The following is a 72,089-nucleotide window of genomic DNA, read 5'->3' as shown; positions in this document are numbered from 1 at the left end:
TTTTGAGTGAGTTTCTTAATCTTGAGTTCTAATTTGATTGCACTGTGGTCTGAGAGACTGTTATGATTTCCATTCTTTTGCATTTGCTGAGGAGTGTTTTACTTCCAATTATGTGGTCAATTTTAGAATAAGTGTGATGTGGTGCTGAGAAGAATGTATATTCTGATGATTTGGATGATTTGGCGTGGAGAGTTCTGCAGATGTCTATTAGGTCCACTTGGTCCAGAGCTGAGTTCAAGTTCTGAACATCTTTGTTAATTTTCTGTCTTGATGATCTGTCTAATATTGACAGTGGGGTGTTAAAGTCTCCCACTACTATTGTATGGGAGTCTAAGTCTCTTTGTAGGTCTCTGAGGACTTGCTTTATGAATCTGGGTGCTCTTGTATTGGGTGCGTATATGTTCAGGATAGTTAGCTCTTCTTGTTGAATTGATCCCTTTACCATTATGTAATGGCCTTCTTTGCCTCTTTTGATCTTTGTTGGTTTAAAGTCTGTTTTATCAGAGGCTAGGATTGCAATTCCTACTTTTTCTTTGCTTTCCATTTGCTTCATAAATATTCTTCCATCCGTTTATTTTGAGTCTATGTGTGTCTTTGCACATGAGATGGGTCTCCTGAATACAGCACACTGATGGGTCTTGATTCTTTATCCAGTTTGCCAGTCCGTGTCTTTTAATTGGAGATTTTAGCCCATTTACACTTAAGGTTAATATTGTTATGTGTGGATTTGATCCTGTCATTATTATGCCAGCTGGTTATTTTGTGCATTAGTTGATGCAGTTTCTTCATAGTGTCAATGACCTTTACAGTTTGGTGTGTTTTTGCAGTGGCTTGTCCCTGTTGTTTCTTTCCATGTTCAGTGCTTCCTTCAGGAGCTCTTGTAAGGCAGGCCTGGTGGTGACAAAATCTCTCAGCATTTGCTTGTCTGTAAAGTATTTTATTTCTCCTTCACTTATGAAGCTTAGTTTGGCTGGATATGAAATTCTGGGTTGAAAATTCTTTTCTTTAAGAATGTTGAATATTGGCCCCCCCGTCTTCTGGCTTGTAGGGTTTCTGCAGAGAGATTCACTGTTAGTCTGATGGGCTTCCCTTTGTGGGTAACCCGACTTTTCCCTCTGGTTGCACTTATCATGTTTTTCTTCATTTCAACCTTGGTGAATCTGACAATTATGTGTCTTGGGGTTGCTCTTCTCAAGGAGTATCTTTGTGGCGTTCTCTGTATTTCCTGAATTTGAATGTTGGCCTCTCTTGCTAGTTTAGGGAAGATCTCCTGGATAATATCCTGAAGAGTGTTTTCTAACTTGGTTCCATTCTCCCCATCACTTTCAGGTACACCAATCAAACATAGATTTGGTCTTTTCACATAGTCCCATATTTCTTGGAGGCTTTGTTCGTTCCTTTTCATTCTTTTTTCTCTACTCTTGTCTTCTGGCTTTATTTCATTAAGTTGATCTTCAGTCTCTAATATCCTTTCTTCCACTTGATTGATTTGGTTATTGGTACTTGTGTGTGCTTCACAAAGTTCTCATGCTGTGTTTTTCAGCTCCATCAGGTCATTTATGTTCTTCTCTAAACTGGTTTTTCTAGTCAGCAATTCATCTAATCTTTTTTCAAGGTTCTTAACTTCCTTGCATTGGGTTAGAACATGTTCCTTTAGCTTGGAGGAGTTTGTAATTAACCACCTTCTGAAGCTTACTTCTGTCAATTTGTCAAACTCATTCTCCGTCCAGTTTTGTTCCCTTGCTGGTGAGGAGTTGTGATCCTTTGGAGGAGAAGATGCATTCTGGTTTTTGGAATTTTCAGCCTTTTTGTACTGGTTTCTCCCCATCTTTGTGGATTTATCTACCTTTGGTCTTTGATGTTGGTGACCTTCAGATAGGGTCTCTAAGTGGATGTCCTTTATGTTGATGTTGATGCTATTCCTTTCTGTTTGTTAGTTTTCCTTCGAACAGTCAGGCTCCTCTGCTGCAGGTCTGCTGGAGTTTGGTGGAGGTCCACTCCAGGCCCTGTTTGCCTGGGTATCACCAGCAGAGGCTGCAGAATGACAAAGACTGCTGCCTGTTCTTTCCTCTGGAAGCTTCGTCCCAGAGGGGCATCCACCAGATTCCAGCCGGAGCTCTCCTGTATGAGGTGTCTGTCAGCCCCCGCTGGGAGGTGTCTCCCAGTCAGGAGAGACACAGGGGTCAGGATCCCAACTTGAGGAGGCAGGCTGTCCCTTATCAGAGCTCGAACGCTGTCCTGGGAGATCCGCTGCTCTCTTCAGAGCCGTCAGGCAGGGATGTTTAAGTCTGCTGAAGCTGTGCCCACTGCTGCCCCTTCCCCCAGACACTCCTAGGGAGATGGGCGTTTTATCTAGAAGCCCCTGACTGGGGCTGCTGCTTTTTTTTCAGAGATGCCCTGCCCAGAGAGGAGGAATCTAGAAAGGCAGTGTGGCTACAGCGACTTTGCTGGGCTGCGGAGGGCTCTGCCCAGTTTGAACTTCCTGGCAGCTTTGTTTACACTGTGAGGGTGAAACTGCCTACTCAAGCCTCAGTAATGCTGGATGCCCCTCCCCCCACCAAGCTTGAGCACCCCGGGTCAACTGCAGACTGCTGTGCTGGCAAGTGAGAATTTCAAGCCAGTGGATCTTAGCTTGCTGGGCTCCATGGGGCTGGGATCTGCTGAGCTAGACCGCTTGGCTCCCTGGCTTCAGCCCTCTTTCCAGGGGAGTGAACGATTTTGTCTCGCTGACTTTCCAGGCACTACTGGAGTATGGAAAAAACCTCCTTCAGCTAGCTTGGTGTGTGCCCAAATGGCCACCCAGTTTTGTGATTGAAACCCAGGGCCCTGGTGGCGTAGGCACCAAAGAGAATCTCCTGGTCTGCGGATTGCGAAGACTGTGGGAAAAGCATAGTACCTGGGCCAGAGTGCACTGTTCCTCATGACACAGTCCCGCACGTCTTCTCTTGGCTAGGGGAGGCAGTTCTCCAACCCTTTGTGCTTCCTGGGTGAGGTGATGCCCCTCCCTGCTTTGGCTCGCTCTCCGTGGGATGCGCCCCCTGTCTAATCAGTCCCAATGAGATGAACTTGTTACCTCAGTTGGAAATGCTGAAATCACCAGCCTTCTGCGTTGATCTCAATGGGAGCTGCAGACCAGAGCTGTTCCTATTTGGCCATCTTGCCAGTAGTGCAAAAAATTTAATTTTTAATTTATTCTCTATTATGTATTTTTGTTAAACTATATTTTGTTAAACTATATATAAAATAAAGTAGGCATAACCAAATAAAAAGCAAACATTTTGTTTGTGATAGGTTTCTCCCCCTCTTCATTATATTGCTTCATCCTTAAATATCTAGAGTTATGGATTGCTTACAGCTCCTTCCTGCCAGCAATAGATAGGAGTTAGTTGGTACAACCAACCTGTCATTATTTTTCTTATTTTATTTTCATAGAATATTCCTTTTGGAATATTCTTCTTTAATATTTTGAGAAGATAAAATCAGTTTTTATTATTTTTGGTGACAGAAACCAAAGTGAACCAAGAAAATCTAATAATTTCAAGCCGGGCGCGGTGGCTCACGCTTGTAATCCCAGCACTTTGGGAGGCTGAGGCGGGCGGATCACGAGGTCAGGAGATCGAGACCACGGTGAAACCCCGTCTCTACTAAAAATACAAAAAATTAGCCGGGCGTGGTGGCGGGCGCCTGTAGTCCCAGCTACTCGGAGAGGCTGAGGCAGGAGAATGGCGTGAACCCGGGAGGCAGAGCTTGCAGTGAGCCGAGATCGTGCCACTGCACTCCAGCCTGGGTAAAAGAGCGAGACCCCGTCTCAAAAAAAAAAAAAAAAAAAAAAAAAGAAAATCTAATAATTTCATAGCCTTTTGAGAAAAAGCATCCCTTTATAGAAATTATTTATTATTTATTTTTTGTTTTTTGAGATGGAGTCTTACTCTGCCACCCAGGCTAGAGGGCAGTGGTATGGTCTCGGCTCACTGCAACCTCCACCTCCCGGATTCAAGCAATTCTCTGGCCTCAGCCTCCCAAGTATTTGGGATTACAGACACATGCCACCATGCCTGGCTAATTTTTTGTATTTTTTCAGTGGAGACGGGGTTTCACCATGTTGGTCAGGCTGGTCTCAAACTCCTGATTTCAGATGATCCACCTGCCTTGGCCTTCCAAAGTGTTGGGATTACAGGCGTGCCTGGCCAGAAATTATTTTTAGAAAGATAAAATTGAACTGGCCCCTACTTATGAAAGTACTGCCCTGTTCTTATCCTTGCTGGGCATTGTGTTTTGTTGTTTAAAGTATTATGCCCCAAAATCATTTGGAAAAAAAACAAAGTTAGATCCCTTTCTTTTTCCATATACCCAAATAAATTCTAAGTAGGTAAAAGATTGAAATGTAAAATGTAAGATCATAAAAGAAAATTTGAGTGAATATGTAATCTTAGGGAGAGAAAAAACTTTCATGGCACGATACCAAAGGTAGAAATCATACAAGGAAACACTGATTACAAATATTAGTTAACATCTACTGAGGGGTTACTCTGTGCTGGGCCCCGTATTGAGGACGTGTACTATCTCATTTTGTTCTCACATCAAGCCTATGAAGTAGGTGTTATTATCACTGTTTTATGGTACAAAAAATGAGGCACAGGAAAGTTGATTACCTTACTAAGGTCACACTGGGAGGCAGTGACTGAGTTAAAATTTGGATCTCATTAGTTTGACTCCAAATCTTGGAAACATAATGGGACATGACACAAAATAGTATTTACTGTGTATACCTGCCATTTCTTCACCATAGGGGTGTTGAAAAAGCCAGAGGAGTTATCGTAGGTACCAGTGCTTGGTGAACTGTGAAAGATTACCTAGTGTTAGACAGCAGGTCACCTCACTGCTTGTCAGGGTAGAGCAAGGGACAGCAGCCAACATCTGGGTCTCCACATCTGCCTAGCAGCCTCCTCACCTTCTTCTTCTGGCTGCTTTCAGTCCGTCTCATTTACTTATTTATTTATTTAACTTTATTTTTATTTTTAGAAACAGGTTCTGGCCCTGTCACCTAGGCTAGAGTGCAGTGGTGCAATTATGGCTCACCGCAGCCTCCAACTCCTGCGCTCAAGTCATCCTCCCACCTTAGCCTCCTGAGTAGCTGTGTCTACATGCACACGCCACCATGCTTGGCTAATTTTAGTACTTTTTATAGAGACAGGGTCTTGCTATGTTTCCCAGACTGGTCTCAAACTCCTGGGCTCAAGCAGTCCTGCTGCCTCAACCTCCCAGAGTGCTGGGATTACAGGCACGAGCCACAGCTCCTGGCCAGTCCCTCTCATTTAAACGATTGTTCCTCATTTGTCTGCATGGAACCACCTCAGCTAATCCAGGTGCCTCCCTAATCCTGCCAAAAATCCTGGAAAAGGGTCTGCTTCTTATTCTCTGGGAATAAAAGGGCATAGATTTCTCACTTGAAAGAAAATGGAATCCAGATATGAATAGTAGCTCTCAATCACTTGGCAGTTAGCCATTTTTTCTTTCTTTCCTGCTTTTTTTCCAGGTGATAGACAAATATGCTTAACCCTCACAGTTTGCATGGAGTTGGGTACAGAGACAGACTGTTAGAAAGTTGCTAATTTAAGCCAACTTTTAGTTTAAAATTTACGGGAAGGAAATATTTGTAAAGACCCTATTGCTATTGCCAAAGAGTTTATGGAACATCACATTTAGTGATGTAATCCTGGAAACCATTCACGCCTCTAATGTTTCATTCATAGTAATTCTCCAAAGTGTTTGTTTTGGCCTATTACTACTATTTAGGTTGGTGCAAAAGGAATTGTGGTTTTTGCCATCACTTTAAAACCGCAATTCATTTCGCACCAACCTAATAAAAATGTGAAAGAAAAATAAACCTTACCCATTTCTAAAGGCATCGGTAAATACAAACTACTGTCATTGCTAAGCCTTGGCATGGTAAAGACACATAATTTCCAAATCTGCTACATTCCAGTGGATAAATGAATAATCAGTAGTTATGAGTGGCTCCCCAATGGGAAGAAAATTTTTGGGATTACTGACCACAGAAAGAAAAATTTCAAAATTTCCAGTATTTGTTACTTTAGGTTGCTTTCCATCTCTGGGAAATCTACTCTTACCAGAACTAGAGACCGCTTCCAAGGAAAAAAGGAGAAAAAAAGAAGATGCCACTTTGAAAGACATTGCTTCATCCTTCAAATAGCCACATGGGGAACATGCAGCAATTTCCTTATTAACAGGTGTTCAAAGCATCTTGTGTTTCTCAACACCCAGGCTGGAACTCTCCTGGGAACTAGACTGAAAAACTTACCACTTAACTGTAGTTTGCTCAAGTGGGCCCCAAGGAAAAGTTGCCAAACTCAGGAATCAGTGAATCTCAGGGGTGTTTCTGAATTCTAAACCCTGAGGCCAAATGGATAAGTATTGGAGTCCTAAGTTATTTATTTTCTTATTCTTTATACAATTTTGTAGGTGATTTCATAATATGAGGGGATTATTTAATGAGTCTTCTGTACATTTCTTGGAAGAAATACTCTATTAATATTTAGGATACTGTTGGTGTTGGGTGAAGACTCATGACTTAATGACACTGAGTACATTAAGAAAAAGTGTGCCATTCACATAATTAACAGCAGAGACATAATGTAATACTCATTTGAAAAAAAACTTTAATTTGAATAATTGCTTGAAAAGACCTAACTAGATTACTACTGTGACCTGGAAAATGGAGAGAAATATGTTGGTTTTCATACTCTAAGAACCACATGCCATTTCTGAATGATCACATATTTTAATAGCTTGACTGTAAGTAAGTGTCATTCTAAATCATCAGAGATCGTTGGCCAATTCCAAAGGTTCTTTGAATATGTTTAACTTCTAGGCTTTTGAAGGGGAAGCTGTTGGATTTATTTGTTTCATTAAAAAATAATATTTATTCTATTTCCTCATTAAAAAGTAACACATGTTCACTGAAGAGTGTTGGAGAGAAACGCTGAAAAACAAAGGGAAAAAATGTAAGGATTTTGTATAATTCTTAGAGACAACTCATATTAACATTTTAGTGTTAACAACTTGCTTTCTAGTCAGTTTTTTCTATCTTTTTAATTGTTTTAAAAATTACACGAGAAATATTTTCTCATGATAAAAAAATTGAGACAATATAGAACAAAATGTAGAAGTCACCCTATTATGGTCTAAAGTGTATCTCCCTAAAATTCATGTGTTGAAACCCTGAGCTCCAGTTCCTCAGAATGTGATTATTTGGAGATAGGGGCTTTAACAAGGAGATGAAGTTTAAATGAGGGCTTTAGGGTAGACCCAATCTGATGTCCTTATAAGAAGAGAAAATGTGGGCCGGGCCTATAATCCCAGCACTTTGGGAGGCTAAGGTGGGTGAATCACCTGAGGTCAGGAGTTTGCAACCAGCCTGGCCAACATGGTGAAGCCCCGTCTGCACTAAAAATACAAAGATTAGCCAGGTGTGGTAGCGGACACCTGTAGTCCCAGCTACTCGGGAGGCTGAGGCAGGACAATTGGTTGAACCCAGGAGGTGGAGGTTGCAGTGAGCCAAGATCATGTCACTGCACTCCAGCCTGGACCACAGAGTGAGACTCCATCTCAAAAAAAATAAATAAATAAATAAAGGAAAGAAAAGAAAAATTAAAAAACCAAGAAGAGAAAATGTGGATGCACAATGGAACATGATGCCTGTGCACTCACACAGGGAAGGCCATATGAGGACAGAGCAAGGTGGCCAGCCTGCAAGTCCAGAAGAAAGGCCTCAGAAGAAACCAAGTCAACTGACACTTTTGTCTTGGACATCTAGCCTCCAGCCTGAGACAATGAGTTTCTGTTGTTTAAGCCGCCCAGTGTGTGTATTTTGTTATGGTAGTCTTAACCCTTTATTCCACTGTTCTCTCAAGAGGTAACCATGACCCACACTGACCTTCCACACTGACTTCTTATGTTTTTGCACACAGAGTCGTCTACAGGAAGTTTCTTTGATTATACAGGTGAGACCATATTCTAAATAAGACTCTGTGACTTGCTTTTTTCATTTAACAGTATATCATAGACAGCTTTCCACATCCATATCTATAGAAAACTACCCACCACATGCCTACTGAAGACTGCTTAGTTTTCCATTGTATCAATGTACCATGATTTATTTTAACCATTCCATTATTGAGCATTTAGATTGTTTAAATGTTTTATTTTATCATTAATGCTGTAATAAACATCTTTGTACATTTGTGGTTGCGCTTGTGTGCTAACATATCTGTAAGAATGATCCTAGAAATGAAATTTCTGGATCAAAAAGCGTATGCATTTAAAATTTGAAAGTCATTGTCAAATTGCCTTCCATAAAGGCTTAATTTCCAATCCTACTGATATATACGAGAGTCTCTGTGCCCCATTCAGCCATTCAGGTTTTTTTTTTCTTTCTTATTTATAGGTGTCAGCATACGTGTATATAGGTAGGTAGATAAATAGATTCTTAAAAATAATATTAGGATTCTACTCTGCATATTTTTTTGAAATCTTGCTTGAGAATTTTAATCATAAATAGTCTTTTCCCCATGAAAACTTTGTCCTCATTTTCAGTCTTTCTGTTTAGAATCATTCTTTAGAGGAATCGTTTGCCTATATTAACCACTGTATCGTCAATTGTGATATTTGTGAATTTAGACCAACCTGAACATAGTTCTGAAGGTTTTGTCTCCTGCATGGAGGGAAAAATCAGAATGCTCTTTTTCTGGAAATGAGTGAGCAAATGCTTTGAAATGTGTGCTAAGGTGCCCTGCTGAGTGAACTTTCAGTTTTCTTTCGGAACCAGTTAAAATTATTAAAATAGTATTCAAACCCAGTAGGCTAACTACATTGCTGCATTGCAGTATGTCTGTAGTTACACCAGAAGGAGTCCTAATAGGATTTTTTTCTGCATGGATCTGAGAGAATTTTACCGTATTGGGGGGTGGCAATGATCTCTATGAAGTAAGAACAGACTTTGGTGGGGTTAATGCCTCCTTTTTACCTTCCTATTTGGAATATTATTTTATAAAATTCCAAGAAAAAATGATCAGAAAATAACGTTAAGTGAGAGTGGTTGTTCCTTACTTATTAATATGTGTGGAAAATTTAATCTGAACTCAATCTAACCAATGTTTGTTATCTCTTACCATGTTTAAGATATTGTCTAATACATTGTGAGCAATAGAAAGAAGGCACCGTGGTGGCTGCCTTCAAATTGTTCATGCTTTAGTTCAGCGATGACCAAACCTGGCATCAGAAGCAACTGAGAAGCAGTTTTAAAATAGATTTCATGGGCGGTTGCAGTGGTTCACTCTTGTAATCCCAGCACTTTGGGAGGCCGAGGCGGGCGGATCACCTGAGTTCAGTTTGAGATCAGCCTGGTCAACATGATGAAACCCCATCTCTACTAAAAATACAAAAAAAATTAGCCAGGCGTGGTGGCAGGTGCCTGTAATCCCAGCTACTTGGGAGGCTGAGGCAGGAGTATCACCCGAACCTGGAAGGCGGTGGTTGCAGTGAGCAGAGTTCGTGCCATTGCACTCCAGCCTGGGCAACAAGAGCGAAAGTTCATCTCAAAAAAAAAAAAAATATATATATATATATATATAATGAAATAGATATATTTATATTAAACATTATTATATTTTTTATATATTATCAGTATATATTTTATGAAACATATATTTCATAAAATATATATATTTCATACAACCGTGGTTGAAAACCATTTAGGTGTAAGAGCGTTTGCCCTGAATATTTTTGAAATTTTTACTATAAATACATAACTGCTTAGACAACGTCTCTGGAATAAATTACAAAATTAGACATATAAAATAAAAACTATCATTCCAATATCTCTGTTTTTCTCTTTTTTTTCTGAGACAAAGTCTCGCTCTGTCGCCCACGCTGGAGTGCTGCGGGGCAATCTGGGCTCACTATGGTGCAATCTGGGCTTACTGCAACCTCCATCTCCTGTGTTCAAACGATTCTCCTGCCTCAGCCTCCTGAGTATCCGGAATTACGGGTGCGCACCACCACACCGAGCTAATTTTTGTATTTATTTATTTATTTTTTTTTGAGACGGAGTCTCGCCCTGTCGCCCAGGCTGGAGTGCAGTGGCGCAATCTCGGCTCACTGCAAGCTCCGCCTCCCGGGTTCACGCCATTCTCCTGCCTCAGCCTCCTGAGTAGCTGGGACTACAGGTGCCCGCCACCGCGCCCAGCTAATTTTTGGTATTTTTAGTAGAGACAGGGTTTCACCGTGGTCTCGATCTCTTGACCTCGTGATCCGCCTGCTTCGGCCTCCCAAAGTGCTGGGATTACAGGCTTGAGCCACTGCACCCGGCCTAATTTTTGTATGTTTGGTAGAGATGGGGTTTCACCATTGACCAGGCTGGTCTCGAACTCTTTTTTTTTTTTTTTGAGACGGAGTCTCGCTCTGTCGCCCAGGCTGGAGTGCAGTGGCGCAATCTCGGCTCACTGCAAGCTCCGCCTCCCGGCTTCACGCCGTTCTCCTGCCTCAGCCTCTCCGAGTAGCTGGGACTACAGGCGCCCGCCACCCTTTTTTTTGAGACGGAGTCTCGCTCTGTCGCCCAGGCTGGAGTGCAGTGGCGCAATCTCGGCTCACTGCAAGCTCCGCCTCCCGGCTTCACGCCGTTCTCCTGCCTCAGCCTCTCCGAGTAGCTGGGACTACAGGCGCCCGCCACCACGCACGGCTAATTTTTTTTGTATTTTTAGTAGAGACGGGGTTTCACTGTGGTCTTGATCTCCTGACCTCGTGATCCGCCCACCTCGGCCTCCCAAAGTGCTGGGATGACAAGCGTGAGCCACCGCGCCTGGCCTGGTCTCGAACTCTTGAGCTCAAGTAATCTGCCTGCCTTGGCCTCCCAAAGTGCTGGGATTATAGGCGTGAGCCACTGCACCCAGCCCAGTTTTAATCTGGTGGTTAAATTGGGAATTAAGTCTTAAATGATAGTGTGCTAAGCCCACACCCCCTTCGCCTACGCCTTCCTTCATCTTTCCTCTCTTGTCCTCTCTTTGATTTCAGGCTACAAGAGAAGAGGATGGGAGAAAAAGCTGGAGTGAGCCTGTCTACCTCCTTCCTTGTTTTTCAAACATAGTTGCCTGATGAGTGCTATTTGCTGAGTACCTAGGCATTGTACCAACAGAATCTTACTTCATCCACACAGCAACTGTCTGGGAGCTGCTATTATTGTCCTCATTTTCCTGATGAGAACACTGAGGCACAGCTTATAAGCAGGGATCCTGATTTCAACTCAGCTCTGTTTAATTCTCAAATGTTCATTCTTTCCACACATGGGATGCACTCAGTAAATACTGATCAGTTCTAACTTTCATTCCCACACCACAGAGCACAGGGTCACGTTAGATACAAAACCACAGCCTCTTCAATCCCCTCTGGCCTCGTGCCTAGGTTTAATGGAAGAGAAGGGAGGAGGATTTCCTAGTTTTAGGAGAGAAGGAAGGAAGAAGGGGAGGAAAACAGCAGAAAATAAAAGCCACATAGAAATGAGGCCAAGGAAAGAGAAAGAGGTATTTGGGAGAATTTATGGGGAATGGAAAAGAAAAAATTAAATTCAAGTCCTGCAAAAAATCAGGAATGCCCTCCACACTTTAGCTGCATGATATGGGGGATATTTCCTAGTCTTTTCATGATAAGTTCCCCAAATGCTGAATACTCTACTCTAGAATTCTTACCACATTTAAATGTAAGGTGTTCAGATAATGAGAATTTATCCATGGAAAGAAATGAGTAAGACAGACTCATATGACTTATCTCCGTTGGCTTTTCTGACCCCTGATTCTTCCCTTCTGCTTTAACTCTTCTTTCTCTCTGTCCCTTACCTTCATGCTGTATTCAAGTTGATAATCACTGTGTACCTACTGCACCCAAGATGTTGTAGGGATGGAATACAAAGAGGAAGTTTCTTATCTCATAGAGAAAATAAGATACACAAATAATTCTGATACAAAGAATAATGGTACAATTTATTATCATCAGGCGTCACTCCCTATCAAAGAGAGTAAAAATCTAGGAAGCTAATTTACAATGAGGTTCTGTTGACAAAGTGTTGCAGGTGGGAATGATATATTGGTGGCAATGGTGAGGTAAATAGAGGTTTTTATGCCTCCATTTTGAATATTAATTTTCATAAAACACATATTTCTGTATTATTTGTTATTGTGGGCCTTCCTGAGTCCTGAGAATTGATGTCATTTTATTTCATTTCATTTCATTTATTTCATTTCATTTCATTTCATTTTGAGACAGTCTCACTCTGTTGCCCAGGCTGGAGTGCAGTGGTGCGATCTTGGCTCACTGCAACCTCTGACCCCCAGGTTCAAACAATACTTGTGCCTCAGCCTCCTGATTACAGGCATGAGCCACCACACCCAGCTAAATTTTTTTGTGTGTTTTTAGTAGAGATGGGGTTTCACCATGTTGGTCAGGCTGGTCTGTCTTGAACTCTTGACCTCAAGTGGTCTGCCTGCCTCGGCCTCCCGAAGTGCTGGGTTACAGGCATGAGCCACAGCACCTGGCCTGATGTGATTTTATATTATTATTGGTTATTGCTCATATAGGGAAACTATTGATTTCTGCATTGTCTGTCTTGAATCTTGCCATGTTATTAAATTACTTTATCTGTGCAAACAGGTTTCTAATTTTTGTAAGATTTTTAATAATTAGAATATTGCAAATAATAACAGATTGACAGATTTTTGTTCCAGGGTACTTATCTTTACTTTTCTTGTCTTACATTGGCTGTGTACAATGTTGAAAGATAGTGGTGAGAGAATACACATACTTCTTTTGTTTCTCTAACAGAAATGCTTGCAATGATTCACCATTAAACGGATGGTTGTTTTAGTTTTCTGATTCTCTTTACCAAATTAAGAAAGTGTCATTTTCTTTAGAGCTTACTGAAGACACTAAAAAAAAATTATGTGTGAGGCCAGGCGGGGTGGCTAAAGCCTGTAATCCCAGCACTTTGGGAGGCCTAAGCAGGCAGATCACTTGAGGTCAGGTGTTCGAGATCAGCCTGGCTAACATGGTGAAACCCCGTCTCTACTAAAAATACAAAAATTAGCTGGGCATGGTGGTGCGTGCCTGTAATCCCAGCTACTCGGGAGGCTGAGGCAGGAGAATCGCTTGAACCTGGGAAGTGGAGGCTGCAGTGAGCCAAGATCACACCACTGCACTCCAGCCTGGGTGACAAAGTTAGATCCTGTCTCAAAAAAAAAAAAAAAAAAGTGTGGCTGTTGTGTTTTATAAAAATATGCTGGAAACTGTTGAAGTGATGATACGGTTTTTCTTCCTTAGTCAGTTAATGTGGTGAATTATGGTAAAATACACTAATAATATGTTAGGATGTATTTTATTTGGTTATGTTATATTCTTTTAATATTTTATTGAATTCAATTTGCTAATATCTTATTAAGGATTTTTATGTCTATATTCATAGGTGAGATTTGTCTACAATTTCCTCTCCCCATTGCCCCATTACTGTTTTATCTAGCTCTGGAAAGAGAGCAATACTAGTTTTGTTAAACAGCATGTTCTTTCTCTTTTTCTGTGAGTTGGAACAATTTAAATAACTCAGGAGTGATCTGTCCTCTCTAAGTTTGACAGAACAGTTTGAGGCGGGTACCTTTTAGGGGTGGTAGGTAGATAACATTTTCAATTTAATTTGTAGTTAGTGGCATATTCAGATTTTCTAACTCTTCTTTAATCAGTTTGGATCAATCACGTTTTTGTTGTAGTAGACGTCAGTAATTTTTGCCTGGGTAATAAAATCGTGTCCTTTAGGAAACTGTCCCTACATTCACAGTGATCCTATAATGGCTGCCACCCAAGGTGGTCTGTTGCCTACTTAATTATAGGGATGGAGAAGACAAGATCAGAGGAGGGACAATCAGAATCTTTTCTTGGATTGATACATAGATATCAGAGGGGAAATGTTTTATTTTTCTGTTTTGGTTCTTAAACTAGTAAGATGTGAGTTTGTGGCTGTAGATGGCTGCGTTTCCCGGACACGTGTGGAAAACCTGTCTGAGCTGAGCCAGGAGATGCAGTGGGAAAGAGAGAGAGAATTCTGAAGACACTGATCCCCCGACCCAGCCAGGTGTGGAGTGAGCACAGCCCTCTGGGCTTCTCAGGTTTTTGAGTCAATATGTCATTTTTTTTGCTTCATTTAATTTGAATTGAGTACCTCTTATTTGCATCCAAATCAGTACTAATAAATTTCTTAAATTTTCCAATTTATGTGTAGAAATAATATAGAAAACTCTTTTACAATTTAAAAAATATCTTCTGTAATTGCAGTTAAATCTCCTCTCTTGTTCCTAATATAGTGTTATTTGGGAAAACATTTAAACATAGTATTATTTGGGAAAATAATATTATATTAGGAATAAGAGAGGATACTTCTCTCTTATTCTCTTTCTCTTTTGCTTGATCATAGTTAACCATCATTTTTGGTTCTTTAAGAATATGGATTTGTTAATCAAGAGTTCAGTGATTTTGTAGGTATTTTGTTTTCTTAATTTGGGTTTCATTTTCCTTCTGTCTATTTTTATATGACTTTTCAACTTCGTATAGTTTAACCATTTTTATTTTATTTTTGGAGACAGAGTCTCGTTCTGTTAGTTAGCTCTTCTTGTTGAATTGATCCCTTTACCATTATGTAATGGCCTTCTTTGTCTCTTTTGATCTTTGCTGGTTTAAAGTCTGTTTTATCCGGGACTAGGATTGCAACTCCTGCCTTTTTTTGTTTTCCATTTGCTTGGTAGATCTTCATCCATCCCTTTATTTTGAGCCTATGTGTGTCTCTGCATGTGAGATGGGTTTCCTGAATACAGCACACTGATGGGTCTTGATTCTTTATCCAATTTGCCAGTCTGTGTCTTTTAATTGGAGCATTTAACCCATTTACATTTAAGGTCAATATTGTTATGTGTGAATTTGATCCTGTCATTATGATGTTAGCTGGTTATTTTGCTCATTAGTTGATGCAGTTTCTTCCTAGCCTTGATGGTCTTTACAGTTTGGCATGTTTTTGCAGTGGCTGGTACCGGTTGTTCCTTTCCATGTTTAGTGCTTCCTTCAGGAGCTCTTTTAGGGCAGGCCTGGTGGTGACAGAATCTCTCAGCATTTGCTTTTCTGTAAAGTATTTTATTTCTCCTTCACTTATGAAGCTTAGTTTGGCTGGATAGGAAATTCTGGGTTGAAAATTCTTTTCTTTAAGAATGTTGAATATTGGCCTCCACTCTCTTCTGGCTTGTAGAGTTTCTGCGGATAGATCAGCTGCTAGTCTGATGGGCTTCCCTTTGTGGGTAACCCCACCATTCTCTCTGGCTGCCCTTAACATTTTTTTTCCTTCATTTCAACTTTGGTGAATCTGACAATGTGTCTTGGAGTTGCTCTTCTCGAGGAGTATCTTTGTGGCATTCTCTGTATTTCCTGAATTTGAATGTTGGCCTGCCTTGCTATAGTGGGGAAGTTCTCCTGGATAATATCCTGCAGAGTGTTTTCCAACTTGGTTCCATTCTCGCTGTCACTTTCAGATATACCAATCAGACATAGATTTGGTCTTTTCACATAGTCCCATAATTCTTGGAGGCTTTGTTCGTTTCTTTTTATTCTTGTTTCTCTAAACTTCTCTTCTCACTTCATTTCATTCATTTCGTCTTCCATCGCCGATACCCTTTCTTCCAGTTGATCACATCGGCTACTGAGGCTTGTGCATTCGTCACGTAGTTCTCGTGCCATGGTTTTCAGCTCCATCAGGTCCTTCAAGGACTTCTCTGCATTGGTTATTCTAGTTAGCCATTCGTCTAATGTTTTTTCAAGGTTCTTAACTTCTTTGCCATGGGTTCGAACTTCCTCCCTTATCTCGGAGTAGTTTGATCTTCTGAAGCCTTCTTCTCTCAACTTGTCAAAGTCATTCTCCGTCCAGCTTTGTTCTGTTGCTGGTGAGGAGCTGTGTTCCTTTGGAGGAGGAGGGGCGCTCTGACTTTTAGAGTTTCCGGTGTTTCTGCTTGGTTTTTCCCTATCTTTGTGGTTTTATCTACCTTTTGTCTTTGATGATGGTGATGTACAGATGGGTTTTTGGTGTGGATGTCCTTTCTGTTTTTTAGTTTTCCTTCTAACAGTCAGGACCCTCAGCTGCAGGTCTGCTGGACTTTGCTGGAGGTCCACTCCAGACCCTGTTTTCCTGGGTATCAGCAGCGGTGGCTGCAGAACAGCAGATATTGGTGAATTGCAAATGCTGCTGCCTGATCGTTCCTCTGGAAGTTTTGTGTCAGAGGAGTACCTGGCCGTGTGAGGTGTCAGTCTGCCCCTACTGGGAGGTGCCTCCCAGTTAGGCTACTTGAGGGTCAGGGAGCCACTTGAGGAGGCAGTCTGCCTGTTCTCAGATCTCCAGCTGCATGCTGGGAGAACCACTACTCTCTTCAAAGCTGTCAGACAGGGACATTTAAGTCTGGAGAGGTTACTGCTGCCTTTTGTTTGTCTGTGCCCTGCCCCCAGAGGTGGAGCCTACAGAGGCAGGCAGGCCTCCTTGAGCTGTGGTGAGCTCCACCCAGTTTGAGCTTCCTGGCTGCTTTGTTTACCTAATCAAGCCTGGGCAATGGTAGGTGCCCCTCCCCCAGCCTCACTGCTGCCTTGCAGTTTGGTCTCAGACTGCTGTGCTAGCACTGAGCGAGACTCCGTGGGTGTAGTACTCTCTGAGCCAGGTGCGGGATATAATCTCCTGGTGTGCCATTTGTTAAGCCCGTTGGAAAGGCGCAGTATTAGGGTGGGAGTGACCCAATTTTCCAGGTGTCTTCTGTCACCCCTTTCTTTGACTAGGAAGGGGAATTCCCTGACCCCTTGCGCTTCCCTGCTGAGGCGATGCCTCGCCCTGCTTTGGCTCATGCACGATGCACTGCACCCACTGTCCTGCACCCACTTTCTGGCACTCCCCAGTGAGATGAACCTGGTACCTCCGTTGGAAATGCAGAAATCAGCCATCTTCCGTGTGGCTCACTCTGGGAGCTGTAGACTGGAGCTGTTCCTATTCGGCCATCTTGGCTCCACCTCTATTTATTATTTATTTAGAGATGGAGTTTCATTCTTGTTGCCCAGGCTGGAATGCAATGGCATGATCTCGACTCACTACAACCTCTGCCTCCCGGGTTCAAGTGATTCTCCTGCTTCAGCCATGAGTAGTTGGGATTACAGGTGCCTGCCACTGTGCCCGGCTAATTTTTTTGTGTTTTTAGTAGAGACAGGGTTTCACCGTGTTGGCCAGGCTGGTCTCCAACTCCTCACCTCAAGTGATCCGCTGGCCTCAGCCTCCCAAAGTGGTGGGATTACAGGTGTAAGCCACCACGCTTGGCTAACCATACATCTTTATTTAGCTCAGAAGTCTATGGGATTCACCTGACCTGGACTGAGTTCACCTGGGCTTGCTTATTCATCTGTGTTGAACTGCCAGGCAACCAGGTGGTCTTCTGATCTTAGCAAGGTATGTTTACACTTCCAGGGGTTGGCAGGCTGTTTGCTGATCTATGATGTCTCAGTTGGAGTGACTGGGATTACTGGGGTGGTTTAGGGTAGCCAGGGTGCAAGAGAAGGAGCAAGTCTGAACATGCAAGCGTATTTTAAGTCTTTACTAATGTCACATTTGCTAATGTGACATAGGTCAAGTTACGTGACTGATTTTGCAGTCATTGTGTGAGAGCATTACAAAGTTCAAAGTTGCAAGGCAAAGATGTGAATAAGAGAGATGTATTAGGATTCATCAGAGAAACAGAATCAATAGGATATATGTAGATATGGAGATCTAAATCTTGATATAGATATATAGGAAGAGATTTATTCTGAGGGATTGGCTCACATGATTATGTAGGTTGAGAAGTCTCACAATCTGCCATCTGCAAGCTGGAGACCCAGAAAGTCAGTGGTGTAATTTCAGCCCAAACCTGAAGGCCTAGGAACTAGGAATGCTAATGTCCGAGGGCAGGAGAAGATGGATGTCTCAGTTCAAGTAGTGAGCAAATTCATCTTTCCTCTGCCTTTTTGCTCTATTCAGGCCCTCAATGGATTGAATGATGCCCACTCACATTGGTGAGGGTGATATTTACTCAGTCTACTGATCGAAATGCTAATCTCTTTTGGAAACATCCTTATGGACACACCCAGGGAAAATGTTTTACTGCTACCTGGGTATCACTTAGCCTAGTCAAGTTGATACATAAAATTAATCATCACAGGAGGGATGAATAAGGTCATTTTTTAAGCAATTGATCACAGTCTTCCCTTTTGTATAAAATTATTCACATATTTCTCATATGCAGAATATACTAAAGCCCATCCCAGACCCCCCAAAAGTGTCATCCAATCATAGAAGCAGGTTTGAAATCCAGGTTCTCGTGAGCTACATCAAGCCAAGATATGACTTTTCTTGACACAGAGACTTGTAAACTAAAAAGATAAGTTATGTGGTTTCAGACACCCAATATACAGTGATAAAACAGGGACAGGATAAATGAGAACTTTATTGCATTGGAATTCTAGTTGGGAACTCCAGTTCCCAAAGTGGAAGAATGAGAGGCACATAGCAATCATAGGTTCACAGTAGTTCTGAAATCCTACTGGGCAAATATTGCTGGGTCTCTCTACTCTAAGGGAGTGAAATGTTTTCAAATTAGGGCCCAGTTCTGCTACTTGGGAAAGGCTTGCCAGCCTATTCATCACAGCTGTTGGTTCTGCCCTCTGATAGCCCCCCATACTTTCCATTGCCCTATTTGACGTCTTCTGAAGAGGGCATTAAAAGGTATGCCCTTTGAACAACTTTCTCTGTTTACTTCTTGTCCAGAGAAAGGTGAGGTCCTTGACGACTTTATATGTTTTGAACAATCTCTGTCCCTTCGAGTTTTGGCTTGTGGCTACTTTTGCTTTCTGTCTTCTAAGTTACCCCAGGCTATCCTGTTGCTAAATATTTCACTACTGCAGAATGCTGTCACAATTTCTCAGGCCACTTCTAAAAATTCCCTCACCATTTTTTTAGCCTCCATCTACTGCCTCATCTCAACGTTAAATGTCACAAGTTTTAGGTTATGTTACGGCAGTACCACACTTTTTGGTGTCAATTATCTATTGACACAATCACGTTTCAAAACAGAATGACACAAATCTCAGTAGCATGCAAAACAAACATTTGTTTAATTCAAGAGTCTGTGTAGCTTCGCTAATTCAGGTTGAGCTTAGGTGATCTTGGCTGGGCTTGCCAAGCCAAGTGGGCACGGAGTCCGCTGGCCATTGGCTCGTCTAGAATGGCCCTGCCTGGGATTATCTTATTTTTTTCTACTGTTCTGTCCTTTGCACAATTTCTCTCCTATCTATATATTATTTTAAAATGGGGAAATATGTGATGAGTATATTTTTGGGAAAAAAATTACACTGTCTTAAGTGGCCATTCTTCTCCCTGTAAGCCAGGCACTGCTCTAATTTTGCCAGAAGACTGAAGAGATATCAGAAAAGAACTGTTTGAACCATCAGGCCAAGCTGCCTCTGAAAGGACTTCGGAATATGTTGTTGTTGGAAAAAAGAAAACAGAGGGAAAATCAAGCCTGGTGGTACATGAGAAGAGGTGTGTAATGACAGCTGACATTAGACCTATTTTTAGAAGAGTTCGTGGCTCTCAAGAAAACTGAGTCAATGGTGACATTTTACTGAGAATGATAACAAAACCAGCATGACAGAAACCTGGAGAGAAGACTGCTGTAACTTTTAGGCCCTCCAGAAAACCAGATGGTAGACCCTGAGCATAATACATTGTAGCAGTTGTAATTGTGATGCAATGTGGCAGTTACAATGTGATATCTTGGGCTCCCTCACAGAGTCACAAGTGGAGTGGGGTTGTTTACAGCTTTGTCACACACTCCCTTTTAGAGGCAGTTGGGTTAGGCCAGGCAAAAGGAGAAAGAAGTCTAGGTCCCTCTAGGAAACTAGATGCGACCTCAGCTCTCCACCTAACTGGAATCCTTTTTAGTTTCTAGAACCAATTTCCAGTTCACTGGGCCGGTTACATCTTTGACATCTTTGACTACTCGGCCTGACAACTCCCCTGCTCTACTATTTTTTCTCTTCTCAAATCCCTTCTTCAGCCCTCAGTCTTGTCTTCCTCCTGCAGGCCCCTCATCCCACACTCAAGGGTCATGGGGCCGAGCCGTGGGCTTTTGCCTTTATCTTACTACCACCTGCTGGGGCTCAGAACTTAGAAGCATCAATCCATTTTTAGAAGTGCCCTCTGCTGGTTGTTGACAACTCAACCTAAAAATTAAAGCCTAGGCAGACAGTTTCAGTTTGTTTAATAGAAAGGTGCGGTGGAGGGACTAGCAGATAGGATAAAACACAGAAGAATATGTTGCTATTATAAAAGCTTTTAAATTCTGCTGAATTGTGTTTGGTGTACTGTGGCATGCAGTAAAGCAGTGTGGTTCTCCATCAGGGGAGATTTTTCCATCCCAGAGAACATTTGACAATGTCTAGAGACATTTTTGGTTGTTACAGCTGGTAACTGAGAGGCAGGGATGGTGCCACTGGCATCTGGTGGGTAGAGGTGAAGGATGCGGCCCAACGTCCTACAATGCATAAGGGATCCCCCCACCCCCAGTAAAGAAACATCTGACTCCATTAGGGTGGTCCTGACTTAAATAGGCCAGAGAAAGCTGAAATTAGACTAATGTAATTTTGGGGTTTGGCCAGGCACAGTGGCTACTCAGGAGGCTGAGGCAGGAGGATCACTTAAGGCCAGGAGTTTGAGGCTGCAGTGAGCATTTGTCATGCCACTGCATTCCAGCCTTGGTGACAGAGTGAGACCTTGTCTCAGGAGAAAAAGAAAAAGTTTTGATGTTTGAAGCAATCAGAGATTAGTTGAGGGCTTCTCAACTTTGGTTGCCCATGAGATGACCTGGGAAGCTTTAAAATAGTGATGCTTGGGTCCGATCTCTAGAGAGTTTGATTTAATTTAATTTCTGGCTTGAGGTGTGGCCTGGGCATCAGGATTTTTAAATCTGCCCAGGCGAATTCAAGATTCAGCCAAAGCCAGAAAAAACTGATGTAGTTCAACCCTCATTTTTTGGATGAGGAATGAGATTCTGGAGGATATGTTCTCACAGCTACAGAGTGGCAGAGCTGGAACTAGTATACGGTCTCTTGGAGAAAAGAAGGTGCGTGGCCCTTGCTTGACTGTGCACCACGCTTCCAAAGCAAAAACTGTAAAGATATCTTCTTATGACTTTTTAATAAAAACTCTAAAGCATTTTTTATGTTCTATTATTTCTTTAAATAATATTTTCAATTTTTTTTTGTAAAAAATGACACCTGCTAAAAATCCAAGCTTAGGGAAATTCAAATTAAAACCACAAGATGTTACTACACACTTGTTAGTGTAACTAAATAAAAATAATAACTAGGAATATTCAGCGATGGTGAGGATGCAGAGCAAGTGGAAATCTCATACCTTGCTAATGGGAATGCAAAAGAGTACAGCCGCTTTGGAAGACAATCTGGTAGTTTCTTATAAAATTAACCATACCCTTACCACGTGAACCAGCAGTCTCACTCCTGGGTATTTTTTCAAGAGAAATAAAAACATATTCACATGAAAACCTGTACACAAATGTTTATAGTGTCTTAATTTGTTATCACAAAAATGAGAATAACTCAAATGTCCTTAAACTAGTGAACGGGTTAACAAACTATGGAACCTCCAAACAAGGGAACGATAGTCCACAATGAAAGTGAACAAACTATGATCTGTAATAAACATGGCACAAATGAATCTCAAATGGATTTTGCTAAGGGACAGAAGCCAGACTCAAAAGGCTACATACTGTATTATTCCATTTATATGAAATTCTGGAAAATTTCAAAGGCAAATGGAAAAGGTGAAATGACAGAGAAATGATTGAGTAATTTCAGGAGCTGGTAGTGGGTAGAGGGGTTGAGTACAAAGAAGTAACATGAGGGAAGTCTGTGGGGTGGTGAAACTATTCTTGTCTTGATTTTGGTGGTAGTTACATGGCTATGCATTTGTCTAAACTCAAAGACTGTACAATAAAAAGGGTGAATTTTACGGTGTAAATTTTACAAGTGACTAAAATAATACACAAAGACTCAAGAAACATTAAAAACAAGCAACAAACCACCCAAGGTTCCATATCTCAAAATAAGAAGTGTGATATTTGGTTAACATACTTCTAGGTGTCCCTTTATGCATACAAATGAAAAAAATAGATAAATAAAAATAAATAAAAATCATACTGTAGAGTTTATAAATAATCCTATTATAAACAATCCTATTATAACAATAATATAACAACAATGTTATAAATAATATGTTATAAATGTAATATAAGTAATATGTAATAAATAATAAATACTATTATTTATAATCTGGAAGATGAAATGCTCCAGAATCTGAAACTTTTTGAGAGCCAAAATAATGCTTAAAAGAAATGCTCACTGGGACATTTAGGATGTCAGATATTCGGATGAGGGATGCTCAATCAGTATAATGTAAATATTATAAAACTGGGGAAAATCTGAAATCTGAAACACTTCTGGTCCCAAGCATTTCGGGTAAGGGATACTCAGCCTATATTTAAATTTAACAAAAGAAATAGAAGCTGAAGGTACTGATGAACTTTAAATAATGTTTTTTGATAAAGCATATTTTCTAGAATAAGGTTAAGCAAATAAATGAAAATTATTAAGAGTTGGTAACTTTTAAAATAAAATATGCTTAACTTTCGACAGTACAAATTGACTCCCTGTTGGAAATAAGGAAGTAATGTGAACTCTTACATTTTTCTTCCCCGCTGTTGTACTCAGCTTCTGATTTTCAGTGCTCATGTATTTTAACTTTGTCAGGAAGTATAACATTTGCATCCTGGGTTACAATTATAATTCTGTTAGTTGTTTAGCCTTAATTCAATATTTAAAAGACTTTAGTGATAACCATTAGCCTTTTTACCATGACTTTTCCATTCCTGAGTTTATTTTGGTTCAACTTTGGTTGGCTGGATTACATAGTTGGAGAGTTTTTCCAGGAAGGGTTTTCGTCGGTGCTGTAAGACCTGAGTTCTCTAAAATTTCAAGGTCTAGTGTCTGCCCATTGCCTTTAAATAACAATTTTGCAGTCTGTAGTATTTCTGGGATACAGTTTTTTTTTTTTTTTTTCAGAACATTGTAAGTAGTGCTCTCTTATGTTGTAGCATTAAATGTTGCTAAGGAGTTTTTAAAGTCTAACTTGATTATTCCTCCTTGTAAGTGTCTTGCTTTTTTTGTCTGTATGCCTGAAATAGTCTTTATTTACACTGGAAGCTTAACAACTTAATTAAAATGTGAATGAAATGTTTTTATGTTAAATTTTCATTCAACAAATGAACCATGAGTACTTTTAATCAGTTCCTTCATCATTTCAGGGAAAATTTCTTTTATTATATTTCTCAGTATTTATTTATATTCCATTAGCTTTTCCAAGAGTACCGATCATTTTCATGTGGGACTGTCTTCATTTTTCTATTATCTTTCCTAACTGCCTGAACTTCTTTATTTTCTCCCTCTGCATTAACTCTCATTATCCCCTGCATTTTCCTTCATGCCAGGAATTCAAATTGTCATTGTTTTACCTTCACTGGGACTAGATTGTCTATCCCCATTCTACTCCTTTTAACAGCAAAGTACTGTTATCAATCCACTTTTCTGCAAACCAACAGTACAGATATGGGTGTAGGGAGGAGGAGAGCTAGGCTGGGCTGAGTGAAGTCTTTATATAGTTTCTGCTGTGTCTGCTGAGTTTTGCTGAACCTCAGAAGAGTGAGATCTAGGAGCTCATGCCTGGCAGCCAATGGTTGGTATATCCCACTTGCAAGAGCTCTTAATTCATTCCTTCAACTCAGCACAATGCCCTGGAAACCCTTCCCGGGAAACCAAGGGAAGCCACGGGAAACCCTTCCCGTCTCTGCAAATCCTGACTTGAACTTTTCTCAGGCTGCTTACTCGTCTCTCCCTTCATTTACAAATTAATGAGAATCATTTTCGACTTTCTTTTCTTCAGTGTCATGCTTCTGGTTGTTCCTTGTTAGCAACCAAGTTTTGTAGTTTATGGCATAAGATTGATCTTCTTTATGTTCGGTTACGTATTTGGTAAATTTTTACATTTTATGCTTTTTCGTTGTTGTTTGTTTGTTTCAATAATATTAAGAGTGGAGATTCTGCAATTCTGCTTTGTTCTTTACCGGGAAGTACATTTGCACCACCATTTAATATCTGAGGTCAGTTTTCTCATCTATAAAAGTAGGAGTGAAGCCTCTCATGAAGTGGTAAAGGATTAAATGAGACTTTCTGAAGAAATCTTGCCAAATTATTTTTGGCTTAGGAATCTAAGAGTGACTTTCACTAGGGAATTCTGTCATTTACATTTCCGATTTCAAGCGTTCAGAGATCTGTTGCTAATTAGCAGTATATTCCAGATGTTGACACACGTCTTCTGTAATGGGTCATATAGGAAATGGTTTGAACTTTGCCAGTCATACAATTTCTGTTGCAACTACTTTATTTACTCTGCTGTTGTAGTGGGAAAGCATTTCTAGACAACGTGTAAATGAATGGGTGTGGCTGTGTTCCAGTACAATTTTATTTATAGACATTGAAGTTTGAATTTCATATAATTTTCACATGTCACAAGATAGTCTTCTTTTCATTTTTTTTTTCAGCCACTTAAATGTAAAAGAAGCCAGGTATGGTGGTGTGTGTCTGTAATTCCAGCTACTTAGGAGGCTGGGATGGGAGAATTGCTTGGGGCCTGGAGTTCAAGGACAGACTGGACAACATTTAAAAAAAAGTGAAAGAAAATATTCTTACTCCATGGGCCACAAAAAACCAGGCGCTGGGCCAGATTTGGCCTACAGGATATAGTCTACTGACCACTGGTATATACTGTTAGCACTGCAGACCCTTGCTGGCATGAATAATCAGAACCTGTATAGCTTCTATTAAAAACGCCTTCAAGAGAAGTGAGTTTAGGAAATATAATTCAAAGGACATACTATTTATACCCCCCTCTGTTAATTTTATACTCTATCTTTGGATGAAGTTAAACCACTGGATGACTATTAACTTGGACCAACTCAACTTGACTCTGAACAGTCTCCCTCACTGAATTAAATTAAATATTTATTTATTTATATATTTATTTATTTATTTATTTTTAGAGATAAGAGTCTTGCTCTGTCACCCAAGCTAGAGTGCAGTGGTGTGATCATAGCTCACTGCAACCTCGAATTCCTGGGCTCAAGCAATCTTCCCACTTCAGCCACCCAAGCAGCTAGGACTATAAGCATGTACCACTGTGCCCGGCTATTTTGTTGTTGTTGTTGTTAGAGATGGAATCTTGCTGTGTGGTGTAGGCTGGTCTCAAACTCCTGGCCTCAAGTGATCCTTCTATCTTGGCTTCCCAAAACACTGGGATTACAGGCATGAGCCGTTGTGCCTGGCCTAACTTTTAATATTATGTTTTGTAGTTTTATCAATGGTCTGTCTCAAGATAAAACAATTTAATTTCAAGTTTTTTACTTGCAAAAGCAACTTTTGTTGTTTTCATGTTCTAATAAATCACTTACTGTGCCTGGATGGAGTGACCTACAAGGACTTTCTCTCAGAATTCAGTATCGTAAACTTCAGTTTACGCCGGGAAACCCTGTGAGGATACCAAAATCCAAGGATGCTCAAGTCCCTTAGCTGGCCCTCCATATCTGCATATCTTCTGTCTAAGAAAACCTCTGCCTCCTTTCAGACACTTTCATAGTTCTTTCTCGCAGTTAACTGCACACAATTCTCTGTGTGCTGTGGCTCATGCCTGTAATCCCAGCACTTTGGGAGGCCGAGGCGGGCGGATCTCTGGAGGTCAGGAGTTCAAGACCAGCTTGGCCAAAATGGTTAAACTCCGTCACTACTAAAAATACAAAAAACTAGCCAGGCATGGTGATATGTGGCTGTAATCCCAGCTACTTGGGAGGCTGAGGCAAGAGAATCTGTCTCAAACAAAGCAAAACAAACAAACAAAAAAACAAACTACACACAATTATAATCAAACTTCCCTGTTTACGGTGGCTTCTGCGAAGAAGAATAGATTTTATTCTCAATCACAGCCACCGTATTCACCCAGGGCTACTGCATAGTACATCCATAGGGGACTTCAAGTCAGGCCACTATTGCAGACATTTAGATGAGAAAGATTAATCTCTGGAAAAATGAAGTTCTTATTTCTGAGTCCAGACTTACTTTGAAGATTCCCCCCACCACTCCATCCCTCAACCCAGGTATCTTGAAGAGCCACTGTTCCTTGGAAGAGGGATATATTTTATGCCTCTTGAAATGGATGATAATTGTCTCCTAGGGGAAGAAGGCAAAGGGCACTTGCCATTTGAAAAGTGATTATCTGAAGAGTCTCTCTGGAAGTTCAGCTTGAAAGGACTCACTTTCTGTGTTTGTTTAACTGTATGTTCAGTAGATATTAAGGGAAGTGCTAGGAAAAACTTGAAGAGGAAACACTTGTCAGAACCCAACAGGCCATTACTCTACTTCCCTTATGCCAAATCTAAGTCAGAGCGCACCTGTGACTTGCCCTGGACACTGAGAGGTCACATCCACACAGGACTAGTCCTTACTATTCCACAGATACATGACGAAGCCTGTGCAAGATCTGACAGTCTACACAGAGATGCTCTATAAGTTTCCCAGGAAAGGGTAACTCATTGAGTCATCAAATATTTGCGCAATCTGAATCTTCCAGAGGTCAAGGAATAATTGTAAATGGTATTTGGACGGATGGCTCTGTAGTTCAGAAGGTGCTTGATTGTGCATGTGTGTGTGTATAGATTTGAGAGGAGCATAGCTCTCTGTCCTCATCTACTTTCAATTTATACTTGTACTTCTCAACTTTATTACTGTTTGATATTGGGGGAAAGAGTGGTTTTGACATCAGTGGCAAAGTTGTCAAGATCTTGGATGATTTCTTCCTGAATTATCTGGCACGAAGTATCACTGAAAGGTTCATAGTTATATTTTATGTGCTGAAATCAAGATATGGAAATAACTTTAGCTTACAAAATGGATATTTCTGGATCTATACTTGGACCTATAGAAATATGTGAAATCAGACAAAAGCAGAAGTGATGGTAAGATTATATTCAGTAATTCAACTAGCCGATGATAATATCTGGGCCTTTGGGAGAAGGCTGTGAGGAATGTTTTATGAAGCTGAAGAAATGTGGGTAATAAAAATGTAGCTGGCTATGAAGACCTTCCTAATAAAAAAAGGTTGTTAAGTCTTAGAGTCACTTCTTAAGTGCTGATGGAATTTTCTGTTTTAAGAGAATAGATAGCTGGCCAGTGGCTTAGGGCTTTACTATTCAAAGTGTAGTCCAAAGATCAGCAACATTAGTGTCACCTGGGAGCTTGTTAGACCTGCCCGGACACCACCACAGAGCTACCAATCAGAATCTGCGTTTTAACAAGATGCCCAAGTTATTTGTATGCATGCTTAAGTTTGAGAAGCAAACAGGCTTGAAGTACTGTTCTCAAACTTTACTGCATATTAGATAAACTGGGGAACGTTAAAATATTGATGCCTGGCCAGGTGTCGTGCTTCACACCTGTAATCCCAGCACTTTGGGAGGCCGAGGCAGGTGGATCACGAAGTCAGGAGTTCAAGACCAGCCTGGCCAACATGGTGAAACCCTGTCTCTACTAAAAATACAAAAATCAGTCAGGTGTGCTGGCATGTGCCTGTAGTCCCAGCTACTCGGGAGGCTGAGGCAGGAGAATTGCTTGAATCTGGGAGGCGGAGGTTGCAGTGAGCCAAGACCAGGCCACTGCACTCCAGTCTAGGTGATAGAGTGAGACTCCGTCTCAAAAAAAAAAAAAAAAAAAAATTGATGCCCACCTCCAGAGATTCTGATTGAGTAGGTTCAAGATATGGTCCTCATGTTGGGATTTTTTGAAGCTCCTTAGATAATTGTAATGTGCGTCACTTTCCATTGCCTTAGAACTGGCTGGAAGGCTTGGCTTACGGAAGCCCTCAGCTCAGACATCCTGATAGTCGTGTTTTATTAGTATTATTATTATTTTCAATAGTGGCGAAATACACATACAAAATTATATCTCTCTTTTTTTTTTTTTTTTTTTTTTGAGACAGAGTCTTGCTCTGCTACCCAGGCTGGAGTACAGTGGAGCGATCTTGGCTCACTGTAAGCTCTGCCTCCCAGGTTCACGCCATTCTCCTGCCTCAGCCTCCCGAGTAGCTGGGACTACAGGTGCCCGCCACCATGCCCAGCTAATTTTTTGTATTTTTAGTAGAGACAGGGTTTCACTGTGTTAGCCAGGATGGTCTCGATCTCCTGACCTCGTGATCCGCCTGCTTTGGCCTCCCAAAGTGCTGGGATTACAGGCGTGAGCCACCACGCCCAGCCATAAAATTATATCTTAATTGTGGTGAAACAAATATAACATAAAAGTTACCATTATAACTATTTTTAAATGTACCATTCAGTGGCATTAGTTACATTCACAATGTTGTGTAACTATCACGACTATTTCCAGAATTCTTTCCATCATTCCAAAAAGAAATTCCACACTCGTTAACTAGTTGCTACCCATTCCACCCTAATCCCAATCTATGACAACCATTAGTCTGCTTTCTGTCTTTATGTGTTTACCTATTCTGGATGTTCCATATAAATGGGATAATAAAATACGTGTGCATTTGTGTCTGGCTACTTTCACTTAGCTTAATGTTGTCAAGGTTAATCCACATTGTGGCATACCTCAGAATTTCATTCCTTTTTACCACTGAAGAATATTACATTGTATAGGTATAACACATTTTGTTTATCCTTTCATCTGTCATCTGTCGATGGACATTTGGAGTGTTTTTACCTTTTAGCTATTGTGAATAATGCGTCATTGAACATTGGTGTACAACTATCTGTTTGCTTCTCTGCTTTCAGTTCTTTTGGGCATGTACCTGGTAGTGGAATTGTGGCATCAGATGGTAATTTTATGTTTAACTTTTTGAGGAACCATCAGATTGTTTTCCATGGTGGCTGCACCATTTTACATTCCCAGCAGCAATGCCTGAAGGTTCTCATTACATGGGCATATATTGCCACACTAATAAAACTCTTCCATGGTGACACACTGATGGTAGATTCTCTGAAGAACTAGTTTATGTTGCTGCAGTAGTTTCTGCTCTGGGTAGGGCATAGCACCAGCTGCAGCACTACCATCCATGCAAGGAATTGGGAGAAATGAGAATAGGGGAGAGACAAGAAGAGCAGTGCTGCGTCTCTCTTACTGAGGGGTTCTAATTAGAGATCCCCTAGAAGTTAGATTCCCAAATGAATGGATTAGTCTCTTTTCCCCAGGCCACTTTCCCTCTTTCCTAATACCTAGGTATCCGGAACTTCCACAGGGCTGAAGTTGCATGCGAATTTCTTCAAGGTTAGCAACTGCCTCACCTGGTTGGCATCCAGCAGCCCATGGTGCAGGTACAGGATAGTTGTTCGGAGTTTTGTTCACAAGGAGACTAATTTAAATTACTGCAAGTAAGGAGGAGGGTATTTTTAAGGATACAAGGGAGGTTATATCCATAACCATGTGAGAAAAAGCAAAACAACTGAGCTTTGGGGAGACAGGAGCCAGACAGTGGTTCTGTCTTCTGGGAGGCTCTGGAGACCCCTCTCATGAGTGAATGGAGATTTTCTTTGGTTTTCCATCATTAATGGATCCTAGGTACTGTTTGTATGTTTGCTTTTTCTGTCATGCAGATGTATTCTTTCTCTCTTTGATTATTTTCTTTCCTCTGCTTCAACTTCTGCTGCTTCAAATTCAGTTTGCCCAAGGCTCATCCAACTCCTACAGCTGCCAAAACTAACTGACTCATTATTTTAGGCAAAATTCCTTAGAGATACCAGAAATCTGGTTGGTCCAGTTCTACTTTCTATACCAGACGACGTGGGTCACTGTCAGTCCTTCTACCTGTTCCAATCAACTGTGGTCTGTGTAGTCTCCTTGGCCAGGGGCCATGTGTAGGAGAGTTGTAATTGGAAGGGCTGAAAAAGACAACTGATACGTCTTTTTCCTTTTTTTGAGACAGGGTTTCATTTCCATCGCCCAGCTTGAGTGCAGTGGCACGATCTTGACTCACTGCAACGTCCGCCTCCTGGGCTGAAGCCATGCTCCCACCTCAGCTTCACAAGTACCTGGGACTACAGGCACATACCACAGTACCCAGATAATTTTAGTACTTTTTGTAGAGATGGGATTTCACAATGTTGCCCATGATGGTCTGGATCTCTTGGGCTCAAACGATCTGCCTGCCTTGGCCTCCCAAAGTGCTGGGATTATAGATGTGAGCCACCACGCCTGACTCTTTTTTTTTAAATAGAGACAGGGTCTGGCTCTGTTGCCCAGACTGGAGTGCCATGACTCCGTCATGGCTCACTGCAGCTTTGAATTTTTGGGCTTAAGCAATCCTCCTGCTTCAGCCTTCCTAGTAGCTAGAACTACAGGCATGTGGCACCACACCCAGCTAATGAAAAAAAATTTTTTTTTAGACATGGAGTCTTGCTGTGTTGCCCAGGCTGGTCTTGAATTCCTGGCCTCAAGTAGTCCTCCTGCCTTGCCCTTCCAAAGTGCTGGTATTATAGGCATGAGCCACCACTCCCGGCCAATGTGTCTTGAATAGAATGTGACCCAGAGGTTGGCTTCTCCATACTCATCACTTGTGGACTCAGGTTGGTATGGAACATATTTTTCCATGGGGAAATACTGGTCAATCATGAAGCCTGACTTTCCCATCCAGTGTAAAGGCAAGTGTGTTCTTAAGTATGTATCGAAGAAACAATTAATGAAAGTGTCCGAATCTTCCTATGACAGGTAGGGTTGCCAAATAAATCACAGGATACCTAGTGAAACTTGAATTTCAGATAAACAATGAACACGCTTCAGATAAACAGCATTGATATTTGTGACATGCATTTAAAAAACTATTTATTGCTGTGCGTGGTGGCTCATGCCTGTAATCCCAGCACTTTGGGAGGCCAGCGCGGGCGGATCAAGAGGTCAGGAGATTGATACCATCCTGGCTAACACAGTGAAACCCCGTCTCTACTAAAAATACAAAAAATCAGCCAGGCGTGTTGGGGCGCGCCTGTAGTCCCAGCTACTTGGGAGGCTGAGGCAGGAGAATTGCTTGAACATGACAGGCGGAGGCTGCGGTGAGCCAAGATCATGCCATTGCACTGCAGCCTGAGCAACAAGAGCGAGACCCCATCTCAAAAAAAAACCAACTATTTATTGTTTATCTGAAATTCAAATTTAACTGGGCTTCCTGTTTGTTTTTGTCATTGTTTTCCAAATGTGGCAACCCAGTAAGAGAAGATTTTTCAGAGAGAGAGCTATTCCTCAGGGATGTTATAAAAAGGTCTAAGATGTGTGGGATGGTCTGTATCTGAGGTATTTCAGCTGCCTTCGGCAGGTGGGGGAATTTATTCCCACTTCATTATGTATTTTGCATGTCTTACAATTCATTTGGTGCTTAATCTCATACTCGAAATAACTGCAACTGCTACTGCTCTGCTAGGGCTGTTACTGGCGACTCTATCAAACAGTGCACTCCAATTGGGTAATCCGAGAAGAGTTTAACAGAAGGACTATTTACAGTGGTTCAGGGAGCATGTAAGGAACCGCCAGGGAGAGCACAGTGACCCACAGCAAGGTAACATTACCTCATCTAGGCTTGAAGGCTGTGTGGAAAGGGCCGCTTTGCAGGCCTTGTGTCCATCTGTCAAGGAACCTTGACAGCCCCATGGCAACCCTCCAGGGAGGGAGCTGGAGAATACATGCCTCACTTTCCCCTTCTCTCCAACCCCCATGCTCCTACTGGGCCTGTCAGGCAAGCAAACCCAGGCAGAAGCCATAAAGGCTAGCCTCCCGGGGCAAGGGAGCCTGGAGAAGGACAGAGAGCATGTGGAGAAGCCAATAGATGAATCAAGTCTGAATATGTACTCCGTGCTTCCAGCCCCGTTAAGCATTTTACGTAGTCACCTCGTTTGAACCTCATGACACTCCTATGAGGAATGCACCATTATTGTTCCCTTTTACAGATGTAAAGGATTAGTGATCTTGAGTAATTTGTTCAAGGTCACAGAATCCCAATACACTCACCCCCCATCACTGTACAATACTTCCTGCTGACATCTTTAATTATCCTTATTGAAAAAAAAAAAATTCTGGTGTTTTAGCAGTTTCATCGTTCTTGTCATATTGCCAACTATTAAAACTTTGCCCAGACCTAGTTTAGCAGCTAGTACACAAAATATGCTCACTCGGTGTTTGTTAATTTTTGTTTTTGTTTTTATTGTTTAATGTTTGTTAATTTTTGTTTGATTTCTGACTTGGGAGAGCAGCAGCAGCAGGAAGTCCAGATTTAGGAGTTGGGTCGGTCAGTTGTTTCCTTATAGAAAAGCGGCTAGAGGAAGGCACCCAGCTCAGAATATACCTGGCACAAGGAAAGGCCCATTAAGTCAAGGTTCGAAGAAACCCCAAAGAAGCAATTTTATAGAATCTTAGACTTGGAAGGGACTTTAGGCATCACCTACAACCTCTACCCCATGTGTGATTCCTCTCCACAATTCAGTCCCTGTTCTTGTCCCCAGGGTTACCTCTTCTAAATAAACATCAAGAGACTGTCTGGCCAAGAGATTCATGGAAGGGTCCACAGTTCCCTCGCATGATTCTTTTTGTTACCTAAGAATTCCATTTCACTTCTGAACTTTGATATGCCTTGGTTTTCCCATTCATAACATGGAGGTAGGTAATGTAAAATATATCAATCTTCATTATCTCCTTGAACAGTTACAGTGCTTCCTGAAGAAAGTGCCAAGTTGTGCTGCTAAAGAGAGTAGGAGCAAACTAGGAAGCTGGCACCAATTGTACAGTTAGGTTTCTGACATGTAAAAATCAGGAGAAGGGAAATGTGGGTTGGAAGCTTTAATTGTGAGCAGAGAATGAAAGCTGATTCAGTTAGTGTGTAATGTAATTTGGAAAGTGGAAATAATGAAAGGGAAACAGTTTTTATTTCTGGGAAATGAAACAGAAAGAAATACAAGTAAAAAGAACGACAGCAACAGCAACAACAAAGCCAACCCCATTACCCACAAAAGCTACAATTTTTTCATGTATTTGGGTCTTTGAATTGCTACTCTCCCCAGAAAAAAATAGTTTTTAATTGAGTTTGCAGTTCCCTTTGAATTTCATAGGTGATTTACACTATTAAGTTTACTTTAATTTTAATTAAATACATATAATATATATTCAGTTACTATGTAATATATATTTAAACACGCACATATCTTTCTTCCATCATTTATATTAGGATTTTTTAATGGTCAAAGAAGGTATTTCTGAGTTAGAAACTCAGTTTTAAAGTAGAGTTTGGTAAAGTAGGGACATTTTGCTTTCTGGACATGGCTTTCTCCCTCAGCCTATTTTTGGAGCATGAGGTCTTGTGGGCCTAAGTTCTGTATTCACCACATCTCTCCTGAAACCCCTGACTTCCCCTCTGCTACCATCACCCAGGGATCCCCCTTCCCACTCCTATAACACTTTATGTCTGCTTCTGTACAGTACTTACCACACATCTCCCTCCCACCTGTACCAGAAGGTTCTATGGGTAGAAACATGTCTTATATCTTAGTAGTCCAATGTACCTGGGATGAAGTAAACGTCAGAGTCCGAAGCTGTCTTATTTTCCAGATTTGGGCTTTGTAATAAAGGCCTTTTGAAGATAATGCCTAGGTCTTTGATGTGTAATTTTAGATAAAAAGAAAACTGAAGGAATGACTCTAATGGTAGAAGTTTCCAGCTGGAAAAGAGGATGGTGTTATTAGAGTCTGTGGGTAATTTGGGGGACAGAATGGTCTTCCTGGTAGTCCTTGAATCATACAAAGTCAATGATAGCTAGCTTGGTGTACCTGCTTGTTAAGATGGGCCCTGGACAATGCTCTGACTTGTTGGGAAATAAGTAGAGTGAACAACAGTCTCTGTTTGTCTGGGACTGTCCCCATGTTAGCATGGAAAGTTCCGTATCTTGGGAAACCCCCAGTCCTGGGCAAACCAGAGCATCTGGTCACCTCATACAATCCAAATATACAGCGGAGTATGGCCTCTTAACTGTCACATTAACATGCTGATAACTTGGACTCTAGTACTTGTAGGGAAAAGATAAATCTTCAAATAAGTAAACAACTAGCCCATTTTGGGAGGATGTCAGTTCTGCTTTCTCATTAAGATAAGGCAACCTTAAAATCAGTAGAGAACTCACAAATGTGGCTATAAAAATAACAACAGTTACATAATTAAATTTCCTTGGATGAAACCACTAATAAGACAGTGCCATGGCCGGGCGCGGTCGCTCACGCCTGTAATCTCAGCACTTTGGGAGGACGAGGTGGGTGGATCACGAGGTCAGGAGATCGAGACCATCCTGGCTAACACAGTGAAACCCCGTCTCTACTAAAAATACAAAAAATTAGCCGGGCGAGGTGGTGGGGGCCTGTCGTCCCAGCTACTCGGGAGGCTGAGGCAGGAGAATGGCGTGAACCCCGGGGGGCAGAGCCTGCAGTGAGTTGAGATCGCGCCACTGCACTCCAGCCTGGGCGACAGGCAAGACTGTGTTTCAAACAAACAAACAAAAAAGACATTGCCACATTTTAGCTTATTGTTGAAGATAAATCTCTCTCACCCATTCTCTCTCTCTCTTACACACACACACACACAATTTTTATTTTTCTGGCTTAGCATACTTTTATTTTAATTATAGGTTTTATCATTTTTCACCATGTTAACAGAACAAAGTTTGTTTGTTGTTGAAGAATATCATTTAAATGGATACCTATTGCTGTGGTTTACTGAAAGCACAATACTGTATTATTTTAAAAATATGTTTAATGAAGCATATTTTCATTTAAAGCATACCTGTGCTTAATGGAAATTTTTGAGATCCATCATTTGTAAAGATGAAGAGAAGAGGCTGTGTAGCTACCAAATGCTTGCTGGCCCTCTAATGCCTAAAGTGCTACATTTATTTATTATAAGAATATAGAGATAATAAGACTGTTTTTGAATTACAAATCAATAATAAAATAACTCTTGGGCTAAGGACAAAATCAAATGGAAATTATAAATCACATAAATATGAATGGGCACAGAAGCATTACTCTACAAAATCTCTGGGGTATAGTCAACATGTTATTCACAGGGAAGCCTATAACTTTCAATGTCCGTATCAGAAAAGAAGAGACGTGGAGAATAAATTAACCAAACTTTCAAATCAAAATGTAACTTCCTAATTCAACAATCAATCAAACAAAAAAAACCAAATAAATAAAACACAAAGTAAAGAGAATGGAAAAAATGGAATGGCAGGAAATAATGTGATAGAAAGGATAATAGAGGCTGCTGAGCTTGAGGAAATCCTCCTTTTACACAACAAGGATGTCAGCTGCCTAGACTCTGACTTGGAGACTCACCTCCCAGCCCAAGGAATATGCTTTATGAGAGTAAGAAATACATGATTACACCTCTGCATGGAGGACTGCAGAGGGGACAATAATAACTAACAGTAAGACCCATGTGTCAAGCATTCTGCCAGGCAGCTTATATAAATTCTATGGTTTAGTTGTATTTCTTCCTCATTTTCTGATAAGAATATTGAAACACATCCAGCATTAGGAGATACACCTAATGCTAAATGACGAGTTAATGGGTGCAGGAAATCAACATGGCACATGGATACATATGTAACAAACCTACACATTGTGCACATGTACCCTAAAACCCTAAAGTATAATAAAAAAAAAATTATGGAAAAAAAAAAAAAGAAACACATCCTAGTAATCATCCTAATTACTAGGATGGCCTAGTAATTTCCTCAGTGTTGAGGGACAGTAATTAATGTAGCTGGAACTTGAACTTCAGAAGGGTTGTTCAGTGGAGTTTAATTTACCACATGTTGTGAAAGATGCCATTGGCTTTAGAAACGTCTCGTTTTGAAAATTCGTATCTGGGAAGATCATGATACTATCAGTCGGTCATGCTTTAGAGTGAAATGGTTCAAACAGATTGCTTCCCTCTCAACAGCTAGCTGAGGTTGGCTGTGTTAAACGAATGGGAGTTTTGAAGCAGTTAAAGAGAAAGAAGTAATGCAGGAGTGGCACTGCTTAGAGGCTAACACCCCCATCGGAATACTGGGCAGCTGGTAAGCAAAAGTACAGAAAGGGAAGTGAGAAGATGCCAAAGATAAACTCTATTTCAAAATTCTGACTATGGTCAGCCCCACCCTCAAGAAGAGAGGGACAGGTTCTTCCTCTTTTTCTTTCCTGTACAAAGCAGTCTCCTATTCCCAGGACCAGGAAGTTCAGGTCCAAGGGCCACTCTAAGGGAAATAGAGTTGGAAGGGACTTTAGAGGTCCTATCCACTCTACTCACAAGGTCTCCCACACCCTCCTGCATGGATCCTCCAAAGTCCTCCTGACCATCTTTGCTTCTGTGTTGCTCCTTCACAGGACAGCCCATGTCTATTTGGGGCTTGAGTTGTTAGAAATTCCTTTCTATCAGCCAACAGTCTTATCTCCCTTCAACTTCCCCTCATTTGTCTTATATCTGCCCTCTGGAATTGCCCAGTCTGTGTGGTATTTGTTCCAATGGAATTTGATCTGTCATGTACTGTTGTTTTTGGCTGATTTGCTAAATTGATTAGATCTCTCTCCTCTAAACTCAGTGCTTTTGGACCAAGGTAAATGCTGGTAAAATATGCCAGCAATTACTTTTTCAGAAAGATTTTGCTATTGCTCTGTTGCTTTTGTTTGTTTTTTTTAAAGAATGTTCCCAATAGATTCATTCTGAGGGAATAGGTTCACATATGAATCCATGGAGTGACCCACACAAAACACCTACATAAAAAAGAAACAAAAAGTGTATGTTTTCTTATTGATAAACACCACTTCAAAGCTCTTCAAGTCCTTCATGGTATAATAAGTAAATAGATATTGAGAAGAGGAGATCATCTAGTTAACAAACATGGAAAAATGTTCCACCTCACTTTTAATTTTAAAATGATAACAAGATACCCCTTCCATTCACTTGGCTACAAAGCATAGCAACATTTATAATAACATTTAATGTTTGTTAGTACTATTATACATTACCAGTAGAATTAGAAACGTCTTTTAGAAATTGATTTAGCTATCCGTATTGAGATCTTTTAGTTTTATTTATTTAGTAATTTTTAGAGGCAGGGTCTTGCTATGTTGCCCAAGCTGTTCTTGAACTCCTGAGTTCAAGCGATCCTTTTGCTTCAGTCTTCCAAGTAACTAGAATGACAGGTGCAAGCCACTGCACCTGGCTATGAGGAGATTTTAAAATATTCACATCCTTTCACCTAGTAGAATCTCCTGGGTATTTGTACTAAGGAAATAATCCAGAGATTTAAAAAATATGCCTATGGTTTGCACTTCTTACAGGAAAATTATTCATAATAGTGAAAAATTAGTCACAGCCTAAAATCTAACAACAGAAAATGGTTTAACTAGATTATGGTGCATCCACTCAATGGAATATTATACAGCTATTTCAAATAATGATTATGAAAAAACATTATATGTAATCTATTTTGTCCTAGTGGAAATATCTTAGGTAAGTCAATGGTAGCGAATCAGAAAAATGTTGAGACTCAGTAGTTTTTAGCCACATGAAAAATTCTTGCAGTATATAAAAAACAATGTATACAAAGAAATGCACCAAAATTATTGTTATGACAGAAAAAGGGTGAGAGAAGTGTTTTTATGTTTAATCAAGAGCTGTACTGTATAACTGAATTGTTTGCCAGTGGAGCAGAAGGCAGATGGCTTGGTTAAACTCACACATTCTTGCCCAGTCCAGCTATTTTTATAAGGCTCTTACGGTTTTAGGATTTTCTTACATTTTTGTTGCTTCTTGTACTCTATCTTCTTCTTCTCCAACTTCATTATGGAATATTATCTAGTGTTTATTATTTGTCTGGGGTCCCCACTGATATTAGCAAAAAACACTGGTCATTGGGTTGTACTTGATTATTTGAGTCTTCAAAGCTCTTCGTCATTGCATATTGCAGGACTGAGAGTTAATATAAGGATATGATTCTATCAATCAAGTTTCACAGATATGTATGTCACTGAACACGAAATATGGGATATATTAGTCAGCTATTGTTACAATGCTGAGTAATAAACAGCTCCAAAACTCAGTGGCTCGTAAAAATAAGCCTTTATTTTCCTTGTTCATGAGCCTGTGGATGATCTGGGATGCTCTGCTTCTTTTGCGGGACAGAAGGGCTTATATCAAAGCCTCAAGTTGGGATCAGGCCTGCTTCATGTGTTCCCAAATCCCATTAGCTATCTGAGGCATATTCTCCTCCTTGTGGATTATGAAAGGCAAGAGGCCAAGTCAGGAGAATTGCTTGAACCCAGGAGGCAGAGACTGCAGTGAACCGAGATTGTGCCACTGCACTCCAGTCTGGGTGACAGAGTGAGACCCTGTCTAAAAAAAAAAAAAAAAAAAGAGGCCAAGTCAAACTACTTAAGGCCTATGCTCATGTGTGCTATCATTTAATTGATCAAAGCAAATCACATATGTAATCATGCCCAACATCAATGAGAGAGGGAAATAACTCCCATTAGAAGTTCACCTGACAGAAGGAGGGGGTAAAGAATTGAGAGCGATGATCTAATCTACCATAGGGACAATGTACAAACAGATTAATTTAAATAATTGAAAAGAAATACCTACTGAATGCAGAATAGGTAGCATTATCTCCATGTGTGAAAAATATCCTATTTTTCAATTAGACTAATGAAAACTTAATAAAATAGTTGTTACCATATGTTTCTTTTAAAGAATATGCAATATCAATATATTTTAAGGACAGTTAAATATCCTGGGTGTTTAGCCAAGTAGAAACTGGTCCAGCTTTGACTATCCTGGATGTTTAGCCAAGTAGAAACTGGTCCAATTGTAAGTGGATTTTTTTTGTTGTTGTTTATTCTTGGGGACAGAGTCTCGCTTGGTCACCCAGGCTGGAGTGCAGTGGTGCGGTCTTGGCTCACTCCAACTTCTGCCCTGGGGTTCAAGAAATTCTTGTGCCTCAGCCTCCCTAGTAGCTGGGACTACAGGTGTGTGCCACTACACCCAACTATTTTTTTTATTTTTATTTTTTGTATTTTTAGTAGAGATGGGGTTTCACCATGTTGGCCAGGCTGGTCTTGAACTCTTGACCTCAAGTGATCCACACGCCTTGGCGTCTCAAAGTGCTGGGATTACAGGCATGAGCCACTGTTCCCAGCCTGTAAGTGGATTTCTGGCTTTGGGTTACACACACACACTTGTTTATAGGAGTTTGTATGTAGGGAGTAAAATGTGCTCTGAAAGGAAATCACTTGATAGGAACCACTATTTGGTAAGAAGAGGTGACTCAAGAAAAGAAGTTCCTTGTGGTTTTAAACTTTATTATGCTCTGGGTCCCTACAAAAATATGCTTTCTTTCTTCTTCTTCTTCTTCTTTTTTAATAAGCTGATTTAAGGCAAAAGCTTTAGCTAAATGTTACTGCTTTAAATTTTTCAAAACGAGAACACTTCTCAGCAAAATTTTTTATTTCTTTGTTTTAGTGTAGAAAGCAAAAGCAAAGGATAACTAAGTCTGAGTTCAAGCTAGATATATTTGTTTACATTGGAACAACAGCTTTAAACTCTAGGAAAGAAGTGCTGATAGCTCAGAAGAAAAAGCAAGTAATGGGTTCCAGTAAAGTTGGTTTAGGGAATTTTGTTTGTTTAATTTTTAAATTAGTAGGGGCCTTTCTCCAAAATGTTTGTTTTTAAGATTCAGGTTAAAATTTGGATAGATACAAGAGATGTGGGAATTAGTCAATATCAGAGAAAGATGCTGAGGTAATTTCCATTTCAGGAAATTTATCTAGCTTTGCCTAAATGGATAAATGAAGACATTTGAAGCATAAGAGTTTGGCATTTCATGTCCCAGCTTGGAGGACTTCCACTTGAAACAGAACAATTGGTTTGAAGCACAGTATCTAGATCCTTTCTCCAAAGAGAAAGAAAATTGCCCATTCAACCAGCAAGTATCTCTAATTAAGGAATGGAAGCACAAGCTTTCAGTAGTATCACTACCTGGCGGTCTGCATGCAATCAAGCAAGGCAAGGTTCCTATATCCACAGGATTTTTTTCTTGACTAGAAAAAAAAAATTAGGATAATTAGGCAAGTTGTAGCAACCATTTTTTATTTTTATTTTTTATTATTTTTATTTTTTTTTAATTTTTTGAGACGGAGTCTTGCTCTGTCGCCCAGGTTGGAGTGCAGTGGCGCAATCTCGGCTCACTGCAAGCTCCGCCTCCCGGGTTCACGCCATTCTCCTGCCTCAGCCTCTCCGAGTAGCTGGGACTACAGGCGCCCGCCACCACGCCTGGCTAATTTTTTGTATTTTTAATAGAGACGGGGTTTCACCGTGGTCTCGATCTCCTGACCTCGTGATCTGCCCGCCTCGGCCTCCCAAAGTGCTGGGATTACAAGCGTGAGCCACCGCGCCCGGCTCATTTCTTCATATCTTTAATATAAAGTTTACCATTTAAAATGATTTCATCGCTTAGCTGGAAAGCTATACTGTACTGATTAGTGTAAGATTTTTTAAAATCTTGTTTGTTTCTTCTTCAGGGAAATGGTAGAGTTTTTTAAATAAAAAGTGCATTTTTTTCTTTATAACATTAATATCTGTCACTATAAATAACTTGAAAAATCTTCCAAAGTGTCAACACCTGAAGTCAATTGTGTGTTTCCTTTCAGGTATTTTTTCTTCAAGAGAATTAAATCGTTTATTGATTACACATGATAATGGATGGTACACAAGCTTCATTCCCATCTATAATTTTATTGGGTACCACTATTCAATTTAGATATATTGCATAGGATATGCCAACACTCATTTTAGTAACCAATAATTCCATGATTTTGCTTCGGTAATCCCTTTTAGTGGTGAACTTAAGGTCACAACAGTAACTACCAGTTCAACCACACCAAGGTTTCTGAAGACAATGGTTTCTCCACCCAAGCAGGTTGTATATAAATTCCAAACAGAACCTGGCATCACCCTGAAGGAACTCTAACTTCACACTGTTGGGGAAATTTACCACGATGGCTTCAGAGTAGACCAACTTTACACAGCACATTAAAAAAAAAAAAAAAAAAAGACATTTATTCAGCGTCCCAATCAGGCTATTATATTTAGCAATCAACAGCATGGGTGAAAAAAAAATCTACGTTAAAACCCTTTGTTGGAATGGTTTACACTTTCCGCAGAACAGAAACTAAAATAACCTGTTACACAATTAGTCACAAATACAGTCCTCGAGTTTTTTGCCCACACACATGAGTATTTGTCTAAAACATGTCTGCTTTGTAGCAGCTGGGCCCTGCCACCACTGTGCTTGGCTGAGTTCACAAATCTGTTGTAACCTGTAGCTTCCCTGTCACTTCTCTGGCTCTCCTCTCCTGCTAAGTTTTGTTTCCTAATTAAAATCTTCCGCCACTGCCATAGCTACTGCTGCGACTGGAACCACCATAGCCACCTTGGTTTTGTGGTTTGGCAAAGTATTGGCCTCCACCACCATAGGGGACAGAGCTTCTGCCTCCAAAGTTTCCTACCTTCAGGGATCCAAAATTTGGAGACTGATTGTTGTAACTGTCAAAATCACTGTAGCTTCCACCACCTCCAAAATTGCTTCCATCATTACCAAATCCATTGTAGTCATCTCCACTGCCACCATATTCACCACCACCACAGCTGTCACCAAAGCCACCACGACCATGGAAGTTTCCTCCATGACCTAAGTTGTCATTCCCGTTGAAACCACCTCCAGGACCACCACCAAAGTTTTCAGAACCACTCTTGCTTTGACAGGGCTTTCCTAGCTTCACAGTTGTGGCCATTCACAGTATGCAATTTCTGAATGACAGTCTTATCCATGGAGTCATGGTTGTCAAAGGTTACAAAGGCAAAACCCCTTTTCTTGACAATGCCTTGGTCAGTCATGATTTCAATCACTTCAATTTTTTCCATACTGTTCAAAATGATCTCTTAGGTGATGTTCTTCAGTGTCTCCTTTAATGCCACCAACAAATATATTTTTCACAGTTAACTGGGTACCTGGTCTTTGAGAATCTTCTCTTGAGACAACTCTCTTTGGTTCTACAACTCTATTTTTTTTTTTTTCTTCTTGAGACAGAGTCTTGCTCTGTCACCCAGGCTGGAGTGCAGTGGTGCCATCTCGGCTCACTGCAAGCTCCACCTCCTGGGTTCATGCCATTCTCCTGCCTCAGCCTCCTGAGTCGCTGGGACTACAGGCGCCCGCCACCACACACGGCTAATTTTTTGTATTTTTAGTAGAGACGGGTTTCACCGTGTTAGCCAGGATGGTCTTGATCTCCTGACCTCGTGATCCGCCCGCCTCAGCCTCCCGAAGTGCTGGGATTATAGGCGTGAGGTTCTACAACTCTTCCATCTACCTTGTGTGGCCTTGCATTCATGGCTGCATCTACCTCCTCCACAGTGGCATACGTGACAAACCCACAGGCCCTGGAGCGCTTGGTGTTTGGATCTCTGATTACCACACAGTCAGTGAGCACTCCCCATTGCTCAAAACGGCTCCTCAGGCTCTCATTGGTTGTTTCAAAGCTCAACCACACTCAGCTATTTGGGCTCTTTAGGAGACTGACTTAGACATGACCGGCAGGGAGACGAGAGAATTTAACCATGCGTCCTTGGTGGCCTCCACGGGCAGGTAGGTTTTTTTTTGTTTTGTTTTGGTGAATAGTTTTCCCAACATTTTATTATAAACGTTATCAAATATACTGAATAATTGAAATAATCAGAAACAACAAATTTGCATATATCCCCCATCTTTTTTTTTTTTTTTTTTGAGACAGAGTTTCCCTCTGTTGCCCAGGCTGGAGAGCAATGAGGAGTGGGGGTATCTCAGCTCACTGCAACCTCTGTCTCTTGGGCTCAACCGATTCTCATGCTTCAGCCTCCCAGGTAGCTGAGATTATGTGCACTGTGCACTACCACATCCGGCTAATTTTTGTATTTTTAGTAGAGACGGGGTTTCACCATGTTGGCCAGGCTGATCTTGAACTCCTGGCCTCATGTGATCTGCCCACTTTGGCCTGTCAAAGTGCTGAGATTACAGGCGTGAGCTACCACACTCAGCCACTACCATCTAGATTCTACAATTAGCAATTAATTTGCTTTTTTATACATTTATTCAACCGTCTATTTGTTGATCCCTCTGTCCATCCATTAATCCATCTTTTTTTTCTGAGGCATTTCAAGGTAAGTTGTAGATATCAACATACTTCATTCAATACTTCAGCATGCATATCATTTTTTAGAGTTTAATGTCATGTATATGAGTTTGTCTTGGTAAGATTTTACATATAGTAGATGCACAATCTTTATTTTATTTATTTATTTATTTTTGGAGACAGATCTCTGTCACCCAGGCTGGAGTGCAGTGGTGCTATCATGGCTCACTGAAGCCTCAACTTCCCGGGCTGAAGTAATCTTCCCACCTCGGCCTCCTGAGTAGCTGTGTCTATAGGTGCATGCCACTAGGCCTAGCTAATTCCTAAAATATTTTTGTAGAGACAGGGTCTCACAATTTTGCCCAGGCTGGTCTCACACTCCTGGCCTCAAGTTATCCTCCCACCTTAGCCTCCCAAGTAGCTTAGATTACTGGCATAAGCCACCATGCCCAGCCTTGATGCACAATCTTAAGTACACCATTCAGTGAATTTTGACAAATGCATACACTTATATAATCCAAACTCCTATCAAGATACAGAATATTTATATCTTCCCAGAAAGTTCACTCACATTCCTTCCCAGAAAATCCCCACATATCCATCCCTCAAAAGGCAACCACTACTCTCACATTTTTCAACATGGCTTAATATAGTACAGTGTGTAAGAGTTTCAGTGTTCCATCACCTCGCTGACATTGGTGTTGCCAATCTTTTCATTTCAGACATTCTTATATATTAATAGTAATATATCTTTGACTAATGATTTTGAGCATTTATTTGTGTGTTCATAGCATTCTCATATCTTTCTTTGTGAAATATTGGTCTAAATCTTTTGCCCATTTTAAACTGGGTTGTCTTTTTTTCTTTCCTCTATTTTTGAGTTGGGATATTATTTTGTCACCCAGGCTGGAGTGCAGTGGCACCATCATAGCTCCCTGCAGCTCAAACTCCTGGGCTCATGCTATTATCCCACTCTAGCCTCCCAGTTCCTGAGATTACAGGTGTGAGCCAATGCACTCTGATGTCTCTTTATTATTGAGTTGTATTTTTATTTTGGATAATAGTCCTTTTTCAAATATATATATTTGCACCTTTTTCCCAGCCTGTGGCTTACCCATTCACTTTCTTAGCACTGTATTTTGGTGCAGAATATTGGCTCATCCAGTTATGCAAATCTTTCAAGTACTGACACATTTCATTATAGAAAATTAAAATAACATTCTTTTTTTAAATTTTATTATTATTATACTTCAAGTTTTAGGGTACATGTGCACAACGTGCAGGTTTGTTACATATGTATACATGTGTCTTGTTGGTGTGCTGCACCCATTAACTCGTCATTTAGCATTAGGTATATCTCCTAATGATATCCCTCCCTGCTTCCCCCAGCCCACAACAGTCCCCATGTGTGATGTTCCCCTTCCTGTGTTCATGTGTTCTCATTGTTCAGTTCCCATCTATGAGTGAGAACATGAGGTGTTTGCTTTTTGTCCTTGTGACAGTTTACTGAGAATGATGGTTTTCAGCTTCATCCATGTCCCTACAAAGGACATGAACTCATCATTTTTTATGGCTGCCTAGTATTCCATGGTGTATATGTGCCACGTTTTCTTAATCCAGTCTATCATTGTTGAACATTTGGCTTGGTTCCAAGTCTTTGCTATTGTGAATAGTGCCGCAACAAACATATGTGTGCATGTGTCTTTATAGCAGCATGATTTATAATCCTTTGGGTATATACCCAGTATTGGGATGGCTGGGTCAAATGGTATTTCTAGTTCTAGATCCCTGAGGAATGGCCACACTGACTTCCACAATGGTTGAACTAGTTTACAGTCCCACCAACAGTGTAAAAGTGTTCCTATTTCTCCACATCCTCTCCAGCACCTGTTGTTTCCTGACTTTTTAATGATGGCCATTCTAACTGGTGTGAGATGGTATCTCATTGTGGTTTTGATTTGCATTTCTCTGATGACCAGTGATGATGAGCATTTTTTCACGTGTTTTTTGGCTGCATAAATGTCTTCTTTTGAGAAATGTCTGTTCATGTCCTTTGCCCACTTTTTGATGGGGTTGTTTGTTTTTTTCTTGTAAATTTGTTTGAGTTCATTGTAGATTCTGGATATTAGCCCTTTGTCAGATGAGTAGGTTGTGAAAATTTTCTCCCATTCTGTAGGTTGCCTGTTCACTCTGATGGTAGTTTCTTTTGCTGTGCAGAAGCTCTTTAGTTTAATTAGATCACATTTGTAAATTCTGGCTTTTGTTGCCATTGCTTTTGGTGATTTAGACATGAAGTCCTTGCCCATGCCTATATGCTGAATAGCATTGCCTAGGTTTTCTTCTAGAGTTTTTATGGTTTTAGGTCTAACATTTAAGTCTTTAATCCATCTTGAATTAATTTTTGTATAAGGTGTAAGGAAAGGATCCAGTTTCAGCTTTCTACATATGGCTTGCCAGTTTTCCCAGCACCATTTATTAAATAGGGAATCCTTTCCCCATTTCTTGTTTTTGTCAGGTTTGTCAAAGATCAGATAGTTGTAGATGTGCAGCATTAATTCTGAGGGCTCTGTTCTGTTCCATTGGTCTATAACTCTGTTTTGCTACCAGTACCACGCTGTTTTGGTTACTGTAGCCTTGTAGTATAGTTTGAAGTCAGGTAGCGTGATGCCCTCAGCTTTGTTCTTTTGGCTTAGGATTGACTTGGCGATACGGGCTCTTTTTTGGTTCCATATGAACTTTAAAGTAGTTTTTTCCAATTCTGTGAAGAAAGTCATCGGTAGCTTGATGGGGATGGCATTGAATCTATAAATGACCTTGGGCAGCATGACCATTTTCACGATATTGATTCTTCCTACCCATGAGCATGGAATCTTCTTCCATTTGTTTGTGTCCTCTTTTATTTCATTGAGCAGTGGTTTGTAGTTCTCCTTGAAAAGGTCCTTCACATCCCTTGTAAGTTGGATTCCTAGGTATTTTATTCTCTTTGAAGCAATTGTGAATGGGAGTTCACTCATAATTTGGCTCTGTGTTTGTCTGTTATTGGTGTATAAGAATGCGTGTGATTTTTGCACATTGATTTTGTATCCTGAGACTTTGCTGAAGTTGCTTATCAGCTTACGGAGATTTTGGGCTGAGACAATGGAGTTTTCTAGATATACAATCATGTCATCTGCAAACAGGGACAATTTGACTTCCTCTTTTCCTAACTGAATACCCTTTATTTCCTTCTCCTGCCTGATTGCCCTGGCCAGAACTTCCAACACTATGTTGAATTGGAGTGGTGAGAGAGGACATCCCTGTCTTGTGCCAGTTTTCAAAGGGAATGCTTCCAGTTTTTGTCCATTCAGTATGATATTGGCTGTGGGTTTGTCATAGATGGCTCTTATTATTTTGAGATACGTCCTATCAATATCTAATTTATTGAGAGTTTTTAGCATGAAAGGCTGTTGAATTTTGTCAAAGGCCTTTTCTGCATCTATTGAGATAATCATGTGGTTTTTGTCTTTGGTTCTGTTTATATGCTGGATTACGTTTATTGATTTGTGTATGTTGAACCAGCCTTGCATCCCAGGGATGAAGCCCACTTGATCATGGTGGATAAGCTTTTTGCTGTGCTGCTGGATTCAGTTTGCCAGTATTTTATTGAGGATTTTTGCATCAATGTTCATCAAGGATATTGGTCTAAAATTCTCTTTTTTGCTTGTGTCTCTGCCAGGCTTTGGTATCAGGATGATGCTGGCCTCATAAAATGTGTTAGGGAGGATTCCCTCTTTTTCTATTGATTGGAATAGTTTCAGAAGAAATGGTACCAGCTCCTCCTTGTACCTCTGGTAGAATTCGGCTGTGAATCCATCTGGTCCTGGACTTTTGTTGGTTGGTAAGCTATTAATTATTGCCTCAATTTCAGAGCCTGTTATTGGTCTATTCAGAGATTCATCTTCTTCCTGGTTTAGTCTTGGGAGGGTGTATGTGTCGAGGAATTTATCCATTTCTTCTAGATTTTCTAGTTTATTTGCATAGAGGTATTTATAGTATTCTCTGATGGTAGTTTGTATTTCTGTGGGATTGGTGGTGATATCCCCTTTGTCATTTTTTATTGCGTCTATTTGATTCTTCCCTCTTTTCTTCTTTATTAGTCTTGCTAGCAGTCTATCAATTTTGTTGATCTTTTCAAAAAACCAGCTCCTGGATTCATTGATTTTTTGAAGGGTTTTTTGTGTCTCTGTGTCCTTCAGTTCTGCTCTGATCTTAGTTATTTCTTGCCTTCTGCTAGCTTTTGAATGTGTTTGCTCTTGCTTCTCTAGTTCTTTTAATCGTGATGTTAGGGTGTCAATTTTGGATCTTTCCTGCTTTCTCTTGTGGGCACTTAGTGCTATAAATTTCCCTCTACACACTGCTTTGAATGTGTCCCAGAGATTCTGGTGTGTTGTGTCTTTGTTCTCGTTGGTTTCAAAGAACATCTTTATGTCTGCCTTCATTTCATTATGTACCCAGTAGTCATTCAGGAGCAGGTTGTTCGGTTGCCATGTAGTTGAGCAGTTTTGAGTGAGTTTCTTAATCCTGAGTTCTAGTTTGATTGCACTGTGGTCTGAGAGACAGTTTGTTATAATTTCTGCTCTTTTACATTTGCTGAGGAGTGCTTTGCTTCCAACTATGCAGTCAATTTTGGAATAGGTATGGTGCGGTGCTGAAAAGAATGTATATTCTGTTGATTTGGGGTGGAGAGTTCTGTAGATGTGTATTAGGTCCACTTGGTGCAGAGCTGAGTTCAATCCCTGGATATTCTTGTTAACTTTCTGTCTCGTTGATCTGTCTATTGTTGACAGTGGGGTGTTAAAGTCTCCTGTTATTATTGTGTGGGAGCCTAAGTCTCTTTGTAGGTCACTAAGGACTTGCTTTATGAATCTGGATGCTCCTGTATTGGGTGCATATAGATTTAGGATAGTTAGCTCTTCTTGTTGAATTGATCTCTTTACCATTAGGTAATGGCCTTCTTGGTCTCTTTTGATCTTTGTTGGTTTAAAGTCTGTTTTATCCGGGACTAGGATTGCAACTCCTGCCTTTTTTGTTTTCCATTTGCTTGGTAGATCTTCCTCCATCCCTTTATTTTGAGCCTATGTGTGTCTCTGCACGTGAGATGGGTTTCCTGAATACAGCACACTGATGGGTCTTGATTCTTTATCCAATTTGCCAGTCTGTGTCTTTTAATTGGAGCATTTATCCCATTTACATTTGAGGTTAATATTGTTATGTGTTAATTTGATCCTGTCATTACGATGTTAGCTGGTTATTAGTTGATGCAGTTTCTTCCTAGCATCGATGGTCTTTACAATTTGGCATGTCTTTGCAGTGGCTGGTACTGGTTGTTCCTTTCCATGTTTAGTGCTTCCTTCAGGAGCTCTTTTAGGGGAGGCCTGGTGGTGACAAAATCTTTCAGCATTTGCTTGTCTGTAAAGTATTTTATTTCTCCTTCACTTATGAAGCTTAGTTTAGCTGGATATGAAATTCTGAATTGAAAATTCTTTCCTTTAAGAATGTTGAATATTGGTCCCCACTCTCTTCTGGCTTGTAGAGTTTCTGCCGAGAGATCAGCTGTTAGTCTGATGGGCTTCCCTTTGTGGGTAAGCCGACCTTTCTCTCTGACTGCCCTTAACATTTTTTCCTTCATTTCAACTTTGGTGAATCTGACAATTATGTGTCTTGGAGTTGCTCTTCTCGAGGAGTATCTTTGTGGTGTTCTCTGTATTTCCTGAATGTGAATGTTGGCCTGCCTTGGTAGATTGGGGAAGTTCTCCTGGATAATATCTTGCAGAGTGTTTTCCAACTTGGTTCCATTCTCCCTGTCACTTTCAGGTACACCAATCAGACGTAGATTTGGTCTTTTCACATAGTCCCATATTTCTTGGAGGCTTTATTTGTTTCTTTTTATTCTTGTTTCTCTAAACTTCTCTTCTTGCTTCATTTCATTCATTTCGTCTTCCATCGCTGATACCCTTTCTTCCAGTTGATCACATCCGCAACTGAGGCTTGTGCATTTGTCACATAATTCTCATGCCATGGTTTTCATCTCCATCCGGTCCTTTAAGGACTTCTCTGCATTAGTTATCTTAGTTAGCTATTTGTCTGATTTTTTTTCAAGGTTCTTAACTTCTTTGCCATGGGTTTGAACTTCCTCCTTTAGCTCGGTGTAGTTTGATCTTCTGAAGCCGTCTTCTCTCAACTTGTCAAAGTCATTCTCTGTCCAGCTTTGATCTGTTGCTGGTGAGGAGCTGCGTTCCTTTGGAGGAGGAGAGGCACTCTGATTTTTAGAGTTTCCGGTTTTTCTGCTCTGTTTTTTCCCCATCTTTGTGGTTTTATCTACCTTTGGTCTTTGATGTTGGTGACGTACAGATGGGTTTTTGGTGTGGATGTCCTTTCCATTTGTTAGTTTTCCTTCTAACAGTCAGGGCTCTCAGCTGCAGGTCTGTTGGCATTTGCTGGTGGTCCACTCCAGACCCTGTTTGCCTGGGTATCAGCAGCAGAGGCTGCAGAACAGCGGATATTGGTGAGCAGGAAATGTTGCTGCCTGATCATTTCTCTGGAAGTTTTTTCTCAGAGAGGTATCCAGCAGTGTGAGGTGTCAGTCTGCCCCTACTGGGGGGTGCCTCCTGGTTAGGCTACTCAGGGTTCAAGGACCCACTTGAGGAGGCAGTCTGCCCAGTATCAGATCTCCAGCTGCGTGCTGGGAGAACCACTACTCTCTTCAAAGCTGTCAGACGGGGACATTTACATCTGGAGAGGTTACTGCTGTCTTTTGTTTGTCTGCACCCTGCCCCCAGAGGTGGAGCCTACAGAGGCAGGCAGGCCTTGAGCTGTGGTGGGCTCCACCCAGTTCGAGCATCCAGGCTGCTTTGTTTACGTACTCAAGCCTGGGCACCAGTGGGTGCCCTTCCCCCAGCCTCACTGCCACCTTGCAGTTTGATATCAGACTGCTGTGCTAGCAATGAGCGAGGCTCCTTGGGCTTAGAACCCTCTGAGCCAGGTGCAGGATATAATCTCCTGGTGTGCTGTTTGTTAAGCCCGTTGGAAAAGCACAGTATTAGGGTGGGAGTGACCCGATTTTCCAGGCGCCGTCTGTCACTCCTTTCTTTGATTAGGAAAGGGAATTCCCTGACCCCTTGCACTTCCCAGGTGAGGCAATGCCTCGTCCTGCTTTGACTCATGCATGGTGCGCTGCACCCACTGTCCTGCACCCACTGTCCAGCTCACTCCCCAGTCAGATGAACCCGGTACCTCAGTTGGAAATGTGGAAATCACCCGTCTTCTGTGTCGCTTACCCTGGGAGCTATAGACTGGAGCTGTTCCTATGTGGCCATCTTGGCTCAGACTAAAGTAACGTTCATTAATAGCACCACTAATCTCATCAGAAAAGTTTTTATGTATTGAAAGGCTGTCAAGCTTGTGCTGGCAGGTATGTGTTCCAAAATTCCAGTCAGGTACTATGTCTTATGCCTGTAATCCCAGCACTTTAGGAGGTCAAGGCAGGAGGGTTGCTTGTGCCATAGAGGTCGGGCTGCAGTCGTCCATGATCACACCACTGTACTCTAGCCTAGGTGACAGAGTGAGACCCTGTCTCTAAATAAATAAATAAATGAAAAACCTATGCTTTCATAAAACATAAATTCTAATTTTTGCTTGAAAGCTTGAATTTTATATTTATCACATAAGTTTTTCCTGTTGAAATAAGCTAGTTTTATTCCTTTTAAATAAAATGTTTGTCAGTATCTTATTCTGAATAGCCATAGTTTAACAGTCACTCTTTGAGGTAAAAAATGGTGCTCCGTGAAAAACTCAGCTAATTCACCTCACGACTCAAACAATCACACAAGTGCTCTTCCTCAAGAAAACCATCATACGTCTGTATACAGCAGAAGTGCTTTATGTGTACTTCTGATTTCATCATATAGAATATTAAAAATATGTATAGTTAATTACTCAATTAAAAAGAGGGTAAAAGTCCTTAACAGACACCTCACCAAAGAAGATATACAAGTGGCAAATAAGCATATGAAAATTGCTCAACATCATGTCATTAGAGAATTGCAATTTAAAACAATGAGTTATCACTACATATCTATTAGAATGGCCCAAATCCAAAACACTGACAACACGAAATGCTGCCAAGAATTTGGAGAAACAGGAACTCTCGTTTGTTGCTGGTGGCAATGCAAAATGGTAGAACGACTTTGGAAGACAGTTGGGCAGTTTCTTACTGAACTATTAAACATAGTCGTTTTAGTAAAATTAAACATACTCTTACCATATGATCCAGTTATTCAGCTTCTCTGTATTTACTCAAATGGATTGAAAACATATCCACACAAAAACCTGCACATGAATGTTTATAGCAGCTTTATTCATGTTTGCCAAAACTTAGAAGCTGTAAAGAAGTCTTTCAGTAGGAGAAAGGATAAATAAACTGTGACACATCCAGGCAATGGAGTATCATTCAGAGATAAAAAAAAACAAATGAGCTCTCAAACCATGGAGAAACACGGAGGAAACGTAAGTGCATATTACTGAGTGAGAGAACCCAATCTGAAATGGCTATATAATGTATGATTCCAACATATGATGCTCTGGATAAAGGAAAACTATGGATTTAGTAAAAAGATCAATGGTTGCCAGGGGTTTGGTGGGAGAAGGGAAGGGACGAATAGGAGCAGCATGGAATTTTTTTGTTTCTTTGTTTTTTGAGATGGGGTCTCGCTCTGTCACTCAGGCTAGGGTACACTGGTGTGATCTCAGCTCACTGCAAGCTCTGCCCCCTGGGTTCCTGCCATTCTCCTGCCTCAGTCTCCCGAGTAGCTGGGACTACAGGTGCCCACCACCACACCCGGCTAATTTTTTGGCATTTTTTAGTAGAGACGGGGTTTCACCGTGTTAGTCAGGATGGTCTCGATCTCCTGACCTCGTGATCCACCTGCCTCAGCCTCCCAAAGTGCTGGGATTACAGGCGTGAGCCACTGCACCTGGCTGAAGCATGGGATTTTTTAGGCAGTGAAACTATTCTGTATGATCCTGTAATGGTAGAAACATGACAGTATAAAAAACTTACGGAATTGTACAACACCAAGAGTGAACCCTAATGTCAACTATAGACTTTAGTTAATTTTAATGTATCAGTATTGGCTCATGATTGTAACAAATATACCACACGAATGTAAGATATTAATAATAGGGGAAACTGTCAGTGGGAGATAAAGAGGGTATGTGGAACTCTCTGTAAGATCATCAAAATTTTTGGAAAAACCTAAAATTGCTCTAATAAATTAAGTCTGTTAATGAAAAAAAGATGTACATTCAGGGGCCAAGAGTTAATTAAATTAATAATTTTTATTGATTCATCAAGAATATTCTTAAGTAACACTGGTTTTTTCTTCTTTTTTTTTTTTAAACTGAGTTTCTAGTGGTATAAAAGACAGTAATTGTTAAGTGTAGTTTGGTGCCACTGCCTTGACTCATGCTAAGGTCCCAGCAGTTTGGTCCACTATTGTTTTTGCCCCACTGGTGTAAATGTCAACACAGTAAAAAAAAAAAAAAAAAAAAAAAAGGCAAATATTATCTTCATATTATTTTGATCCCTAGGAGTCCATGACTCATGTTTTAAGAACTATGGGACTTTCACATTTTTAGATGCAATTTTCTTCATATTTATCATCTTGGGAAGTTTTTAATATTCTTGAATCTATAAATTTATGCTTTCACTAAGTGTGGGAAATTTTCAGTGATTATTTTATCAAATACATATATTTTTTCTATTCTCTCTTTTTTCTTGTGCGACTTCATTAGATAAATGTTAGAATATTTGATACTGTACTCTAGTCCTTGAGGCTCTGTTCTATTTTTTCACCAATGTTTTTCTCTCTTCTTCAGCTTGGATAATTTCTACCCATCTATGTTTAAGTTCAGCAACTTATCTTTCATCCTATGCTTTTAAGTTCACCCAGAGAATTTTAATTTTCTTTAAAAAAGAGTTTCGGCCAGGTGCGGTGGCTCACACCTGTAATCCCAGCACTTTGGGAGGCCAAGGCGGGTGGATCACTTGAGGTCAGGAGTTCAAGACCAGCCTGGCCAACATGGTGAAACCCCGTCTCTACTAACAATACAAAAATTAGCTGGGCGTGGTACGCACCTGTGATCTCAGCTACTCGGGAGGCTGATGCAGGAGAATCCCTTGAACCCAGGAGGCAGAAGTTATAGTGAGCCGAGATCACACCACTGCACTCTGGCCTTGGTGACAGAGCAAGACTCTGTCTCAAAAAAAAAAAAAAAATTTTTTTTAAAGAGAATTTGCATAATGCCATTTTTTGTATGCAGTCCTTTAATGAATTTAACAATGCCATACTTATTGCATGCCTACACTTTCAGTTTTCTAATACTCTTTGAATGAATTAGGTTATTTCTTTTTAGAAATTATACATATAATTTAGAAATTTTATAGTAATAAATAATTGTGTATATTTAAAATGTATAGTGTGATGTTTTGATATATGTATACATTGTAGAATGATTAAATCAAGCTGATTGACATATCCATAACCTCATATATGTTTTGTTGTTGTGAGATAATTTAAAATCTACATTCTTAGCAGTTTTCAAATATATATTCAAATATACGATATAATTTTTTCACATAGTATATTTTTACTTCTAGAAAAATTGTTTTGTTCCTTTTTACAGTTTTTATTTAATGAATATCCTATCTGTCCATTCATTAAAAGCGTATTTTTCCCTCCCATTTTTGAGCATAATGTAATGGATGCTTTAAAATCCTAGTCTTTATTCTTACAGCTAGATCATTTTGGGGTTAGGCTCCATTGATTTTTTTCTTTGTATTATATCTTTGTGGGACTAGTAATTATGAATTTATCTTGGACAGTCACACCCCCCAAGGCCTGAGCTGAAGTGGCACATCATCCTCTGAGGAATTGGTGCCCTGGCCAATGTGAGCAACTGTGCATCCCAGAGATGGGATGATGTAGTACCATGCGTCCCAGGGAATTAGGGCAGCGACTGAGCTGAGACACAACACTTACAGGCCACATAACTCTACTGCCCTGCTTTCCTGGAGCTGGACTAGCTCTAGAATCTGAGCTAGAGAGACTCTGCTCCCTGGGGAGAGCCCTGCCCCTCTATCCAAGAAGTAGAGTCATTGTTCCATGACCCACAGGGCTCAAACGACAGCTGTGCTCTGCCATTTTAGGGTACTTTGTTGCCATTGATCCCGGTTTCACAGAGTCTAGGATACTTCTGGGTCCCACTATCCCAGGATCTAGAGTCACCACTGTATGATGCTTCATCCTCTGGGGTATGATTTGCTACTGAGCCCTATGACTCATATTCCCAAATTGCAGCCATACCCTGCTCTGTAGGCCCAAACCTCCAGAGTACCCTTCTTCCCCTGAGCCAGGCCAGAGTTTTGCCCTGCCCTCCAGGGATAGAATCACAGCTACGATTTGGCTTCCTGGGCCTGAGCTGCTAGAAGGTGCCTGAGAGTCACAGAACCTGAGTCTGTGAGCATGATACATCCAACCTGGCCACAGAGAACAAACCTGAACCCTAAGACCCAGGTGCCACAATGGGGTCAGAAGACCCTGAGCTTAGGTCTGTGTGGCCCCTCAGCCACCCTGAGCACCTGCACCTGGAACTCAGAGCCTCTACAACTGCTTATAGGCCATGTCAGACCTGACACTAAGAGGGATCCCTTTGGCTAAGTCTCCATGTTGTGGGGAATCCCAAAATAGGAAGACCCTAAAAACTCTTGCCACTAAAGAGATCAACAAATTACACTGCTGCTGTCACTGCCCCAAACTTCTTCAGCCTAGGTTAGAGCTAATGAATTAATTCAGCAAAGTTTCAGGATACAAAACCAAAAGGAAAAATCAGTAGCATTTCTAGACACTAACAATGTACTAATGGAAAAAGAAATCAAGAATGCAATCGCAGTTATACTAGGTACAAAAACACCCCTAGGAATCAATTTAACCAAGAGGTGAAAGATCTCTAAAAGGAAAACTATAAAACACTGATGAAAAAAATGGAAGAAAACATAAATAAGTGAAAAGATATCCATGTTCATAGATTGGAAGAATTAATATTGTGAAAATAATCATACTGTCAAAAATGGTCCACAGATTCAGTGCAATCCCTATCAAAATACCAGTGACATTTTTCACAAAAATACTGAAAACATAATAGCTGTACACATTTACAGGGTACACGTGATGTTTTTATATAGGCATACAATGTTTTGATCAGGGTAATTGGGGTATCCATCACCTCAAGCATTTATTATTTCTTTGTGTTAGGAGCAATTCTGTTGGCCAGTTTCTCTGGTGAAGTGCTTCTGTTGGCCAGAATGCAGAGCTACCTCCAAAATTTGCATGTTAGCCACTATGAGCCCCACCCCAGGTGGCCTATCCCTGTTTATACCACCACCACCCGTGCCCCATGTTCCCCATGGGGCAAGACAGGAGTGATCTGTCTTCAGAGGGCTCCAGACTGGCGAGGAAGCTGAATGTTTGCCTCCAACTCTCTTTTCCCACAGTGGAAACTGTGGACCTAGGAGAATCCTCTCGTGTGGTGCTGTGCAGGCTTGGGGGAAGTATACTTTGCAGTCAGATTGAAGCTATTCCTCTTACTCTTTGAATGCAGCTTTTCTCCACTCTGCTGTCCCAGAGGGTGTGTTAGCCTCACTTTCAAGTTCTGAGGTATTCACAGAGGAATTCTTGTCCATGGATAGTTGCTAGTTAGATTTCTGTGAGGGATATTGGAGCCAAAGAACTTCTATTCTGACAACTTGTTCTTAGATCAAGCTTTCTTGTTTTGATTTCCTTCTCATTTCTTTTTCTGTATATTTTGAAGTTTTTTCCTTAGTGATTTTCTGGAGATTACAATTAATATCATAACTTTACATCAATAAAGTTTAAATTAATACCAATGCCTTATTTTCAATAGTACGTAAATACTGTACTCCTTTTCAGCCCCATCCCTTTCCCCTTTCTGTCGTTATCGTCACAATTATATCTTTATACATTGAATGCACATTAACATAGCATTTTAATAATTGTTTTGTTCATTTGTCATTTAAATCATATAGAAAAGAGTTATAAACCATATATGCAATACTATTGTCCTTTATATTTACTTATGTAGCTACCTCTACCCTGTTCTTAGTGTCCCTCCCTTTCACCCTGGAGGAGTCCCTTTAACATTTATTGTAGGGCAGGTCTGCTAGTGACAAACTCTCTCAATTTTTATTCTATATTATGAATATGTTTTATTTCTCCGTTAAAAATAGGCTTTGTTTTCTACTCTGGTGGCTGAGGCAGAAGAATCCCTTGAACCTGGGAGGCACAGGTTGCAGTGAGCCAAGTTTCCACCACTGCACTGCAGCCTGGGCAACAGAGCGAGAGCGAGAGACTCCATCCTCCATCCCCACCCCCTGGCAAAAAAAAGGCTTTGTTTTTAATAGTAGTAGTGACCATTTTGCATTCCTACCAGCAATCAGTGAGTTCCTGTTACTCTACACCCTTGCCAGCATTTGGTGCTGTGAGTGTTTTGGAGTTTGGTCATTCTTATAGGTAGGTAGTAGTATCTTATTGTTTTAATTTGCAATTCCTAGTGAATCTATATGTGTCTTTGTATTTAAAGTGCTTTTTTAATTTTGTAGACAACGTATATCTGGGTCTTATTTTCTTTCTTTCTTTGTTTCTTTTTTGGTGGGGGACGAGGTCTCACTCTATTGCCTAGACTGGAGCGTAGGGGCATGATCATAGCTCACTGCAGCCTCCAACTCCTGGGCTCAAGCAACCCTCCTGCTTCAGTCTCCCCAGTAGCTAGGACGACAGGCAAGTGCCACCACACACAGCTAATTTTTAAATTTTCTATAGCGATAGGGTCTCACTATGTTGCCTAGACTGGTCTTGAACTTCTGGTCTAAAGCAATCCTCCCATCCTGGCCTTCCTAAACACTAGGATTATAGGCATGAGCCACTGTGCACAGCCTAGGATCTTTTAATTCACTCTGGTAATCCTTTTAGTTGGTGTATTTAGACCATTGATTAGTGATTATTAATGTAGTTCGATCAATTTCTACCATATTTGTTACTCTTATCCATTTTTTGCATTTGTTTTGTTCCGATTTTTGTCTGCCATTCTCTCTCTACCTTTTGTGGTGTTAATTGAACATTTTATATGATTCCATTTTCTCTCCTTTCTTAGCATACTATTATACTTTTTTAAAGGCTTTTTTTTAGTAGCTCCCCTAGCATTTGCAATATACATTTATAGCTAATCCAAGCCTCAAATAATGCTATACTGCTTTATGGATAGTACCAGTACTGTATAACAACAGAATAGTTCTAATTTCTCCCTCCAATACCTTGTGTCATTATGGTCATTCATTTCACTTTTACAGAAGTATACATAGAGTATATCTATATGTATATAAACATACATAATTAAATACTTTGTTGCTATTTTGACCTCCCAAAGGTCAAGCTGGGATTACAGGAGTGAGCCACCACACCCAGCCTGAAAAATAAATTTTTAAATTTTACCTTGACTTATTCCTTTTCTGATGCTCTTCCTTTCTTTATGTAGAACTGAATTTCTGACCTATATAATTTTCCTTTATTCTGAAGAACTTCTTTTAAAATTTCTTCAAGGCAGGTCTACTGGCAACAAGTCCCCTTAGTTTTTGTTTGCCTGAGAAACTCTTTATTTCCCCTTCACTTTTGAAGGATAATTTTATAGGGTACAGAATTCTAAGTTTGTGGGTTTTTTTTTTCTCTCAACACCAAAGACTTTACTTTTTTCTTTTCTAGCTTGCTTGGTTTCTGACAAGAAGTCAGATGCAATTCTCATTTTTCTTCCTCTATAAGTAGGATATTTTTTCCTCTGGCATCTTGGAAGGTTTTTTTTCTTTAAAGTTTTTTTTTTCTTTATCCTTTATTTTCTGCAGTTTGAATATGATATGTCTAGTTATACTTTTTTTTAAATTCATTTTGCTTGTTGTCTCTGAGTTTTTTGGATCTGTAGTTTAATATTAGACATTAACTTGGGGAAATTATTAGTCATTATTGCTTCAAATATTTCTTCATTTCTCTCTTCTGTATTTGATATTTTCATTATATATATATTTCACTTTTTGTAGTTGTCCCACAGGTCATGGATATTCTGTTCTGTTTTTTTCAGCCTTTTTTCTCTTTGCTTTTTCCATTTTGAAAATTTCTATTGGCATATCGTCAAGCAAGCCTTTTTTTCAGCCGTGTCTAGTCTAGTAATGAGCATTCTTCATTTCTGTTACAGAATTTTTGATCTCTAGCATTTATTTTTTATTATTTCTTAGAATTTCCATCTCTCTGTTTACATTGCCCACTTGTTCTGGCATATTGTGTACTTTATCCATTAGAGCCCTTGGCATATTAGTGATACTTGTTTTGCATTCCTGGTCTGATAATTTCAACATTCCTGCCATATTGAGTTTGGTTTTGATGCTTGCTCTGTCTCTTCAAATTATATTTTTTGTTTTTTTGGTTTTTTTTTTTTTTTTGCTTTTTAATATGTCTTGTGATTTTTAATTAAAAGCCAGACAGGACATACTGACTAAAAGAGCCTCCAAAAATAGACCTCTGTTTTTGAGGTGGTAAGGTGTTGGGGCAGGGAAAGCATTCTATAATCCTATAATTAGTTCTCATAGTTCTCAATCTTTCAGTGAGTTTTTTTCTCCGGACTATGAACTTCATAAACATTTTTCAATTTTCCTCCCATCTCCTTTCTTAGGTCACACAGAATGGCTAGAGGTAGCTGGAGTCTGGTATTTTTTTTCTCCTACACAGAAGGCTGGAGGTGGCTTGAGTTGGGTATTTCCTTTCTCTTAGGTGGGTTACACTCTGATAAAACCTCAGTAATTTAGGTTATGGTAAACTATTTTCTCTCAAGGGTAGGCCTTGTTTAGAACAGGATGTTCTGTCATATTTCAAAAAGATTACTTTTCCTCTCCTCTGGCAGCAGCATTCAATGATTTCTCACAAATTTTCACTATGGAACCAGGTTGAGCTCCTGGAGTTAAAACTCACAAAAGTGTTCTCCTCCCAACCTAATGACTGAGTCCCTTTGACATTTTTATATCTTAGCTTTGTTCACATTGAGCCTCCAGCAATTTGTCAGTTACAATTTAGATTTTCCTACCTTAGCACTGATTCTGGTGGAGGTTTCTGCTCATGGGTTTCCACTCCAGGAAGTCATTATTCTCTGTATTTTCCTTTCTCTCCCTCTCTCTCTCTCCCTCTGTCTGTCTCTTTCTCTCTCTCTCTTTAATTTTTAGGGCAGTGGTTTGCCTTATAATCTCACTTCTCTTACACATCTAAGTAGAATTATTAATTTTTCAGTTTTCCCAGCTTTTAACTTATTGTTAGGATGAAGTGACAACTTCATGTTCCAGAAACGGAAAGTTTTTCTTCATTTTTTTGAAGAATGAGTTTGCCAGATATCAAATTTTTAGTTGACAGTTTTTCTCTCAGCACTTTCCACATGTCATCCTTCCATATTATGGTTCCGTTGTTTGTGGATGGATATCAGATTATAATATTATTTTGGATCCCTTGTATGTGATGAGTTGCTGCTTTCTTGCTACTTTCAAGATTCTCTATTTTCGGCCTTTGACAATTTGACTATAATATGCCTTCATGTGGATGTCTTTTACTTTATCTTTCTTTGAGTCACTGAGTTTCTTGGATATATAGATTCATTTCTTTAATCAATTTGGGATGTTTTTGGCCATTTTTTTTTTTCAAATATTGTTTCTGACCCCTTTTCTCTTCTCCCTCTGGGACTTATATTATGGGTATGTTGGTATGCTTGATGAAGTCCAAGAAATCTCTTAGGCTGTGTCCATTTTTCTTCATTCTCTTCTCTTTCTATGCCTCAGAATGGATAATTTCAATTGATTTATATTTAAATTCACTAATAATTCTTCTGCCAGCTCAAATATCTGTGGGACCCCTTCAGTGAATTTTTTATTTCAGTTATTTTAGTTTTCAGCTCTAGAATATTTATTTTTTTTAGTTCCTTTTTATAGTTTCTATTTTTTTCTTGATAGTCTCTGGTGAGAAATTATTCTTTTGGTTTTCTTTAGTTGTTTGAACATGTTATGACTGTTATTTTAAAGGCTTTGTCTAGTAAGTCCAATGCCTGAGTTTCCTGATGGACATTTTCTATTAATTTTTTTTTCTTGAATTGGCCATACTTATTTGTTTCTTACATGCCTCAGATAAGCTAGACATTTAAATATTATAATGTAGCAACTCTGAAAATATGATTCTGCCCCCTCTCTATGGTTTGTTGTTCTTTGTTATAAGGTTGTTGTTTAGTGTCTTTTCTACAGTGTGTATTTTCTACAGTGTGTATTTTTTCTACATCATGTATTTTTTTTTTTTAAATGTGTGGCCACTGAAGTCTATGTTCAGCTAGCTGTCTGTTAGTGGTGTTTTAACAGAGTTGCCTTAAGTACCTGGAGCCAAGAGAGTCAAAAAGGAGGGCAAAAATCCTCTACCAGTCTTTGTAGATTGGTTCTGTGTTGGGTACTCTTTCAATGCCATGTCAGGCCATTGACAACTCTGTCTTAGCCTTCACTTTGGCTGTGCAGTCTGCAGACCAATTGCATGTAAATGCTTAGGGTCTTCCCAGGCCTTCTTAAGGCCTGTTTCTTGCCCTGGATATGGTCATGGCCTTCTGATTTCTCTGTATTTTAAAATTTCTATTCTCCCACGTTTCTCTTTCCCAATGTCTTTCTTTCCAGGTTTCTCTGTCTATTTCTTCTTCAAAGTATTGTCCCTTGTCCCAGGCTGCTGTGTCCAATACATGTGTCTTTAAATGCTTTCAACAAAAGTCTCCTTGGGAGCTGCTCCAGCCCTGGGAACGCTGCGAGTCAGACAAAACAGTTTTAGCTAGTTCGTTAGCTGCTTTCGCAGATAGACAGAACCCTGGAGTTCTCTACTTTGCCATTTTCAGCCCATGTTATGCATTATAGTGGACCTAATTTTGGTTGTTGAATAACATTCTAACTAGCAGATGTACCATAATTTATTTATCATTTTCCAATGTTGAACATTTTGTTTGTTTATAATTTTTTGCTTTTTTAGATAAGGCTACAATGAAAATCTTTCTACATATAGTTTTTACCATTTCACCAGATTCTTTAGGATGCATTCCCAGAAATATAGTTACTAGGTCTGAGAAGATGACCATTTTAAGATTCTTGATACTATGATCAAATTGTCAAGAAGATTGTACTGATTTTTATTTCAACCTCATGAGTAATCTTAAACTTAGAATTTTTCTGAAATAGTTTTGTCACTGTCAAAAGTCTGTGAGAAGTGATACATATTTTAACTTCCTTTTAATGTTTTAAAGAAGTGCTTCTCAAACTGCCATGTGCATAAAAATTATCCCAGGATCTTGTTGGAAAGTAGAACTCAATTCAGAGCATCTTTGGTAGAGCCTGAAACACTGTGTTGCTAATAAGCTCCCAAGGTGTTCTGATACTGCTGGTCTGTAGATCACACTGTGAGTGGCAAGACTTGAGGTTTAAACTGCAGCAAAGAACAAAGCAGGAAAACCCTTCCTGAGTTTTAAAAGAAAGCAAGTTTGAAAAACCTCATTAAAATTTTTTTTTCCAAATAAAGTAATCTCCCACAGTTGCCTAAATTAGATCAACGATCAAGAAAATAACACAAGCTTGCTATTGATATGAATGAAGGCTAAAAGAGGAAGTAAAATTAGAGATACTGCCTGGGGTTTTGACTAAAATACCCAATATAGAGAGTTCCTCTCTCTAAGAAGTGTATTGAGGCTTGAACTTTGATATTAAAATTAGTGTTAATGATAATCTTTTATCTAGGCAGGCAACATATACAGTTTTTTCATTCAAATGCATAAGTATCTTTGGTATCATGAATTTCTCTGTAGAAATATTACATAGTATACAAATATGTCTAAAAATGTCTTTTTTATGTTAAACAGATGTTCACCAATACCTTTATTTTTCATTGGGCCGATTTTAAATATTATTGTTATTCTAAGCAAATTCAAATTTCCTGATATTTGGGTGATATTTAATCAAGGCACTAGCAAATTTCGTCATCAGTTTTGTGTCCTGGAAAATAAAGGATAAAATACTATAAAAATTATTTTAAGTTTATATCATCTGATAGTATAATTTATTTATACATTATCATCATTAATATAATAGAGGAACTGCCTTTATTGTTATCTATGACAGGAATTCTAGAACAGTGGCATGAAAGAACTCTCTCCTTCCCTGTGGAAGACCTGGATACGCCATTTGGTCTACGTCTCAAGTCAATTCGGTAAGTACTTATTGAGAGAGCATTTTTTGTTCTAGGCATTTTGATAACTACAACAACTATAAGATAAAAAGTCCTTACCATTCAGTTGTTTCCAAATTATTTTAACTGTGAAATAATTACCACGTAATGTTTTTCAGAGGGAAATGTGGCACACAGATAGTTGTGACAGTCCACCTTTTGGGTTCTGCAAGTTGTTTTAGGTTGAGGCTTATAGGAAGCATTAGAGATTGCAAAGTGAAAAAAATTGAATGCTACCATTTTCAGGCCAATTTTTACTGATTACATAAACAAATGTCAAATTGTTCATTCAGAGCTATCTTCAGATGCTCAATATTTTATAAGTGACTTACTACTATGTTGAAATGGTGAGAACAGATTCTCCATTGACATTTCTCAGCCTGTAACTTATGTTATGGCCCTTCTTTTTTTTTTTTTTTGAGACGGAGTCTCACTCTGTCGCCCAGGCTGGAGTGCAGTGGTGCGATCTCGGCTCACTGCAAGCTCCGCCTCCTGGGTTCACACCATTCTCCCGCCTCAGCCTCCAAAGTAGCTGGGATTACACGCGTGTGCCACTACTGCCTGGCTAATTATTGGCCCTTTTTAGTAAACATAAAATTCACACACACATACAAACGCACACCTACCCTGTGTTAAGTTTTTAAATATGTGAAGAATTCTAAATAACTTCATCTAGGCCTAATTTCAGGAGTCATGTCAATATTAAGAGTCATACCCTAAAAGTAGTTTAATTTGCTGGTATAGGCATTGATGCCTTCAAGTTTCATTTAGTACAATTTATCCTTAATACTTGGGAGATAAATGGAGATGAGAATGTTTTTGCTCTATTTTTTTTATTCAGTCAATCATTCTACAGAAGGTTTTAGTTTCTTCTTCCTGCCTTTATTTACTCTGACTTTTCTTCCAAGAACCCCTGATTTTTGCCTTGTAGACCTGGACCTTCACATTCAGGGGTGCAGGGGACTCTTGTGGTGAGGCACGCAAGGTGCTGAGAATGGTTAAGGAAAAGGGTGGAGGCTTCATCAGAGTAGGTTCTGGTGAATAATTTTCTGAGCTGTGTGGCACTTCTTAAACAAATCAGGTGGACTCTGTGTAAATCTCAAGTCTTTCAAAAACTGGTGAATGAACCAGTCTCCACACTAAATATATGCCACAGTTACTGATCTCCATCACAGCAGACATTTCTGTTTAGACAGGGCCCCAGAGATTAAATATGAGTGTTCATGAGTGTCTTCTTATGCCTGCTGGATGCCTATACCTTGCAGGGCAAGGGATGATGAGGATAGTTTATCAATTCCAGTCCAATCTTATGAATTTCTCCTTCATTTGATAGTGGGTTTTCCAGCATCATGTAGATTTGTATATTTCAAATATATCTGTACACTGGAATCAACTCGGAAACTTTTTATAAAACAACGCTTTGGCTCCTCCCCAGATCAGTTGAATCACAGTCCGTAGGGGTAAGGCTAAAGTGCTGAGATTTTTAAAAATTCCTAAAATGATTCTCACACACAACCATAGACTAGGAACCTTTAATGTAGAGCAATGGTTCTCAAACTCAGCTGCACATTAGATCCACTTGGGAATTTAAAAATATCCTGATACCCAGGCTGTACACCAGACCAATTAAGAATCAGAATCTATGGGGGTTGAGGCTCAGACATTAGGCCTTTTTTCCTTCTTTGTTGTGGCGGAGCATTTTTTTCAACTAAATCAGTATTTTTTAACAACCCCCAGGCAATCACAATATGGGGACAAGTTTGAGAACCATTGGTGAACATCCTTTCACTCCATGTAATAGTTCACACCTAATGCAAATACGCCCCTGGCCATGAGTGAATTATATCAGTGCTTCTCAAACATAAATGTTCATATGATTACCTTGGGATCTTGTTTCAATGCAGATTCTGATTCAAGAGGGATGTCACTGAGAGTCTGCATTTCTAACAAGTTCCCAGGTGATGCTGATATTACTGGCTAAGTGACCACACTTTGATTAGCAATGAGTTTTGCCACTGAAAATGGCATCTGAATGAACCTTTAAATTAATAAATTTAAAAAAATGGAATATAGGCATTCATATACAGGCCCACACTTAAAAATAATTAATTATATTTGATTAGCCTGCACTTATATTTCTGGTAAGAGATCTTATTTTATTTTATTTTCATTTTTTTCGGACAAGATTGTAGTGGTGCAGTCTCGTCTCACTGCAACCTCCATCTCTAGGGTTCAAGCTATTCTCTTCCCTCAGCTTCCCGAGTAACTGGATTACAGGCGACCGCCACCGTGCCTGGCTAATTGTTTGTGTTTTTAATGGAGACAGGGTTTCACCACGTTGGCCAGGCTGGTCTCAAATTCCTGACCTCAAATGGTCCAGCCACCTTGGCCTCCCCAAATACTGGGATTACAGGCACGATCCACCACGCCCAGCCCAAGAGATCATATTTTACTTAGGTAACTTAATAAGACAATTAAGGAGATTGTGTAGCCCCAGATAATACTGCAATGTTTTAGATAGACCATGTGTCAGGAAGACTTTAAAAAGATTCAAGCATTGAGTAGTTCCATGTACTAGAGTAGTGTTTTTAAATTTTTGGGAGTAACAGACCTCTTTTTATTAAAACAAATTTAATTACAAAATCCATCCCATTTTACTTACCAAACAGGGACATGTTTTCCCATATGTGTGTGTGTGTGTGTGTGTGTGTGTGTGTGTGTGTGTGTGTGTGTTGTGTGTGTGTGTGTGTGTGTGTGTGTGTGTGTGTGTGTGTGTGTGTGTATGTATCTGTTTGATGGGAAAATATGTCCCTGTTTCTGGAAACCCTGAACTATTTCTACACAGCCTCTTGTTCCTCAGAGAGTGGGCTGCAACTCTATGATACAATGTATGGAGAATATAAGAAATCTATTCTGAGAATTCAATTCAGCTTATGTTAAGCTTAAATATGAAATCTTCATTTACATGATATGGCTTGTGGTCAAAAGGTTAATGTAGTCATTCATAATTCATTAAGAAACTTCCGTTGTTGGCTTCTTATAAGTCAGTCATAGTTCTAGGAAATGAAATTAATAGTGGGAAGATCTAATCAAAATTAATAGAAGAAATAAATTTTTTATCCCTAAGTTGAAATTTATGCTAATTATGCAAAAATTCAGAAAATTACATAAAAGCACAATGTAGAAACTAAGTTACCTATAATGTCATCCCTCAGAAATAACCACTGTTAACATCCTTTAATAGAAATATGCTTCTAGATTTTCTTCACGTGTACATACACATTTTTTTCTTTCATTTTTTTCTTCTTTCTTTTCTCTTTTTTTAAGTGAGATGGTATCATGTGTGTTGCACTGCAGCCTGCTGCTTTTACTCATTCGTATGTCGTGGATCTCAAAGTTTAGATTAGCCCGATCCAAGTGCATTGCCAGATGGTCGCTTAGAGGTGGTGATGGTGGCTTTAGCCTCCTAATAAACTGTATGAGGCATCCAAATAAATATTTAGTTCAAGTAAAAGATACCCCAATAAATACTTAGTTCCAGTAAAAACAGAGTGCTTGGTAAACAATGTTGCTTCAGTATAAATTCTTCTATGGGACTGGCACTGCCCTTCCAACTAGATTGTCCCTTTTAGACCCCTTCCACAGAGCCATCACTGCCAGTCTGGAATGATAAATTTGACTAACCTGTGTGAGATTGGGTGAACAATTAAAAACTTCGTTTTACTGTTTCTCACACCTCCATTATTCTCTTGAGGTGTTTTATCGTCATTCTTTTCACACATACTAACAACCAAAAGTGATTTTCCCTCCAATCCACTTAAATTAACCAACTCCACTCCTTCTAGTACATTCGTTGTCAAAGCTCACAAGAAAATGGGGATGAATTAGGCTTCTTCTTTCCTGGCCTCTCTCCCATCAACATCCTTCAGACAAGACTAAACATTCCAGACAATAACATCCATACAAGAGGTTGCTTTCTTAAATCTTAAAGGAATATTACAGTGTAAAGAGAATACATATTGAAATACTAGCTTCTGTTTAAAAAAAGTGGTGGAAGAAAGACCACAGTTCACCCTTGTGCTTGACAATCATTCAAACACAACAAGGAGAATGAGAAACAAAAAATGCAAATGCTGGCTCGGTGGCTCATGCCTGTAATACCAGCACCTTGGGAGGCCAAGGCAGGCGGATCACTTGAGGCCAGGGATTTGAGACCTGGCCAACATGGTGAAACCCTGTTTCTGCTAAAAAATACAAAAATTAGCTGGGTTTAGTGGTGCACGCCAGTAATCACAGCTACCTGGGAGCCTGAGGCATGAGAATCACTTGAACCTGGGAAGCAAAGGTTTGTGTGAGCCAAGATTTTGCCACTGCACTCCGGCCTGGGTGACAGAGCAAACCTCTGTCTCAAAAAAAAAAAAAAAAAAAGTAAATGCCATTTTTGATAAATCTAGGAGATAACTATAATTATGAACCACAAAATACAAGGAGGGACTATGGGTGAGAAGAATTCTCATGGCTGTGGAGTCTAGATTAAGCCAGCAGAGGATAGTTCTCCAAAGTAGGAGGCACACCTTGATTTGAGAGGCAACAACCTGTTTGGAATGATAGAAATATGGTGGCCAAGCTGGCAGCGAAGCTTTCCTACAACCTCACTGCCTTCTGTACTTTTATCTCCACTATTTCTAGGTCACTCTCTTAAGTACCCTAACTCCAAGAATCCTTCAAACAACCTCCTTCTGGAACAAACCATTCATTCTCTTCTGGTTGCCCTCACCCACCTCATATCACCTCCTTGTTTACCCAGTTTAAATTTCTTGATCAATTATTGTATCAGTTATTTGCATACATTCTTCATTTCCTTGCCCTTTTTTCACTTCCTCTTACTCACCTGGGAAAATTCCAACCCTGCTTTATCTTAGATTCTGAGCTTTGACTTGTGCAGGTGAATGTGGGTGGAGAAACCCCACAACCGTGCTGCTGTGTCTCAAACATGCCGCTGAGGCATCTGGTGGGCTCTGAATGCTGCTTGGTAATCAGAGTACGTGTTCTCGGTCCTTTCACCCTCCTGCTCTTCTAAATGACTTCATGTTTTCACTTTTACCTTTGCACTCCAACGACTCTAATATTGTCCTCAAGCCCCCCAAAATTTACTGTCAGTTGATGAACTTGCTTCCTATATATAGAAAAAAAGAATCTATCAACAAATGGAAGAATGAGTTGTCGGTCTTATGTCCCATGAGCTGCCTTCTCTTACTCTTTGGCAGCCACGGAGGTGCTCTGCTTAAGAGAATTTGCTATGAGGTGTGTAGTTGGCTGACAGCCTCCCGCTGATGAACTTGTGGTTTCACACTCAAAGCTCTTTTCAGGGTTTATACTCAAAGCTCTTTCTTCCTCTTCCCACATGACTCTCAGGCCCCTCCCAGCCAGGATACTAGAGCTGGGTCATTTTTGCCTCACATGTGATTCTCCTAACAGGCAACCTCTGTTTTGCTATCTCTTATTGATCTGATAAAGACTTTCTCATAGTGGCACTATGGTCTAAGTCTCCTCCTACCCAATCTTTCTCCTCCCTTTTCATTCTTTAAGCCTTATTGAGATTTAATTCACATATCACACAATTCACCTATTTACAGTGTACAATACTAGTTTTTACTATAATCAGAGTTATGCAACCATCACCACAATCAATCTCAGAAAATTTTTATCACCCAAAAAAGAAACCCATACTCTTTCGCGGTCACTACCCAATTTGCCCCCTCTCCGTGCTCCAAACCCTTATGGCCCCAGACATCCACTAATCTACTTTATGTCTTTATAAATCGGTTCCTTCTGGATAATTCATATAAAGGAATCATACAATATGTGGTCTTTTTGAGTGGCTTCTTTCAGTTAGCATGATGTTTTCAAGGTTCATCCATGTTGCAGCATATATCTGTACTTTGTTCCTTTTATTGATGAATAATATTCCATTGCATGGCTATATCACATTTTATTTATGCATTTGTCAGTTGATGGACATTTGGATTGTTTCTACTTTGGGGCTATTATGAATAATACTGCAGTGAACATTTGTATACCGGTGTTTGTGTGGATATTTGTTTTCATTTCTTTGGGTGTATACCTAGGGGTGGAATTGTTGGTTCATATGACAACTGTATGTTTAACATTTGGAAGTGCTAGCCCGTCCTCTTCATTCCCTTTCTTCACTTACAGGTCTCAGACCTGCAACATAGTCTGAAGGAGCTCCCCAACCTACAACTGCTCTCTTTTCCGTTTATTCTTCACAGGTGTTTCTCCCAAAATCTCTTGCACATGTAATTCCATCCTGACATCTGCTTCTGGTAGCACCCACACTTACACATCCTGGTGAATACTCTGTGCTCCCATCTAAGGCCTAGATCCTGTCACCCTTTCCTATTCAGGGACGTTGCTCCAGCAATTCCTCTTCTCCTTGCCTCATCATCAATTGTTACTTTTCCAGTGGACCATTGTGTAACTTACATGTTATTTCTCAGAATCAATTGTTTAATTCAACGAACAATTTTTCTCTTGGCTCCACTTCCTTTTCCAGCACTTTTCACATTTCTCTCTTCTCCTTTAATAAAAACTTCTCCCTAATAGTTGTCTACACTCTATATTTACTCAATATCTTGACCCACTAGTTTATAATTGCTTTTGTCAGTGGTTCAACACAATAGACAATTCTAAGCCCTTATCTTAGTTGACGTAGCAATATTTGATGCAGTCAGTTCCCCCTCCTCTTTAAAATATTTGGCCTTCTGCATGTTGGCTAAAAACAAAATGAAATAAAAAACTTGGCCTTCAGATGATAATATTATTGATTTTTTTCCCTAGCATACTGGCTCCTCATCAGTATCATTTGCTGGTTCCTTCTAATGCCTCCAAACTCTGAACACTGGACTATCCCAGGTTTTTGTCATTGGATCTCTTCTCTTTTCTATCTATATCTACACTCAGTCTCTTGGTGACTTCACCCCATACCATGGCTTTAAATATCTATTTTTATGCTGATGACTGCCGGTTTTATATCTCTAGCTCAGGCATCTCTCCTGAACTCCATCCAGTCTCATATATTTGACCGCTTATCTGATTTCTCCTCTTGCATACCTAATAAGCTTCTCATACTTATTTTGTCCAAACTGAGCTCTTAAACTTGCTTCTTACCCAGTCTTCTTTATCTCAGTAAAAGATAACTTTATCTTTACAGTAGCTTGGGTCAAAACTTCAGAGTCAAGTCATCTTTGACTATTTTAGTTCTCTCACACCCTAGATCTAATCCATTAGCAAATCCTGCTATCTTTGGAATGTATTCTGAATCCTGTAACTTCTCACTGCATCCAAGGACATCACCCAGGTCCAATCCAAAGTATTTTCCAACTAGCTATTGCAACAGGCCCCGTATTGGTCTTGCTGCTACTCTTGGTCCCTATAATCTTGGTCCCTATAGATATTAAGAAATTATTGTTAATTTTGGGGGCTGTGATAATTTATGGTAATTACGTTTTTAAAAAGTGCTTATTAGTTAGAAATGCATATAGTTAGACATACATACTAAAGCATTTATAGGAAAAAATTACGATATCTGAGGTCTGCAAAAATTTTGGGGGAAGCAGAATAAACAAGATTGGCAAAATGTTGATAGCTATGAAGGTGAATGATGGGTTGAGGAAGGCTTAATACTATTATTGATAATAGAAGAGATTAGGGAAATATAGTAGTCCTCCCTTATCTGCAGTTTCACTTTCTATGATTTCAGTTACCTTGGGCTGAAAATATTAAATGAAAAATTCCAGAAATAAACAATTATTAAGTTTTAAATTGTGTGCTGTTCTGAGTAGCATGATGAAATCTCTACCGTCCCGCCTTGACCTGTGCAGGAAGTGAATTACCCCTTTGTCCAGCATATCCATGCTGGATATGCTACCTGCCTTAATAGCTGTTTTGGTTATTAGATTGTTGCAATATCACAGTGTGTGTGTTCAAGTAACCGTTGTTTTACTTAGTAATGGCCCCGAAGCTCAAGAATAGTGATCCTGGCATATTGTTATAATTGTTCTCTTTTGTTTTTAGTTATTGCTAATCTCTTACTGTGCCTAATTTATAAATTAAACTTTATCATAAGTACATATGTATAGGAAAAAACATAGTATATATGGGATTCAGTACTATTCAAGGTTTCAGGTATCCACTGTGGTTCTTGGAATATATGCCTTGTGGATAAGGTGGGGACTATTGTACCTTCGAAGTTCTTAAGGAGAAGAAGCACAATCAAGAAATTTATGTCCGGGCACAGTGGCTCACGGCTGTAATCCCAGCACTTTGGGAGGCGGAGGTGGGTGGATCACGAGGTCAGGAGATCGAGACCATCCTGGCTAACACGGTGAAACCCCGTTTCTACTAAAAAATAGAAAAAATTAGCCGGGCGTGGTGGTGGGTGCCTATAGTCCCAGCTACGCGGGAGGCTGAGGCAGGAGAATGGTGTGAACCCAGGAGGCGAAGCTCGCAGTGAGCCGAGATTGTGCGACTGCACTCCAGCCTGGGCAACAGAGCGAGACTCCATCTCAAAAAAAAAAAAAAAAAAAGAAATTTACATGTAGCTAAACTTAAGTAGAAAGGAAACAGGAAAACATTTCTGAACGTGCACCAATTAGAGATTAGTTCTCCTGAACTCTTCTTGAATAAACTAATAAAAGATGAACTGAGAGATTAACAGAGAAACTATAGCAAAATGACTTGTGAATGTTGAATGTCTTATATTGTAGGACTAAGAATAAAATAAATGTGGAGATTATAGCTACAGAACAGAATGCAAGTTTTTAGAAATGACGTAAATTACAAAAGTAGTCCCAATATTATTCTGTTTATTTATTTATATTTTTTTGAGGCAGAGTCTTACTCTGTCACCCAGGCTGGAGTGCAGTGACACATGATCTCTGCTCACTGCAATCTCCGCCTCCTGGGTTCACACAATTCTCCTGCCTCAGCCTCCCAAGTAGCTGGGACTACAAGCATGCACCACACCTGGCTAATTTTTTTGTATTTTAGT

The 72,089-nt window shown here is 40.0% G+C and overlaps 1 pseudogene; it reads right to left on the bottom strand.

The window, feature by feature from the left end:
• Positions 1 to 41,795: 41,795 nt before the first annotated feature.
• LOC116458411 (heterogeneous nuclear ribonucleoprotein A1-like 3) lies at positions 41,796 to 68,425 on the bottom strand (annotated as a pseudogene).
• Between the last annotated feature and the right edge of the window lie 3,664 nt (positions 68,426 to 72,089).

The sequence above is a fragment of the Hylobates moloch genome, unplaced genomic scaffold (assembly GCF_009828535.3).
Source record: "Hylobates moloch isolate HMO894 unplaced genomic scaffold, HMol_V3 SCAFFOLD_19, whole genome shotgun sequence".
Classification (NCBI taxonomy): domain Eukaryota; kingdom Metazoa; phylum Chordata; class Mammalia; order Primates; family Hylobatidae; genus Hylobates; species Hylobates moloch.
This window is presented reverse-complemented; position numbering and strand designations above follow the sequence as displayed.